A 72,089-nucleotide genomic window follows, 5' to 3' on the forward strand; every position below is an offset into this window, starting at 1 on the left:
CTTTGGAATCCATGACTTTGGAGTCAACCCAAGAGCTCTGTTTCCAAAAAGATTGCTTTTGGTGGTAAATGTGGCATTTATTTGATGGATCACATGGTCTTTCTTTGTAGAATGATGCTTGCTTGGTGAGCATAGTGATTTTCATCTTGGACAAAGGAAGATTTAAAAGCACTACTTTAGAGGACTTCAGCATCCCATAAGTCACCTGGGGGCTTAATTATGTATGAAAGGCTATGAGTCATCTACTTCCTATCTAGGTTCCCACATGCGTCCTAGAACCACCTACAGTCTGTGGGACCAACCTTTGCAGAATTTGTAACAGAGCTATGTCTACCTTCCCACCCTTTCTTTATGTCCCTTATTCGTGATAAACTGTGCTAAACACATGACATCATTTTCATTATGCCCATAGTCCTCTTCCCCTCACTCCACACTGGTGTCAGTACACAAAAAGAAAACAGAGAGATCACTCACTTTGAAGGAAATCGTAGTGGCAAAATTTACTGGAGTTCAGAAAGATACCATTCAGTGTTGACACTATAAAATGATGAGTACTAGACAGAATATGACCAGAAAGCAGATAATCATTTATATCTTTGTGGATTGTATGGCCAAGACTTGCATGTGTACTTAATATCAACTATGTGGCATGACAGCAGTGAGGCAAGTCAGCCACACGTATGACGGATGATGCAGAATAGTGGCTAATGCTGGAACCTACACCACATAAATGAGAGAGAACTTCAGAGGCAGGACAATCTATATTGTTTAAGCTGAAGGTGTCCCCAGGAGCCATAGTGTCAAAGAAAAAGTACAGCTGCTATTTTTGGTGGGAGAAATGAGATTAGTCATAAATGACAGATTAGACAATAAAAAAATAAAAAAGCTGGCTACTGCATGTGAAGAGATGAGATGGTGCCTGGACATTGAAAAGTACCTCAGCAAAGAGGCTTGATTAAATAATTCTTCTGTCCTCGTTATTTTAAATTGTTCTATCTAAATACAGGTTTTATTCATTTAAGTTGTTCATATAGGTTCATATAGACAGAAGTTTGGCAAAAGACACTTTCTCTGGGCCTTGCACACTCAAAGCTGGGTTAGATGCAGGTTTCCTCTAGTATTACCAGTGTTCCATCTGAAGGTTTGTGTAAACCACATTTAAGTTGGTTATTTTCTAAACTACAACCCTCCTTGCTTAATTATACTGATTAAATTCCATCTGAAGTTTTCTTATAGGAAAGATAAAATGTAAATACTTAAATAACTCAGAAGCTTGATGATGTTCTAATTTTCAAAATAGAAAATCACTCCAACTAAATCGCTAACATTCTGGCCTCTCATAATACTCTACAACTGTTCTTACTCATCTTTTCATGATTACAACATGCTATTTCACATAGTTATATCTTTCATGAGTGGAATGTCATCCATATATTTACCATGATAGGATAATCATCATTTATATCTGAAAAGTCACATCAGGAAATCACTACAAGTTTCACTAGAAAGTTGTTATTACAAAACTTTCCTTAAATGTACTTAAGAAAAGATAATCATTTCAATCTTTCTTATGAGTTGTTTCCTCTTGAATACAGGTGGAAATAGAAGACTAAGAACTGTGGTATAGAGAAAGAGAGACACACTTGAATATGCAACAAATTGTTTTCATTTATGCACATACCACATCTTCATATTCTGAAAAACATAACTTAAAAAAACATAAATTTTCATTAGCTTTGGATGGCACAGTAACTTGTACACACATAAATATAACAATTTTTTAAATAAGTAATCAAATATATGTCTCTGACTATCCCACATAGAACTAACATTTGTAAAATTTATCTATTATTGGTGATGCAAGATACACAAGTATTATATAAAAACTAAAATGAGCAAATTACATTGGTCAGAGTAAAATTTTAACATCCTGTTGTTAAACAGAGAAATGAATTTTTGTAGAAATTTGAGCATCATTAAGTATATAAAATGCTTCAATTTAAATTCATATATAGGTGTGCAAATAATTATATATCCATTGCTGATTTAGTAAGGGTTTAACACTGCAATAAAAGAATGAGTGACTGAATCTTCAATCATCATAGGATGCTGGTACAATAAAACTAAAAGGCACAGAACTCAGAGTGACTGTACCCATAGACGATTCTTCCAAATCTGCCCCATCCCCAACCTAAAGCACCACATGAAAGTTAATTATGACTTGTTCTTGTAGATGGAACCAACAAATATTGTGTAGCTGGAATAGTAGAAGTGCTGAGTTGTGTTTAAATCTCAAACTGAGACCATTAGGTGGAAAGTTAAGTTCTCTTAAGGTATGTCATAAGCATGTCATGACAGAAACATAGATGAACAATTTTGCATCTTTCGACAATATCAGAATTTTTAATTCACAAGGTACAGAAGTTTTAATGGCAACAATTTGCCAGATAATCCTGCTTACTGTGGTAATACAGCTGAAGCAAATGTATACTGCTTATTCAAATTTAATTACTAACTCTCATATCACATATCATATATTATATAGTAAGTCTATATAAGCATATATGCAGTTTATAAAATAAATACAAGTTGAAGAGTCTGCAGCAAAGTTCAGAAACAGGCTGGGGAAATACAAGTAGACTCTGTGTTGATAAGATAATAAACCCAGAATAAAACACAGTGAGGCTGTGAGAGAGTGAAGATATAGTTGACTGCAGAGAACATAAGACAGAACTGAGTCAGAGCTGGAAACTATAGATTCCAGTCCAGAGGGGTGAGCAGGTAGATGGGCATACAACAGCTCAGGAGTATGAGTAAACAGCCAAGGACACTACCAAGCTGATGCACAGAGGCAGTTGTGAATTCTCTACTTTTTGGACCTTTGCACACATAACAAATAATAGAGTGGACATGGGGTCATTGTCATTGCATTGTTAGTTATCCAGCACTAACAATGGGGCCCAGGTAAGGGAGTTAGTTATGCCCTCTCACGAGACTGTCATGTCTGACAATTTCTTGGGTCTAGTTTCCCAGATATGACTTGAATATGCCCATGTGACCTTTCAGTCTCAACTCATCCTGATAAGTTTATAGGGTGGAATTCTTCCTATTTTCAGAAATAAATCATTATCAGGCTGTGCTGTATGGATGGTGCCTGACAGGGGAATAGTGTGGTTCACTTGTCCATCCAGGAGCACAACTATCTTCCTCTCTCAAAAAACGATTCAAAATCTGCTTGCAAAATGGAATTTCAGAGGGTGCTGTTTTGCACACTATGGCTCAGCTTAGAGCAGGGCTCAACCTGATCTCAACATGTGTTAGCAGGGATGGACATTTTTAGAAAAAGAATCTCAATTTACAGACAGGAAGAAAAGCACTGTTATCCAGTAAGACCTGTTGCATAAAGGCCCTGGCTTTATTTTTCATCTAATATTGGAGTCCAGAAATAATAATAGCTAACATTTAGCTTCTAGTTTTTGTTTTATTTTGTTTCCCTGGGTATTAAGTTGCTGCTGTATGGCTTTTTATTCATGTATAGCATAATCCTCCCTTAGCCATTTTGGAATACAGATTACCTTGCTCTGGTTGCTATGGTAACTAATTGAACAGACCAGCAAAGTGACAGCTAGGTCTGTGGTGATGGTTGTGGAACTGTTAACACTTCCTAGGAAAAAAAAAAAGAACAAAAATGGCATGGGAAACTCATCTACGATTCCACTAGTCACTCCCTCTCCTTCCACCTCTTCAGGTGTTCTTAGAAGATGCTAAGTTTGTGGGAAGTTGAAGGCTGACTGAAAGGGAGACTTTACAACACAACTTCAAGGAGATCATTATCCATAATGGAAGGGAACTTTACGGTGATGCAGTGGTTTTGAGCCACCACACTCTTATCAATAACTCGTCACTGATAATCTTTAAGTCCACTAAACTCATGGTAAACCAAACTGGACTGGCATGGAATCATTAATTTGTTCTGTAACCTATGCCCTATATAGGGTAGATAGACATTTGTGCATGTGTCCTCAGAAACAGTTTACTCATTACAAGAATACATATGTCTTCTTCTAAAAATGTTATATAAATGCCTATTCTACGGCTAATGAAGAACTGACAGCCTCTGTTTTAAAGGGAGAGAGCACAGGTTAGTGGTGCTGGCAGGAGAATGGATGAGAAGAGTAATCCTAGAATTCCAAGCAGCAATCCCTAGACTCATTTAAAAATGTAATGCTGTGTTATATGTCCTTTATTTATGCCTTAGAGAAATAAAACATTAAAGACATTTCTAAAATTCACAGAATTTTATCCCTTTCCACTTCCCACAGGAGTAGTGCTTTTATTGAAGCTGTACAAATCATCCACATACTTGCTTTAAATTTTACTACACAATGCATTGTACAGATAACAAGATACAACATTATTTCAGTATGCATTTGGAGATTTACTAAAATTGTATGTAGTATTTTCCATGGTTGCTGTGTTCAGTGTCATTATATATTTTTAGACTTATCCTGAGATAGCTTATATAGTCTATTTCAACTACAGGGTTGTACAGCATCTTATGAGTACTATACAATTTATCTGCCCCTCAGCTGTGGACTCTATCATATTTAAATCTGTTCCTATTGCGAATCTTTGTGAAATAGAGTCTTATGTAGACTACACTGGGTACACTAATGCATTTGATACAGTGCATCCTTCAAAACAGAATTGCTGCATTTTATATTACATCCATTTTCAACTTCAACTGCTGCTTCAAAATTATTCCCCAGAGGAAAGCAACAGCTTTGACAATGAACTGAAGAGAGAGGAAGAAAGCTGAATGCTGCCTTTGCCTTTGTCCTCATACACAGAACAGAGGGTTCTCTAACCTGTCTGCACATTTAAATATTTGAAGAATACACTTTTTTAAATGTTAAGCCCCAGGCTCATGCCCTGGGATTATGACGGAAGTTGAGTATGATCTGAGATGTCAGTGTGATTTTAAAGTCCTCTTCCCTCTGCAAAAGATTTCATATATGATCAGAGAAGAAAATCTATATAGTCAACTCTCAATTTTTAGCTAACTTCAGATTCAACCAGACTAATATGAAACAGAGGAGTTTGACCCACACCCAATGCTTCTGGATGAATAAATTCAGGTGTGGCTTCAGAATTTAAATTCCCAACCAGCACCTAGTTGATGCTGATATTGCATCAATTTGCTTGTGATAGGGGCACTGAATATCATATATTATAAGAACATGTGTCTACTTCATTCTTGGGGAAGAATCTGTGTGGACACACCGATAATGGTTTATTTACTCCGAATGAACCTTCAAACTGGATAGCAAAGGACTGTCTCAAAAGAAATGCAATCCTAATTAAATTTAGTACTCATAATTCTTCCTCCTTCTACACTGAAATCACTAGAAGGCAAAAAAAAAATCCATCATTCTAATCTCAGAGACAAGAACAACCACCTGATCAAGGGAGTTATGTATATGCAAACATACACACTATATACAAATCAAAACTCTGTTTCATCATTATAATCAATGGATGTAGTCACTGTGGAAATAAAGATGAATCATTCATAAATGATAAAGAAAAAAGACAAGCTCATAGATATCCAAAGACACCAAAAATTAATTCTCATATCCCCAAACATGGTCTAACTAGCTCAGATTGTCCTCAAAACTGATGACTCCAAACATGAAGTCCTTTGCCCTCATCACCCTGAAGCCTGGTGTTAGATGCATGTGGCACTAGACCTGGGTATATAACCATCAAATTAAGAATATTATTTACCTTGGTTCATTTGCCTCTTGTGTAATTATTCACCAACCTTTATTGCTGGACTTCATATATTTAGAATACTGTAGATGTTTCAAATGTTATTCAATAGTATTCAAAAATTTATACATTTGATAATATTATCTAGTATACGCATTTATATTTCAGAACCAATTCCAAGCCTTCAGAAGAGAAATCCAACATGCATTTTCTAAAGCATATTTAATTTTAGATAATGCCTAAATCTGAATATTTTCTATTATTCTTTCCCCTTTCAAGATAATTTTCTTCCTTCGAGGATTCCAGAGATGTTTCTATAAAAGAAAAACATTGAAATAAATTGAAGATGTTCTATTTAAGCTTGCCCCTTAAGCTCAGTAAAATGCTACAATTGGTTGTAGTAATTCTGAAAGTCTATTAGTAGGAGAACACACATCTACATGGCTCTGTGCATGCAAGCACATTCACTATTGTACACACCGAAAGAAGGCTGTTGGTAATGACATGTGTTACTGCTTATGACGTTGCAATCTGAATGGGAAAATTTCAACAAGGGTTCAGCTTCATTTTAACGTGTATATGTGATAATGAGTTAAGCGCTATTTGGAACACTGTACTTGTTTCAATATACTAGTGGATTTGATTTCATTTTTTATTTTATAATTTAATTTAATTTTACATATCAGCCACGGGTTTGACTTCTATAGCAATGTTTAATATGTTCTTTTATCTTTGCTTGTTTGTTTGTTTGCAGACTGAGTCTCATGTAGTAGAGTTTATCCCCAAAGTCACTATGTGGCTGAGATAGGATTTGAAGACCGATTCTTTCCACGGGCTAGGATCACCGATGCATGTCATTACATTTTGTTTGTTTGTTTGTTTTAATTTTGAGAAGAGGCACAATATACAACACATGGTGACCTGGAACTCACTCTGTTGCCCACATTGGCCTCATACTTAGGATTCTCCTGTTTCTGCCTCTTGAGTGTAGAATTACATGAGTGTGCACCATATCTAAAGTCAAGTATTTTTACAACTACTATCCATCATTGAAACTTTTAATTTCTACTTTGAATCTTTCATCATATTTTGAGAAACATTGTTTTTTTTTAAATATAAACATTAAAAAACAACTGAGAAGATTTGAGCCTTTTCTTTAAGCAATGCAGTTGATTGCTGTTACAAAAGGATCAAAAGAAATGTCATATTTTTGAGAAACGTTTCATCTTTGAAATTGTCCTCTAATAAATATAATCCCACTGCATCCTATCACTTCTTAGGCAGTGTAAACTCTTTTCCCTGAAAACGAGTTTTTTTCTACCTTTATTTCATTACTAATAACAGGCACATAATCAACACATATATCAGCTATGCCCTGAAGCTTCAGCATATTCTTTTCCGCATAGAGTCTGAGTTTTCCCCCTCTGGTTGCCACCTGGAGAATTAAGGGCTGCATGTACATTCCTCGTGGACTGAGGCTCCTGTGCATAAAGATCCTGTGTCTGTATCAACACCATCTAGAAGTTATTAAAGGAAAGAGAAGCCTAGAGCTTCAGAGACGTTTGACACGAGGACTTTTCCCATTTTGTTTTGTTTTTAATATAATGTCACATCTCAGGAAAGACCTTGGAGTTCCATGGTAAAGTTCTCTTAACTCTCTGCTAAAACAATTACCCGGAACCAATCACTCATACACAGTGCTACTGAAAACTGCTCCCTTGTCAAGCTATCACTCACAGCTTTCCGCTATGGAATCTGGAATGCACTCTCCAGTTCCAGAGACTCCTTCTCCACAGGCCCAAGGGCAGTCACTCAAGCCTCGTTCATGGGAGGGTGTCACCCCTCCGGGAATCATTTTTTGTTTTGAAATTCCCCATGATCTCAGTCTCTTCTTTTACTGCTCATCCTGTGTCCCTTGTCAATCAATTTACCATTCTATTCTGTTTATCAAACTATCATTTCTGGATGGAGTTAGGAAGAACTTCTGACATGAAAACAGAAAAAAACAAACAAACAAATAAAAAAACCAAGTTTCTCATTCTTGTTTAATGCCTTAAGGTTGAAATTCCTGCAAGACAATTACATTGTTGATGTGAAGATGGCAAATGTTGGCAACAAGTCCCCTCCTCATGTCCTCAAGGAGAGGCTGGCTTGGGCTTACTCAGCACCCTGGGCTTTATGAAGAGTCTTGTTTTCTGTCTGCTTCCTTACCCCTCATAAAAGCCATTATCTGAAAAAAAAAATAAAATAAAACAAATAAAGAAAACTTCCTGCCCTCTCACATTTTTACCTTATTTGAAAATATTAGTGTTCATAGTTTTCAAAATTACATTTCAGTGTGGAAATGTGGCAGTTAATCAAGAACGTAAAAAAATGAAATTTAAATATACAGACAAAAAATTAACTGTGTGTTCTGCATATGTCTTTGTTCTCTAGAATATGCTGCTCTCTCCATAAACTGTTGCTTCTGTCAGGCTGTTCTCACACTCGAAGAGACCAAGACAAGCCCTGAGTGAATCTGAAGGTTCTATTGAGCTATGCAGACCCAGTCAGGGACACACACTCTTATGACTACAAGTCTAAGAGGTGCTCTGGACTAGGTAAACCAGGGGCTCTATAAATGTAAAAACCACACGTTGTACTCTTTGAGTTGATGCAGGTGTGGTGGTGGTTATAGAACAGAACAAGATATGAACGTTTTACAAAAACAGGCATAGCTGTGTTACTATGGTATCACTGATGTGAGAGCAGAAAGCCTTGCAGTAACAGACACAGAACAAAGAAAGGTGAGTTATAGTTGTAAGTACTATTGGATACCTGTCGGTCAGGTTGACCTTAATTTTAGCCTGAGGTCAGGGAAGAATTAGTAAACATGTTTTTCTCACTCCACTGTACATGAGTTCATTTCATGAAGCTATAGGCCGGCCTGTAACCTCTTCCTATTCTGGCCATAGGTCTTATTATGTGTGTGTGTTTGTGTGTGTGTTTGTGTGTGTGTGTGTGTGTGTGTGTGTGTGTGTGTGTGTGTGTAAAAGACTGTATATTCACTTGAACAGTGTATGTATTACTGGAACTTATTTTAATCTATAAACTTAAGAACTAAATGGATTCACAAATTACTAGAAATATGTGTACCAAGCTATTTTCATCTTATGTTAGTAAATGAAGGGTAAAGAGATAAGTTTTCCAAGTACTGGTCAAAATCACTCATTTCTCTCACTCAACAGGAAAATACAAGGAAGTTGTAGATCAGCCCCCTCCTTACAGTCTTATTTCCATGAAACTTTTCATTTCTGTAACGTTACACACATTGCACTAGAATCGTGGAATGTCATTTGATGTTGTGTTTCTTTGATTTTTGTGTAACAAAAGAGCTCGAAGAAGCTAGAGTGGTCCAGTGTCTCCAAACATGTAACAGTAGTTAGGATGACCTCTGAGAGAGAGAAATGAGGGATCAGAAGTAAGACAGATTATGTGATAGGCAGAAAGACAGGGGAGGGGACATGAGTAGGTAATAAAGATGGAGAATTTCCTAGACACCCAGTTTCTTTCCCACCCTAAAGACCTGGCACCTTGATGCAAAGGCCTAGCAGGCTTTTTCTCCCACTGGTAGGGCCCCTGAGGATGGACTGACTCGTCATGTCCAAAGCCAGATCAGGACATGATCACACAACAGTTGTGGGCCCATCAGCCATCCCGTCTTTGAAACTGACTAACCCTGAGGGGAGGAAAAACATTGTACATTTCTAACTTATTTTAAAATACTATTTACATTTTTCAAAGTGTTTATATGGAGAAGGTTAAAGAGGGTAAAAGCAAGTCTCTTAAATGAGCAGACAAAAAGTTAACTATTTGTTCTCTGTGTGCCTTCACTCTCTAGCATACTCCTCTCCTTAGATAAACAGTACTACTTGTGTAAATCCAAGTTTCATTTTCTGCCTCAGGGAACTTACCACTGTTGCTGATTTTTGGCTCTTTGTTTTCTGTAGCAAATACATAGTGAATTTAACTGATCTTTTTTTATTTTTATTATTAAGAAATTTTTTATTCATTTTACATACCAAGCACAGATTCCCCTCTTCCCTCCTCCCTCCTCTTCAGCCTCCTCCTCCCAAAACTCACCCCCAATTCCTTCCTACAAGAAGGTAAGGCCTCTCATGGGGAATCAGCAGAGCCTGGTACATTCAGTTGAGGCAGGAACAAGCCCCTCCCCTTGCCTCAAGTCTGTGCCAGGTGTCCCACCATAGGTAGTGGGTTCCAAAATCCCAGCTCATGCTAACTGATCATTTAGTGAGTTTATTTTTCAGAAAAAACTTTTTAATATGGTCTAACATCTGTTATTTACTTAAAAGGTTAAAAATTGTTAATTGGATACAGAAATGATTACATTTTTAGTAACACTGATGCTTTTTGAGGAATGAGCTTGCCTTCATCTTAGGCTTGAAAGCCATCTTATAGTAAAGACAAACTAGGTTCATTCCTGTTTATGATCAAACCTCTGTTTCTTAAAGGTTGGGCTGTATTCTACCTATCACCTCCACTACAAAGAGTTCTGTACTGCAGTTTCCAAGAATGGCAATCATGTTTTTGTTTAAAAAAGTTAATAACCATCTTGCAATCCTACCTTTGTTTCATAAGGGTTGTTATGGCTACCTTGTTTTGACTACTTGTTGTTGATACAACTTTGCAATCATGTCTTTGTTTTAGGAGGTTATTATGAATAACTTGTTATGCTTATGTTCTGCTCCTGTAACCCTGCCTATTTTACCTGCCAAATCCTCAATTTGGAAACCTGATACCCCTGCTCTATAGAAGCCTTGTCTTCCTCACATCCAAGGCTGACCTCTCAAATACTGCTTTACAAGGGAGGCAGACCTTATACATGAATTTTTTTTAAAGCTCACTTTAATTAATTGCTTGCTCTAATTTGGCTATCATGATTTTGGTCAGTGGTCTTTCTCCTCCCATCTTTGGGATTGATGTTTTTAATAATTCCAAATATAAGCACTGCCCCAAAATGCAATGGGTTAAAAAGCTGAGGATTAAATTGCATTTCTTATTCTAGCCATAAAGCATCCATAAACACAATTAACAGTTAAGATATCTCTAGTTTTTTTTTTTAACTGTGCTTCATGAATTTTTTCCTCTTTCCCAAGAGACATGCTTTATGAGATGAGGAAATAGGAAGAGCACATCACTGTCCTATATAATGTTTGGAGGTGTGTCCTGACATTCAATGTTCATCACTATTCTAAATACACTGTAGCTATAGTGGAAGATTTTTTAAAGACAGCGTTGGGTACGATTGAAATCTCTCTTACAGGAAGCACAGGCATTGTACATTGATCACTGCATACTTAAGAAACCTGGAGTCTCTGTGACAACCTATGCCTATGCCCAAAGAATTGAGACCTCTTCAAATTCCTGTTTAGTTCAATAAAACTTACAAACGTCTTCTGATAAATGAAAACAATAAACAAACAAACAAAACTGGCATTTTAAATTGTTAAAGTAGCTTAAAGTGAAATAGGTTGATCAAATACCTTCCCACTGGAATATTACAATGCACATGCTCAGAATTGGCTCTGATTATTGCTTTCTTCTCCTCAAAATGAGATGTTTGTAAAATATCCACTCACACTTAAAAGAAAGTTAGAGGAACAGAGGTAGACAAAGAAAGCAAAAGAGATGGCAGGCTATGAAGCTCCCAGAAGATATTGTGGGAAGAAAGGCCAGGAGGAAGCATCTCAACAGGACCAGTAGGGAAAACAGCAATATCAGGATCCCCATAAAATACCCAAGTCAGTGTCTGGTTAGTGGAATTCCAGCCTTAGGCCTCTCCCATGCCAAAGGGACAGAACTGTTCTTCTCCCTTTCTCCATGTCTCAGTCTCCTGACTCCTACACATTCAACTCTGTCTATGGGAGAGAAGAACCTAAGGACCCCCTACGTCACTGCCAACACCATTTGCAACATAGAAATTTGTATCTGATTGAAAAATAACGTCAACTTTTAAAATAATTTTTCAATTAAAAGGAAGTATAAACAGAAAAAAAAATCAGTACTCTTTTATGCGTGCCAGGTGCTATGATGAGGCATGTTGAAGCACTTCTACACGCCCATTGACAGCAGCTGAATGCAAGGTTTGATAACACAGTGTTCTTAAGCTTTGTTGTATTCAACCAATGGTACTAAGTCAGCAAAGGGCCAAAGCAAGCTAAACTGTTTCATGAAATTTTCTCTTAATACTAAGTAAGTCCATGGATTCAGTTCTTACATCTCAAGTAACCTTGCCAGACAGGTGAGCTAATGAGTAATAGCCTTCCTAGCAAGTTATTAGAAATTTTCAGAAAATACTTTGCTGTAGACATGGGATTCAGAGGCTTGTATACCAGACGGTTTTGTACACAGGGCTATAGGTTACTCCAGTTTTGACAAATAGTGTTGATACCCTCGGGATGAGTTAAGTGAGAGTTGTAGGAACCAATTCTGGGTTTCTCTGCTGATTTAAAGAATAAAAAAAAAAGTGGCAAAAGCAAGGTCCCAGAACCAAGCCAGAGTACACACACACACACACACACACACACACACACACACACACACACACACACACACAAAGTGGAGGGTGGAAAGAGAAAGATGCAGGGAGAGCAAATAGCAGATTTCCAAGCTGTAAAGGATGTAAAGGAATTGAAAGATGTGGGCAGGCTCTGCTTCCTAGAACAGGGTTATTATATGTTTGGGAATGAGCTGCCCTGGAATAGGCTGGTTTGGGATATTGCAGGGGATTGGATAATTCATTCAAAGACAGCTAAATTGATTGGTTCATGTTATAAGGAACACCTCACCTGACAACCACCTGAGACTTGAAAATAACACCAAACAGTTCTCTTTGCCAGGAAAAAGCCCACTTTTTTTTTAGAAGAATCAAGAGGTCAACCATCTTAAATGTCTAAATGAAAAGTACACTAATGTATCTAGACCCTCTGTCTGACTCCTAGTGTCCCTCAACTTTGGATGTATACATATATGTATATAACAACAATTAAAGAAAAAGTAGGCCATGAATTTGAAAGAGAGCTGGGAGGTGTATATGAGAGGAAGTAGAGGGAAGGAAAGGAAGCAGGGGAAATGGTATAATTGTATTGTAATTTCAAAAATAAAAGAAATTATCAAAAAAAGATGCTATTAAGTGGTCTAAAAGGGATCATTTTCACATACCCGATTATCTGCTTTATGTGTACAATGAAATAGGTCCAGACAATGACAACATATAATTCTGATTCTAAGGAAAGAAAATAAAGGGAAATTGGGGGTTCAATTCGTTTCTCCTTTTCTCAACCATCCTAGCAAAAGTACTTGTGTCTCTTTCATCTACCAGAAAAGCACTATTTATGAGCAGGCACTCCATCATCAATGAAAATACAGTCTTTTATGCCTCAAATAAAATGGTAGATTGTTTCAATACAAGCTTAGAGAAAGGAAGTCTATTAGAAAAAAAATATGTCCAAATTTACCTGGCTACTCCATACCAGGGAGAAACATAATCCCAGAGATGTTTGAGGACTAATAGACATTAGAAGTCCTAATAAGCTCATCTAGTTTTTTATAGTCATAATTAACTATAAATGAGGTCGAATATAACCTTAATGTGAAAATGAAGAGTCTATAATTGTGGAGGAGTATCTTAGAGAAGAACAAGGGACCTGAGGAGAAAAGGTCAGTGTATACAGAGCATCAACCCCTCTTCCATAGTGGCTGCGTTTGTCTCTCCTCCTGGGACTTCTGAGCTGTCACTCTGATTTGCACTGATTGTTTCACTTTCAGGCACTGCTTGGAAATGTGATCTATTTCCAGAAAAATAGTACAGAGAATGTTTATTAAAAAATGTCTGTGCTACTTTGTTGTCCATGATCTCATTTGATTCACATCTTGCTCCCTTTTATTGGTCAATATTGGAAAATTCTTTACATGTCTATTTCTTGAAAGAAATAGTTTTCTCCCTCCTCATTCTCTGCTCATTTCTGGCATCACTAGATTAATGGGGCCTTGGAGTTTTGCACCTTCTTTTAAATGACAGAGGATATTAGAGTATTATCCCCTAACCATTTTGTTTGTTTGTTTGTTTGAGACAGGGTTTCTCTGTGTAGCTTTGACTGTACTGGAACTCACTCTGTAGACCAGGCTGGTCTTGAACTCAGAGATCCGTCTGCCTCTGCCTTAGGAGTGCTGGAATCAAAGGCCTGTGCCACCACTGCTCAGCTGCCCCTAATCTTCTTAAGTGCTCCCTCCTTTTTATCTTCTTGAGACTATTGTGTTTGTTTACTGATGCCTTTGATATCAGATATCTTAGGTGAAAGTTAGAATTATAGTTTATTTTGAAAAGGTAAAAGAATAGTGAACAGTTCTATAGAATGAATATAAAGCTCATGCGTTTCCCAGGGGTTAAAATTTAACTGACATCCTGAGGTATTAAGAGGATGGTAACTTAATTTGACTATGGTGTTTATAATGGGGCTTTAGGAAATGATCCATGGTAAACAAGGCCATCAGGAGGAACCCCAATGACTGAATATTGGTGGCTCTGTAAGAAACAGATCTGAATACACAACACACATGCACACTCTTGTCTTTTCCCATGACTTGTCAAGATTCTTGGAGCCACAAGGCCATAACCAGATATTAACCTTTGACCTTTAGACACAATGGAGTACTACTACTCAGCAGTAAAAAACAATGACATCTTGAAATTTGCAGGCAAATAGATGAAACTAGAAAATATCATCCTGAGTGAGCTAACCCAGACTCAGAAGGACAATCATGGTATGTACTCACTCTTAAGTGAATACTAGATGTAAAGCAAAGGATAACCAGATGACAACTCACTGCTCAGAGAAGCTAGTTAACAAGAAGGACCCAAAGAGGGATGCATGGATCACCCTGGGAAGGGGAAATAGATGAGATCTCCATAAGTAAACTGGGTTGAGGGGTCAGGAATGGGGGATGAGAACATAAGAGAACAGGATCATAGAGCTGGAACAGGGATGGAGTGGGAGAACAAAGAAAGAGACACCATGACAGAGGGAGACATCATGGAGATAGGGAGAAACTGGGTGCTAGGGAAGTTCCAAGGAATCCACAAGGATGACCCCTCCTTAGTGGGAGAGAGTTCCTGAACTTGCTTATCCCATTAATCAGATGGGTGAATACCCTAACTGTTATCATAGAGCCTCTCTCCAGTAACTGATGGAAGCAGATGCAGAGATCCACAGCCAAACATCAGGCCCAGCTCCAGGAGTCTAGTCGAAGACAGAGAAGAAGGATTCTATAAACAAGGGACCTCAAGATCATAATGGGGAAACTTACAGAGACAACCAAACCAAACTAGTGGGAACTCATCAACTTTAGACCAACACCCGTGGAGCTTCCATGGGACTGGACTAGGCCCTGTGCATAAGCAAGATAGTTCTGTAGCTTGATCTGCTTAAGGGGTCCCCTGGCAGTAGGATCACAATCCATCTCTGGTTCATGAGCTAGCTTTTTGGAGCCCAGTGCCTATGGTGGGACACCTTGCACATCTTTGAGGCACGGGGAGGGGCTTGGACCTTTTTCTACTGAGTGTACCTAGCTCTTCTGACTACCCCATGGGAGGCCTTACCTTCTCATAGGAGGGAATGGGGGAGAGGATTGGAGGAGAAGGGGTAGAAGCAGGGAAGAGGAGGATAAGTGATTGGTATGTAAAATGAATTTTAAAATTCTTAATAAAAAATAACTTTGAGTCAAAACAACTCTATTTTTGTTAATATTTACTCAGATTGTGGTAGTGTCACAGCAACACAAAATGAACAGCTACAGATAATTCCCAGGACTCTCATGGAAAGCAACACATCTCTGGGAAGCCTCAGGAAACCGGAGAGGAGGTTTAGCAAGATCAGGCACTGAGCACAGCGCTGCTATCGCCACTCACCAGTGCTGCTATTACACTGAGCTGGGTCAAGTCTCTGGCAGCATTCGGGCTACACAATGGCTGTGACCATAAATCCAAAAAAGGATGCCTAAGGAAGTGTAGCTAAACTCAGACCAGTTCCTTTTCCTGTGATGGATACAATGTCTGTTGAAACCCCCAGAGAACATCATCCTGTTCACTAAACCAAGGGTCAGTCTAAGTTTAAAAAATCAGCAAGTAAGTATTTCAAGCTTTGTGGTGCTTCCAGTCTCTGTTACAATGAATCACCTCTGCCTTCCTAGTGCAGAAACCGGGGCAGGTGGTGGTACACAGAGAGGGCGGCCATGCCCAGTAACAAGAACATGGTATCTGGAACCCTGAGTTTCAGTATTGACAGAAGTTTTTTTATGACACAAAATATTCTCCTGTAATTTTTTTTTTAGCAGTACAGAGAATGTAAATCAGGATTAGCAGCAGGATGCAGTTTGTGAAGCCCTACCTTCAGTCATTAAGATCCCTAACTCTAGCAGGAAACCTGCCTTCATTTACATGGAATATAAATATCCTTTCCCTCTGGGTCTAAACATCTATGTAAAGCTTGTCCCTTACAAGACACAAACAACCATGATAAACTCATAGGAAACATTAGGTGTTGGATATTTACATCAGGTCCATTTTATTTTCAATATTCAGAAATTTACTTGTGGTTTAAGTGATTAATTCTAAATTTATCAAAGTTTAAAAAATAAAGAACATCTTGAAGCTTTTAAATTCAATAAGATTTTTTTTTCAATTCACAAGTGAAATACATCTGAAGAATCATTTTCAAGGGGGTTTGGTTCCATCTTACAACATTAAGGAAACACCTTCAAGTGTTTTCCAACACTTGCAATTTAAATGAGTTTACCCATCCAGGAAGAATATATGTCTTAACCCAATTAATTATACTTATTTACCATAAGGTTTCTGTTGGAAGTGAGACTCCCAGCTTCAGCCATGCATGCTGAGTATTCTTAAGGAACCATTAGAAAAATTATTATCCATTACCATAGTCAAAGGGTGATTATCTACTCAAGATGTGTGTAATTTCCATTTTGTTCTTAAGACTTTAACCATTTCACCTATGTATTGTTAACCCTTAAATGGTGTACTGGCTGGTTTTGTGTGTCAACCTGACACAAGTTAGAGTCATCAGAAAAAGGAGCCTCAGCTGATGAAAAGTCTTGATGAAATCCAGCTGTAAGGCATTTTTTCTCAATTAGTGATTAATGTGGGAGGGCTCAGTCCATGGTGGATGGTGACATCCCTAAGCTGCTGGCTTTGGGTTCTATAAGAAGGTGAGCTGAGCAAGCCAAGGGTTAGCAAGCCAGTAAGCAACTTCCCTCCATGGCCTCTGCATCAGTTCCTAACTCCAGGATCCTGTCCTGTTTGAGTTCCTGTGCTGGCCTGCCTCAGTGATGAACAGCAATGCTGAAGTATAAGCCAAATAAGCCCTTTAATCCTCAACTTGCTTTTCAGTCATGATGTTTTGTCATAGCAATAGAAATCCTAAGACAAATGGATAGTAGGATGCAAAGGTTTATCATTCTTTTTGCTTCTAATTATTTTCATTTTTTAAAAAATTTATGAGCTTGTGTATTTGTGTAAGTGCCAGAAAATGCCAGAAGAGATCTAATGCTAGAGTTACAGGCAGTTCTGAGCTGTCTAACATGGGTGCGAGAAAAAAAAAAAAAAAAAAAAAACTTGAGCTTATGGAAGAACAACCCATACAAAGCCTCATTTTCAACCAAATAGCAAAGACCTGTGAATGTCACGAAATGCTATATTTTATATTATTGCTATCAGTAAGAACAAGTGTCATTAAATCTTCCAATTAAAATTTGGACACCTCACACAGGTTCATACAACACAATTACAATCTAGTGAAGCTGGCTAAGATGAACAGTGAGCTAGAATCCTTGCAGGTCACTTTTCAGTAGAACTTTCAATTTTAGTGGTACCTATGGCTAATGCCAATATATGACAGAGTCAGCTGCCATCTGCAGATTGAATTTAAATAGTTTTCTCCTATCAACCAGTTATAGATAACAGCCCCTGATACTATAGCTGTATACCAATGGACAGTCAACAGGATAGATATTTTGAAGATCCTACTTATGCAAACACTACTTATGCAAAGGTGTACAGTTGGGATGCTGGCTATACTCCAGTATATGACTAAGACTATAACATGTCACAGTTATTCCTGTCCCATCATTAGTTCTTCAAATATGTAAAAGAGACAGGACAATGTTGAATATGGAAGAGCAGAATAATTATTTATCCAAGAATAATAAGCACCAATTTAAAACACCAAAGGTTTCCTTGGTTCTTTTCCTGTTCTGGTTGCCACTGACTCAATATGCTACAAAATGGGGGAGCGGGGAGCTTTCAACTACTATAAGAGTCAGTGAGTCAGAATGGGTATGCTTCATACATAACTTACACATCACTGTGGATTAGTCAAGAAGCTGACTTCTCTAATCCAAGCTAGTCAAATTTTAGGAGACAGAGTAAGAAATAAGGAATTCAAAGCCAGTATGCATTGCTCTGAAAATCTAGGACATCTACATGGTGCTCTTTCTCAAAAGCAAAACTAATACTAACTTTAGTGGTAATATCCCCCATTAATGGATTGCTCTAAAGTGAACAACAGGAACTTCACAGAAATGACTTACAAAGTCAACCTTAGTCCTGTTACTTTCTGTTCTTCAGTTTCAATGATCAATATATATATTATTAAACAGTTAGCCAACATGTGTTGACTGTGGTGTAGAGAAACATCCAATATCATTGATGACTAAATTGTGGTAAAGAAGAAGGTAGCAGTTGCCATGTTAGTCATGATGGTGAAAGTACTGCTGCCCCTTTGGTTAAAAGAAGTTACTTTCAAAGTTCAAGTCGTGTTGGAGTATATGGAGATAAAACTGCCCAAGAGTTGCATTTAAAATGTCAAAGAATACATTGATTTGTTCTATATGCATTTAAAAAAAAAACATTTAGAACAGAGTATGCAATCAAAGCTCTTCCTGATTGGACTTAAAGTAATCCATTATCATTCTCCATGTTCCATTTATCTCCTGCAATTAGCAACCTGAAGAATTAATGGCAATGGATACAAATAATCACAGCTGAATCTCTCAAGCTTTGACAGTTACACTAATCTCTGCCATTTCCCCTGAGAATGAAGAATCACCCTTTCATTCATTACTTTCATTACTTTGGGTAAGGGTAAGATGCAGGCACTTCTATAACATTCCAATTTAGCAGTCTTTATGTCATCCACCTGCACAACCAATATGATGATATTAATTGGTTTAGATAATGTAATAAGCAACTGAATAAGACCATATGATTCATCATTGAAAGAAACAAAAATGATTCACAGTATGCACTTGATATCGAATTTTGAGAATTCTCCTTAACAATGTTTGGCCATTATTTGGTTCCTATGAATCTGTAAAACAGAAAAAGAAAGGAAAGGACACTCAAGACACTTAGGTTTTACAACTGAAGACTCACAAGTCACACGTATCATAATTAAAGGCATTCTTTTTCTCAGTTGGGATTTAAATAGGACCTTTAGACACTGATCATCTGCTATAATCCTGAGGGGGGTCTCAGTTTAGTCAGGACCACTAACTTTATTGACCCTTTTATTATTACTCTGTGCCTTTGAGTATTATGCTAATTAGTGAGTGAATACAGATAAAGAAAAGGTAGAAATGTGCAGAGGTGAGCTTGTTTTTATCCAGGATGGAAAATTTGCAAGCTTTTGTAAAAAGTGGAATATATTCATATATGAAAAAAATATTAAAAATCCTAAAGAGGCTGAGATCAGGGAAAGAGAATCTTGACACAGAGAACCTTTGAAAACAAGGCTGGTAGAGTCATCAGAGCATTCCTGAGTTGGAGTGACAAAGTCCTTCTTTCTGTCCAGACCACGCAGTCTGCATAAAGTTCCCAAACTGTACCTTAAATGTGGACAGTTGCAAAATCAAATACAAAGAGTTTAAAATTTCCATTGGAAGCAGTATCTCTATTCAATGCAAGATTTATAGAAGAAAATGTGTGGGAAGATTCCATATGGCCAAACAGAAATGGCTCAGTAGCCATTTCATTCTCCCCAGAAAAGCCAGAATAGCAGTTATATATCCTGAGATGAGTTCACGGGAAAAAAGGAGAAACTGGAGTCTCAAAGGATTTAAACACTGGAAACAACAACAAAGTTAGAGAAACAAGCCACTAGTCTTTCCCACTCTGCCCCTATGGCTAGAGAAAGAGTCGCTCCCACAGAAGGGGCAAAGCACAGTTGGTGTGGATGCTGCCAATACCAGCTGCTGGAAATTTTCACGATTCTCATAGGCTTACAGCCTACCTAGATGGATCACCTGGGACCTGCTGGGTAGGCTGGCTTTGCAAAGGAAATTCATGTTGTCTCGGAGCAAATGTTAAGGCGTTATAGCAGATGCCATCATTAAAAGTTAGCTATTTTCTGATTTGGGATGTGAGAGACATCAGACCCTAATCCCACTGAATATTCCCATCTGTGGAGTATATCAGACATTTTCCACTACTGGCTGAGAGAGTAGCTTCCTCATAAACCTTAGCTTATAATGGTAACTGTAGTGTGCCTGATAGGTCCTTCATACTGTAGAAGATGATTGTGACAATGAGGATGGAGGATGTTCTTGAAAATTAGAGCAAGCAGCTTGTCCTATGATATCAAGGGTATGACCTTCTTTACATGGATATGCCAATTTCTTGAGTGAAGTTAGATGCTCATGTGTTTTCATATATTTTTCTCTTCTGCACCATGCTCAGGTGCCTACTACTAACAGATCTGTAAGGAAAAACAGTTGTTCCTCTCTGTGGCTCTGCAGAGAGGATTGGAACCTCTTCAGCTCCAGCAGCCATTCCACCATTACGCACACAGAGCTAAAGGCAGCCTTCAGATAAACTTAGCCCACCATAGCCCTAAATCTGGATGATACTATCACTCTAACATGGCAGAAAAGAGTAACACAGTCCTTAAAGCTACATCATCTATAAAGTTCCTGCCTATCACACTATCCTCCATATGGAAGCCATATAAGGAATGCATCATACTCACTACAATCTATACCACATTTTCCTGAGGCTATCACCACACTTTCTTGGCTCATAATCAGTTGGTCTCTCAAATTCTACCATGGTATGCTCTGTTCCCAAAATCAACTACATCAAAAATAAATTATAAGGATGTTATACAATTGTGCTATCTTAGTTTCTTTTGCTGTTATAAAAGATATTTGAAAAAAGTAACTTAAGGAATGAAGAGATTGTTCTCACATTTCAAGAGCACAGTTTATCATGGTGGGGAAATCAAAACATCAGGAGCTTGAAGAATCTGGTCACATCACATTCACAGTCAGAAAGCAGAGAGATAGATACTAATAAGCTGCTCATTTTCTCTATTCTGTACAATCCACAAACACTGCCCAGACAATGTTCTCACACCCAGCTAAAATGAGTGTCCACACATCAATTAACCCAAACAAATAATCCTCCACAGTTAGAGACTCTTCCATCATGTCAAGTTGGCAACACTAAATATCACATGCCTAGCAGGAAGTACACTCAATACTGAATAACAGAAACAACCCAAGACACACCGTCAAGAGAAAGTTGTTTACTATATTAGTGTCTTGGTTACTTTTCAATTTCTGTGGGAAAAAAAAAACAAAACACCATGACCAAGGCAATTTATAAAAGAAAGCATTTCATTTGGGACTTATAGCTTCAATATGTGAGTCCACAACCATCATGATGGGAACACAGGAGCAGGCAGGCAAGCATGGGCAATAACTGAGAGCTTACATTTTGATCCATAGACATGGGACAAAGATAGATCACACTGGGAACAGCATGAGCTTTTGAAAACCTCAGAGATGGCTCCCAGTGAAATACTTCTTCCAACAGGGCAACACCTCCTGATCCTTTCCAACTACTTCCACCAACTGGAGACCCACCGTTCAAATATATGAAGCTATGTGTACCATTCTTATTCAAGCTATCACAATAAACCATCCAATAAAACTGGTAGAAATGTTCATCCTCCTATATGTACGAACTTAAACATAGCAATACAAAAAGTATGAAAAATCAGGGCAAAGTGACATTTCTAATAGATCATAATTCTCTAATAATGGATTCCAAAGATGTTGAAATGGATAAAATGTCTGATAAATAATTAAAAGAATAAATTTTAGGAACTCAGTGAGAACTAAGAGAATATAAATTAAAATTTAGAAAAATGAGATCTGCAAGATAGGGATAAGAAACTCAACAGAGAAAGATTTTTTTAAGAGAAAAATTAACTGTATATTGTGGTGCATGTCTGTAATCTAAGCACTTTGGGAGGTAAAGGTATGAGGGTTAGGATTCAAGGCCAGTCTCAACTACATAGTGAGTTTGAATCCATCCTGCACTACATGAGGTTCTGTCTCAAAAATAAACAAAAATATAAAACATAGAGACAAACAGTTTTATGATATATTGACAATAAAGAAGTCATCGGGTCAAAATCCTTCAGTTGAAAGTCTTGACAATAGTCAACTAGATGATGTTTAAAAAAAACTTGAGTTTGAAATAAAGTGTTTTGAAATATCACAGACAGAAGAAAAACAGAAAGAATAAAATATATAAAAATTTGCAGGACACTATTAAACAACCAAGTATATTCCAGCATCCAAAGGAGAAGAAACTAAGGTTAAAGGCATAAAAATATCTTCAATTAAATAACAATAGAAAAAAAAATCTTATGAAAGACATGGACAACAAAGTACAAGAAGTTTATAGAACCCCAAATAGATGTGAGAATGAAAAAAAAATCTTTAAAACCACATATTGTAGACAAGTTGTCAAGTATTGATAAAAAAATTTTAAATCTTCAATAGAAAAACACAAGGTCACATTTAAATAAAATCCCATTAAGTAAACAGTGGACTTCCTAGTGGAACTCCTACAGGCAGGTAGGGAGTGGGGGCATGAGGTGACCTACTCCAAGTTCTAAAAATAAACAGCTGTCAGACAAGATTACTATACGGAGTAAGACTACCCATTGGAAATGAAAACAAAATGAAGAGCTGAAGAAACTCATTAATATCAGACCAATCTTACAAAAGATACTCAAAGGAGTCTTATATGCAGTACATGTAGTCTAAAAGAAGGAAGGAAGGAAGAGAAGGAGAGATGGAGAGATGGAGGGAGGGAGGAAAAAATAAGAAAAGGCAAAAATAAAAAAGGGGGAAAGTAGGTGAGAGAAAGGGGGAAAAGGGAAGGAAAAAGAAAGAAATTGATAATATTATGAAAATGTAAGTGCTAAAAGAGAAATGAAAAATGCAGCATCAAACCACCAAAAGATTTGAAGATTAATAAGAGAAAAAGAAAATGATGCAGAGTATTTGAAAAGATTACTGAATGCATAGGAAATTAGAGAAACACTGTGTAGCTTCTTTAGCTGTTATTAATATGTTCATAATGATATCTTATTGGAATCAGGCTGTTCCATAAGACTGGAGACATTCCCAGTTCAGGTGATGTCTTATAGATAGAAGACAGTGGAGTGTATCCTTGGTGACTACTAACACAGTGGAAGAAGCTGCCCTTATCAAATCACAGGGTGAATCCTGATACAGGTAGAAAAACTCCTTTTGATAGAGAGTGTATATGATTCTAACTGTAGAGAGACTAGATCATTTCTAAAGTTCTCCTAATCTGGAAAGGCTAAGTTGCATGAACCAAACCACAGGGAATCATGGTGATCTCAGTGTAAGATGCATGCCCAATCTCTTTTTGACCCTCACCTTAGAGACTGCAAACTAAGTATAATACGTCCTCAAACAAGAGTGATTATGATTTCAGCATGCTTTAAAACGTAATACGTTTATATATTCACATTACCGTTTCATTTTTGCCACAAAATTGTACAATAGAGAAGACATGTTTTTAAAATTTTCTTCATAATTAGTTTGAAAATTATGACCCTGAAATGAGAAAAATTATTTAGACAGATTTCAACAATTAAAAATTCATGGAATTGAAGTCAGTCTCATTCTTCTCTTTCTATTTTCTGCCTTCAAGATTTGTACTTGATAAAATTCACTTCTCCACTCTCCTCATTTTTTTCCTAGTAATGGAAATGTATTTAAAAGCTACATTTCCCTTGAAATGTCCAGAGTCTATTAAGTGTCACTTTGTTACAGGTAATTTTATGCTTGCTCAAAACTAGAAAAAAATGCAAACATTAACCAGGTAATGAACTGTTTCGTCTCTGTTGCCAAATAGTCTATCTTCTATGAGCCCCCTTTTAAATTTGCTGCTTCAATGCTTTGTTGGGAGTCCTAGCCTTAATCTATAAGAGCAGGATGCCTGCATTTAGTTGGATGGAAAACAATTTACCTTAGCCTTTGCATGGCTATTGCCTTATATTTGAAATAGTATTGACATAACACTTAGGCCATTTTGATAACTCAACTGACAAGAAAACTTAGCTGAGGAGGAAAAGGACAGCAAAGAGTATTGCAGACACTGTTTGTCTAACCAAGTGTTATGAAGGATCAAGCTGGAAGCTGCACATAATGGAAGCCATGAATGATCTACTTATGTGGGATTAGGAGGCATGTGTTTCTGTGGTGTGGCTTGTATGTTCCTTTGGGGTAAACTATCCATGCAAGGACCCTAGAAAGGACAAAGCTTATCCTCTATCACTGAAACTTCCTTGCTCTCAGTGAAAAGAACCCTTTCATTGTTCTGAGAAAGAGAAAGAAACACACATGAATATAACCTGATTCCTTACCTCCTTATGGCACACATAAGCTTCAACTTCTTGTAGCTCTACCTGAGTCTTGCAGTGTACCTGCCTGTAGCTCTGCACTGTGGTACAGTGCCATTCTAGTTTAATGAGGGTCAAAGAGTTTTCTTTTTTTTTTAACTCAAATGAAACTACTGTTGAGCATACGAGACTGTAATTGAGCAGATGCCTGCAAGCTTCAGGGTGATAATAAAGGTGAACATATGGGCAGTTGATTCCAAGGATGGAAAGCTTCAGATGCTGCAGTGATTTTTGAAAGAGAATAAACTCTGCACACCATGGATTGGCCCAGGCTTTCTCTCTGCTTCTTCAGTCATGTTTCTGAGCAGCCATTGTGTTTAGTTTAGTATTTAGCTGAGCTGACCTTAGGTGAGACTGAACAGCAGAGGCTGAGACAAGCGACAAGAACAAGCATGATTAAAGCTAAGTGGAATGCAGGCAATTTTGAATGCATTAAGCAATGGAACCCAAAAATAATCTCAAGGTTGCCTGAACAATGAGGAAATGTGTTCTCTCAGCCAACTGGAAGTTCAGAGGAGCAGCAGGCCACAGATGCACGACAGTGAGTGATCCCTGTGGGTTTGCTCTGAATGCCAAAGCAGTAGGTCAATTCCAGGATTGCAGTGCCACCTCCCCAACTCTTTGGTTATGCTATGAGCTGTGTCTCAGACAGGGAATCACCAACACTGAAAAAGAAATACTCATCTGCACTGAAGACAAACACTGATTAGCTGCAAACAAAAAATTTTATAATGTATTTCTTTCTTAAGACATAAAAACTACAACAGTGTGCCAAGCCTCCTTCAAAGATGGGAACTTTTTAAGGGTACATACTCTATGCAAGGACATTATAGATAATTTAGAGTTTAAAACATGAACTAACACAGAAAAATGAGATGAGACAATTTTCCACTGGAATTGTGCTCTGGTTTCCGCTCAGCATCCTGATCCTTGTGATCTCTATCAAAAGTCAGACAGGGCAAGGGAATAGCCATCTAGAAGACAGAAGGGCAAAGTAGAACAGTTGCAGTGAGACTGGCCAGTGGCTGAAAGGACATGGTGCTGACCAATATTTTAGGAAGGTTTACATTATTTCTAAAGTTTCTGGAAAAGATTTCCTAGAAGAGTATTTTCCTGCCCAGGTGATTGACAGACTCATTTGTACTAACTCTTTTGAGAGGAACAATAGTATGTTTTGCTTATTTACTGAATTCCTCTTGCTAGCTAGTAACCACATCACCTGCCAGTGGCTTAGAATGCCATGTCTTCATCTGACTGGCAGTTGGAGTCCTCTTGCTTACATTTCATATTTTACATCATGCTGATTAAGCCTGAAGAATCCATCCTCAAATATCTTCAACTCTCCCAATATTTAACTAGATACCTAATAAATATAGAGAAAAACAGAATTAACAGTTGGTTCCAAGTATAACACTATCATGACAAAGGTTTCAACATTCAATATCTGATATAGAATCAAACATGATAAAGAAAATAAAAACAGCCTTGTCCTCTACACAAATACTTGCCATTGTAAATGGAAGTTCCATAGGGGAAAGAGACACTTCTGTATTAATAATTACACAAAGCTGTTTATCTAATAAGAACTTTCATGTTCCTGGACAGCAGGAATATTACAAGTCTAGAGTCAAATTATCTCAGGCTATCTTTAGCTCTTTAATACCCATTTATTATCTATCTCTCTTTTTAATTTACATCCTGTTACATCCTTGTGACTATTAGGTAAATCTTCTTGAATGTACCAAAAGACCATTATCTCCCCATAACCCAAAAGTTAAAAATGTCATCAGATAGCATATACCCTCCAATTTTGATGTGACCTTCCTATATAATGTTCCCTCGACATATTTGAACAGCACCTTGATTTATGACTGTTGGAGCACAGGCTTATACATTTTGTCTAGATCCCTCAGCTTGAAAGAAATTAGGCTTTGCTTCCTTGACATTCTACCTGTGACAGAGAGTTAAAAAGCAGTTTGTGCAGTCACTTGACAGCTCTCAATTTATGATATCTGGCTCTTCCTTGCTCTTTGCAATGGCTATGCTGAATTAAATAAGGTGATGTGAAATTTCTTACCAGTCTCCCTAAACCTACAAAAGTCTGATATGTCCTTTGCTCTTAGGATTTGTCAAGGTGATTTCTCTGGAGACTCCTCTACCCTACTCTATCATTCTATCCTATTCCTCTCTCTCTCTCTCTCTCTCTCTCTCTCTCTCTCTCTCTCTCTCTCTCTCTCTCTCTCATTCTTGATGAAGCTGCTTCTCTCTCTGTTTAAAAGGAGGTTTCTGCTTGCTTTTCAGGTCATATCATGGTCATGTTTCCAATAATCATACATTTAATGATCTTCCTCCTGATTCAAGGCTCTTCTTCCCGATAAACTGCAAGTCCTGAAGAGAATTACATCTTAACCCCCTTTCCAAATAATCAGTTGCTATTTTACTTAACAATGATATTTCTTTTGGCCTGTTATAATAATTACTTTCTGTAAAAGTTACCCAGTTGGAATGTATTTGGGAGAAACTAAATCTGTGCTTCCAGGCCATCATCACTCATATTTGATTCCAAACTAAGTAATTTCTTTGTCATTGAGGTGAGAGCTATGTCTTTTCACATCAACTACATGAAGGCAATCAGAGAGCCCTGTATTTAGGGCCCTGTATAAGAGTTAAAAAGGACAATATCTTCTTATTAAAATTAAAAGAGCAACAACTTGGGATGGAAAATGGAGACTAAGTAGAGATGGTCTGAAAAAAGTTGCTTGAAAATATGGTTTGGCTTGAGCAAAATGAGTAAGATAGAGAAGATTTAACAAATTAGCAACATACTCATTAAAATATTGGACTGTTATAATGAGCCTGACATTTCTTAAGCATTGCATCACATTCTTTCCACAGATCTCTTCTTTTGGCAAACGTGAATGCAGCTAGTCCTGTATATGTTATGGCTAGTTTGATATGTTCTGGAACCTGCAGGAGGTGAGGCCCAGCTGACAAGAAATAGGTTACAAGAGTTGGCCATTAGCGGTTACACTGGTCCCTTGTTTGAGTTCCAATGCCCCAGCTCTACCACACATTCCTACTGCCTTGAACTGAGCTGTTTCACAAAACCTTCTTCACCACCATAGGAGAAAGCCCCTTGAAATCAGAAGACAATGTAAGGCAGTACTCTCCTAAGTTGTTCACCATGATGTTGATGGAGATTATTATAATGGAACAATGGAGTATCTTCAGAGGTCAGTGCAGGATTATTATAGGTCAGTTACCATTGTAACCTTACAATGCAGCTTTGTGATGGAAAATAAGCATTTAAGAGGAAGGCTTCAATTCAGCATGTTAGTGGAACAAATGAACGTTGGGATGACAAAGCTCTTTGCGATGTTATAATTTGACACTGTGGTGGGAAAATGGAACATTAGAATGAAACAGTGGAGTATCACTACAACACAATGCCATGTTTTACTGTAAAAATTGTGTCATTGTAATGTAACTATATACTATTATGTTGACAAAATTAAGAATTGTGATATAACAACACAGTATTGTGAAGACAAAATGGACAACTTTAGCAAATTCAGTATAGTAAGATCAAAAGTCACCATTGTGATGGTACAATGAAATACTGTAATGTCACAGCTCAACATTATGATGAAGCAATGAAACACGGAAATATCTCAGGTCATCATTGTAAGTGTACAATGAACTTTACAATACCACCATGAAGAAAGTATTGACAAAATTCAGCACTGTGAAGGCACTATGGGGTACTATGATGCCACAGTTCTTTAGTTTTGTGATAACACAATGCCATATTGTGTTATCACAGCTGAGCATAGTGAAGGCACCATGGAGCAATATGATGACACATTTTTCTGGTTTAATTACCCAATACAGCATCATGATATCAGTTCAGCATTGTGAAGGCAGAATGGGACATAGAGATAACATAATTATGAATTGTGATTTCAAAATGGAACACTGTAACACCATAATGCGCCATTTTGATGTCAAAATCAGCATGTTGAACACATAATGAAATATTGAGATCGCACAGTGGGGGATTGTGATGGAGCATTTTCTTGTCAGTTTCTTACCATTTTCATGTTGCAATTCAGCCTGTAGTGCGCCATTTTGCTCTAACAATTCAGTATAGTGAGTTCAAAACTCAGCATTTTTATAGCATTATAGAACACTGTGATAGAATATTGTGATATCAAAATTCAGATTTGTGTTTGCACAGTAGAATGATGTGATGTCACAATGGATAACTGATGACACAATGGACCATTGTAGTGGTCACGACCATTTACTACCATTATTGCTCAGTGGAACATTGTAACTATACCATAGACTATTATGATGGTTCAAGAAGCATTGTGATACAACAATTCAACAGTGTGACAACACAGTGGAACAGTATGATGCCACAATGATGTATGATAGCACAATCAGCACTCTGATTGCACAATACAGTACTGTGACAGCATCATATACTATTGTGATATCACAATGCAGTGTGGTGGTATTGTGTTGCCCAAAATATTGTGTAATCTAATAAATTTATCTGGGGTCAGAGAACAGACAGCCACTAAATACAAAGGCTAGAAAATGGTGTCACTCACACCTTTAATCCTAGCATTCCAGAGATAGAAATCCCTCTGGATCTCTGTGAGTTCAAGGCCACATTGGAAATAGCCAAGCATGGTGACACACGCCTTTAATCCCAGAAAGCCAGCCTTAAATCCCAGGGAGTGGTGGTAGAAAGCAGAAAGATATATAAGGTGTGAGGACCAGAAACTAGGGGCATTTTGGCTGGTTAGGCATTTGGCTGGTTAAGCATTTGGCTGGTTAAGCTTTCAGGCTTTGGAGCAACACAGTTCAGCTGAGATTCATTCTGGATGAGGACTCAGAGACTTCCAGTCTGAGGAAACAAGACCAGCTGAGAATCCGGCGAGGTGAGATAGCCGTGGCTTGTTCTGTCTCTCAGATCTACCAGCATGGACCCCAATAACTCGCCTAGGGTTTGATTTTATTAATAAGAACTTTTAAGATTCCTGCTACAATGCAGCCTTTTAATGGCAAAGTACAACATTGTAATGGGACAGGGAATGTTATGATGAAATGATCCAGCATTATGATCTCATAAACAGTATTAGAATGGCATAATTAATTACTGAGCTGTCAAAATGGAGCACTGTGATAGAAATCATGATAGCACAATTATGTGTTGTGTTACCAAAAACATCATGATGCCTCGACTCGCTCGGGATTTTGACATAAGTTGTGTGATGGTACAACAGAGCACTGAGATGTTACAGTTGACCATTTCAGTGGCACAATGGATTGTTATGATGTCATAACTCAGCATTCTGATATAATTAAGGATTTTGATAGCACAAAGCAAGATTATGATGTCGCAGTGCAGCACTATGATGAAATAACAGATCATAGTCAAAGCAAAAATGCAGCACTTTAGTATCACAATACAGCATTTTGATGTCACAATGAAACATTTTCATGTCAGAGTGAGCATAGTGATGGTACAATAGAGAGTGGTGATATCAATATTTATCATTAAGATAATGAAATGTAGTATTGATGACACAATTCAAAATTATGATGGTACAATGAAGTATTTGGATCATACAATGTTATTTTACAGTGAAACAATAGAATATGATGGTGGCACAACACAGTGTTGCATTGTCGTAATTCATCTATGTGATTGCACAGTAGATCACTTTGATGGCACAGTGGAACACTGTGATGTCGTAATTCACCATTGTGATGTCTTAGTCAGTCTTGTGATGATGCAGTATACTATTTTGATGGCACAAATTAGCATGTTAGTGGCACAGTGCAATATCATGATGTCAAGAATTGGCATTGTACTATCACACAAAGTGTTGTGACAGCACAGTTTACAATTTGGATGCCAAAATTGGGCATTATGGTGTCAAAATACAGCCATTTCTAATTTCACTAAAATCTTTCTATATTGTTTTCACATAAGTGCACTTGAAAGATCACTGGGATTTACCTAATTTTAACTGAAGGAGATTTTTCTGTCTTTTAAATATATCAAAGAAACAAACTGAAACTTTTCCATGCTCGTTTGATTACTAAAATTAAAATTGTATAGTGAAAGAAAATAGATATCTTAAATAAAGAAGAATGAGTTCATCTTAAATTTCTAATTAGCTTAATACCTAAGAGAAAAGCCAGATCCTTATCTTACTTTACATATTGCAATGTCTTTTGCAAAAAGTATTTAACAAATGCTTTGTGAACTGAAATAATTTTCATTAAAACAGATACTGTTCCTAAAAGAACATTGTGTTCTTCAGTGACAGCTTTTAAATTATATTTTTACTTTCTTCAATTAATCATTATTGGACTATACTGTACACTTGAATTTGCATTAAGTGTATATTTGGTGTTCTTGCCACTAAAAGGAAGAAAGGAATGGGAAAGAGGAAGAGCCAGTGAAGGGATGCAAAGAGAGGGAGACTAGGGGATGAGTGAAGAAAGAAAGAAGATATATGGAGAGATTAATAGCTTAACTTGATTGTGACAATAACTCCACAATACTTATGCAATGTAAAACTCACATGCAATCAATTTGATTTTTCAATTGTGTCTCAATAAAGATAAACTTTTAAAATTATAACCATCACAAAATGTTATATAAGTGAGAACAGAATATGATCTAATCAATGCTCAAGAAACAATTCTTTCATAACGTACCTTCAGTTCAAACCTTATTTGAAGTATCCCATGCTGACTACTCTTTAACAATATTTTTTTCTTCATTCAAAACTTGTAGGGCCTGTGACAGTTCAGTTTTTATAAAACCAACTTTCCTTGTGCTTTCTTGCTATGCATTTCTGCGTGAAAATTGATTCCACAGCCACATTTGTGCTGAACTCAGTTAGGTCTTCTCAAATATCAGAGAACAGACTTCACTTTATTTGAGCTTATGTAAGATTTGTGTTAATATTAAAGTTTTAGTTTTGTGACATATCATAAGTACTACAGATATTTTATTTCACTTACTTAAGACTTGAGAGCTCAGTGGTGAGTAATTGCTTCTTTTTGGCAGGATGTTACAGTAATATCTACAGTTGTTTAACTTTCATCCAACATTATCATTCAGTTTTCTAATATGAGAACTTTTACTATTATAAATGATAGATAAAAATTGTCACTGAAACAAATTCTAGCTGGTAATGACATGTCAAAACAAATTTATGATTGCTAAAATGAGCAGTAATCACACATATATAATTTATTTTGTTTTGCAAACATCTAAACAATAGTATAAATTAATAGCTAATGTCTATCACTATGACAGAACTGAAACTAATTACCTGAAAAGTAATGAAGTAAATATTAAGAATGTCAGTGGCAGACAAAATTCCCATAAACAGTGACTAAATCCAAGTGTTTTATGTGTTTATCCTGTTATCCATTTAGTATATACACTCTCAGAAATCTGAGACTATAATAAATCCTGAAAGAAACAGATTCCCAGGTCACACAAAGTGAATCTACTTCCATGTATCCAATGTCATATATAGAAACCTGGACAGTGTCTCATGTTGTGGAAGATACTGATACAGGCAAAGTACAAAATTTGCTCATGCTCCAACTTTTAAATTTTTAAGTTGTGTGTATAGATCTTTGCTAGTCAGCATTCAACTTCAAAGCATACTTCTAAGGATATCTTTTCAAATATCTTAAAATTTCACATTACTATAAGAAGCTTTGATAAAAGTGTTTCACACCAAGCTACTACAATAATATTAATGCATTTGTTGGTGCTTTAGATAATCCTGAGGCCATCTCTATTAATCAAAAGGAACTTTTAAATTTAGTAGTGTACCTCAGGCAGGCCTCTTATCAACTTGTTATAATTGTGGATAGAGAAAAAATAGTTAGTAACAATATTATTATACTTTCTTGTGTACCTGGGTGGGTTTCAGTGTATTTTGACATGTCTAGCAGCAATTCAAACTTCAGCTCTATACATTTGGGGAACTGGTTCCTTAATTGGGTACAACTGGAGATTTGTATTCCAACTGTATGTGCAGCTGACAATGACCTATAACTTCTGATTCTTCTGATTCCATCTCCAGAATGCTCAGATTCCAGGTGCGTGATACCTGTTTAATTTATACAGTGCTGTGGGTTGAACCCAGGGCTTTGTGCATGCTAAGCAATGTACCAGCTGGGCTGTATCCTCAGACCCTAATGAATAGTCTTTGATTAACAAGTGAAAATTGCATTGAAAGATGTGAGCTTGTGGGTTATATAAGAAGAGCCGAAGAAAGCAGGAACAGGTATGTCAAAGATAAGGCACAAAGAATAGAGTGTGCTCACTGTGATAGCAGACACTGAAGGCTACAAGCTAAGTTGTAAACTGCAGACCGACATTTTTACATTATCTTATTCTGTTCATGAAATCAGAAGCAAAATTAACTGCTAATTCAACAACTGTAAACCAGATAGATGATTATTAAGTCCTTGCTACAAGGCACGAAAGACTTTCCTTTAATTTCTTTTTATGTATTGTTTATTATTATTATTATTATTAAGAGATTTTCTATTCATTTTACATACCAACCACAGATTACCCTTACCTCCTTCCTCCCGCCCTCCCAAGCCTTCCCCCCAACCCCACGCATTCCCACCTCCTCCATCCAAGGCAGGGTCTCCCATGGGGAGTCAGCAGAGCCTGGCACACTCAGTTGAGTCAGGTCCAAGCTCCTCCGCCCAGCACGAAGGTTGAGCAAAGTGTCCCACCATAGGCACTAGGCTCCAAAAGTCAGCCCATGCACCAGGGACGGGTCCCGATCACACTGCCTGGGGGACCCCTAAACAGTTCAATCTAAATGACGATTGTCTCACCTATCCAGAGGGCCTAGTCCAGTACCATGGGGGCTCCTCAGCTATTGGTCTGCAGTTCATGTGTTTCCACTAGTTTGGCTGGCCGTCTCTGTACATTTTCCCATCATGATCTCTATGTTCCTTGCTCATAGAATCCCACCTCTCTCTCATCAATTGGACGCCTGGAGCTCAGCCTGGTGCCCAGCTGTACATTATTCATAATAGCCAGAACCTGGAAACAACCTAGATGCCCCTCAACTGAAGAATGGATTAAGAAAATGTGGTGCATATATACAATGGAGTACTACTCAGCAGAGAAAGAACAACGACATCATGAAATTTGCAGGCAAATGGATGGAACTAGAAAATATCATCCTGAGTAAGGTAATCCAGACTCACAAGAACAAAGATAGTATGTACTCACTCATAAGTGGATACTAGATGTAAAACAAAGGATAATCAGATTGCAACCCACAGGTCTAGGGAGACTAGCTAGCAGGGAGGTCCCTAGGAAGGATCCACATTCACATGGATTGTCAGTGAAAAAGAAATAGATGAGATCTACATGAGCAAATGGGGATGAGGGGGTTAAAATGGAGGGCAAAAGATGGGGGATGAGAACATAGGGTAATGGGAGGTTTGAGCTGAAATAGGGACAGAGTAGGAGAGCAAGGAAAGAGATACCATGATAGAGGGAGACATCATGGAAATAGGGAGAAACAGAGTGTAGGGAAATTCCCAGGAATCCACAAAGATAATCCCACCTTAGACTACTGGCAATAGTGGAGAGGGTGCCTGAACTGGCCTACCCCTGTGATCAGATGGGTGAATACCCTAACTGTCATCATAAAGCCTTCATCCAGTGACTGATGGAAGCAGATGCAGAGATCCTTTAGCTTCTTTTTCCTAATTATTTTTGTTGCCTTTATTTACCTCCTGTATATTTTTCTTTATGTATATTAGGAATACTTTTAACTGCCTGGTGATTTTAACCCATTGTTGTGAATAAATCCAGAATGATTTTGATCCTTAAGTATATTGTTGTCTATCATTGTGTTCTATGATATAAAGAATATAAGTAAAGTTGAATTGCACAAGTATTCTTTGTTGTGGGCTTTAGGGAATCACTAAAACCAAGGGGAAAGCAACAGGAGAAATGAAATTTTATGATGAATGCGTGAATAAAAGATAAAATAAAGGACCTGAAATTCAGAGATCAATAATGCTGGGTTAATTATTAAAGGTAGTTATCAAGGAAGCACAGAAAATGATGAAATGCCTGGTGTTGTTGCTCACGACTCTTATCCCCTCACTCAGAATACTGAAGCAGCAGTGTGATGATAAGTTCCAGACCAGTTTGGGTGGAGAGAGCAGTTTGGAGATGTCGCTGTACTACTCCCTCATAGTAAAGTTGTTCTATTTGTGAATATATAAGTAAGTTTTATTGTTGACTGTATTATGAGAAGTGATTAAGGATCACAGAACCTTGTCATGGAAAAAAGTGAAAAGTATAGCTAGACAGCTTCATCAGAGCTGGAATAATGGATGTCATAGCAACAGTGAGTCAATGATGGAAGGGAAATGGGATAGAGTCCCAGAAAACTCTGGAGGAAGATCCCAGACTCAAATAGTATGCAAGAACAAGGAACATGTATTAATATTCCAGCATGCAGGGGTCACACCTATACAAAATAGTGAAGACCTGAGAGGAGCGTGCAGGCTTCTTTTAAGCGCAGCTAAGGGAATCACAGGGGCAGTCAGGTCATCTCAAACATAATTGGTTAAGCAAGCAGCAGTTACATTAGTATATTTTTAATTGGCTGAGGTTTAGTCTTATCATTTTTGAACATACTTGTACAAGCTTGGGCAAGTATGTACATGACCCAGAAGGGGCTGCAGGACTTGTCCTTGAGACAGTGTGAATTAGGCCTTGTATGTATTCTCTCCCTCATCCTTGAATGCAAGGATATTGTGTATAAATGTCCCTTTGTTGGGAGAGAGACCTGTTTGAAGCTGGAGTTTTCTCCAGTCCCGCTGGGGCCTGTAATCACTCAGACCCAAATAAACACACATAGACTTATATTACTTATAAACTATGTGTCTGTGGCAGGCTTCTTGCTATCTAGTTCTTATATCTTAAATTAACCCATTTCTATTAATCTATAAGTTGCCACGTGTCTTGTGGCTTACTGGTACTTTACATCTTACTTCTCATGGTAGTGGCTGGCAGTGTCTCCTGACTCAGCCTTCCTGTTCCCAGCATTCTCTTCTCTCTTATCTCGCCTATATTATACTTCCTGCCTGGCTACTGGCCAATCAGCATTTTATTTATCAACCAAATCAGAGCGACACATTCACAGCATACAGAGCAATCAATATCCACAGCTCCTGTTTTCCTTCTTAAAGAACTAAAGCCTAAATTCAGTTGAAAAGGTGGGAAAGTTCAACCTTTTCAATGGTGATGAAGAAGCAGAATATTAACCTCCATCTTTTAAAATTTTGCTATGAGCTTTTCAAAGAGATTCACAGAGTGTTGTAGTTGTAGAATATGAAAGTTTGAATCAATAATGGAAATTAATGAAACATTTGAAAAATAGGACTAGAGGGAAAGGACCCCATCTTCTGGCTCACTTTCCTACTCCCACTGTACAGAGATGCTGGCATGTGCACCCTAAAGCCTCTGTAGTACCTGTGCTTTTGAGAGAAAATACTGAGGCTCCTGAATGAAGAGGCACTTCACATGAAGTTGCACATTCTGGGCCACTTCTACTCCCACTGGCCTTGAAAGAAAAATCCTACCATGTTGGGAAAGCAGGGAAGGAAGGAAAGGTTAGGCAACATGCTGGGAAACAGCTATAAGACATTATGTAAGGTCTATTGTGGTGATATATTGTGTACCCCAATAAAGCTTGCCTGAGGATCAGAGGACAGAGCCAGCCATTACATTAGACATAGAGGCCAAACAGTGGTGCATACACCCTTAGTCCTATCACTACTATCACTTGGGAGGCAGAGATCTGTCTGGATCTCTGTGAGTACATGGTCACACTGGAAGCAGAGCCAACCAGTGATGGCACACACCTTTAATGTCAGTACTGGGAAGCACACATGCCTTTAATCCAGAAAGTGATGGCAGGGCAGAGAAAGGTATATAAGGCATGAGGAAACAGGAACTGAAGCAGTTCAGCTGAGACCCTTTCAGGTGAGGACTCAGAAGGTTTCAGTCTGGGGATTTGTAGAATCAGGTGAGGTTGGCTATGGCTTGTTCTGCATTGTCTCTGATCTTTCAGCTTTCAGCCCAATATCTGGCTCCAGGTTTTTTACTAATAAGACCATTTAAGATTCAAACAACATCCACTGGCTAGTGCCTCCAAAAAATGAAAAAGTTGATAACATAAAAGGAATAGAGTGGGAGGAGAAAGAGAGAAAGAGAGAGGAGAATGATTGAATAATCAAATGCCACCATAATATCAAAAGTAAACATGTCTAAACTCTGACAGAATTCTCAACATAAATACACTATTAAGGAGCTATGCATAAATTACTTAAAATGTTATAATATTATGGGCTGAAGACAATGTCTATGAAACTTCATCAAACTCTTCTTTGTTTCTCTTTGATTAACAACCTTCAAAATAAAAATTCAAGCATGATATATTAGTGCATGCCTATAATCACAACACTAAGGAGGCTGAGGCATAGGGATCGTGAGTTCTAGGCCAACTGGGGCTGTATAGCCAGCCTCAAAAATTAAAGTGATAGACACACAAACATTGTAGGCTATTGCCAGGGCTCTTGCCTACCCTCTAGTACATGGCAACAAGACCCTATTGCCAGAGACACTAAACACTTGTGTCATAGAATATGGAGAAATCAAACCGATATTCACCTGGAAGCACCATCCTAACTAGCTAGCTTTTAAAATGCATGAAGGTACTTTGGAGGATGTGTTCCAGGAGAACAAAAGAAATAAATCATATCCAACTGTGAGACCTGTGATCTATAATAATGGACAGCCTGAAAAGACATGTCCATTCATGCAATACTGTCACAAATGTCATTATACTAGCCAGCCGCTTTCTACTTGGATTTATGGCTTGCTATACAGGTTGAAAGCCATACCTGGCAGTTTTATTGCTGAGGACCTGGTTGGATTTTGTTTGTTTGTTTGGTTGGTTTTTGTCAACTTTACATGAGCTAGAGTTATCTGGGAAGAATAACCACAATTGAAAAAGAATTTCCATCCAGATATCTGAAGGCAAGTCTGTCAGGCTTTTTCTTGATTAAAGATTGGACTAGGCTCACCCAATACTGGGCAGGTGCTCTTGAGTAATATAAGAAATCAGGCTAAGCAAACCATCAAGAAAAGTTCAATAAGCAACACTATTCCATAGTCTCTGCCTCCAGATTCATGCCTTGAGTTCTGATACTTACTTTTCCTCATATTGTACTGTGACTGATACATATAAGGTGAAATAGACATTTTCCTCTCCAAGTTTTGTTAATTCATGGCTTTTATCACAGTAATAGAAACATAAACTTAAGCAAGTGTGCTGGGTAATTTTATGTCAATGTGACATGGGCTAGAGTCATCTAAAAGGGGGGAACCCCAACTAGGAAATGCCTCCATAAGACTGGTCTGTAGGCAAATCTGTAGGGCATTTTATAAACTAGTGATTGATATGAGAGGGCCCAGACCATTGTGGATGGGGCCATTCTGGGGCTAGTGGTCCAGGGTTCTATAAGAAGGTGGGCCATTAAGCAGCACCCCTCCATGGCCTCTGCATCAGCTCCCGCCTCCAGGTCCCTGCCCTATTTGTGCTCCTATCCTAACTTCCTTCAGTGATGGAGTGTGGACGTAGAATCATAAGCCAAATAAACCCTTTCCTCCCCACTTGCTTTTGGTCATGGTGTCTCTTCACAACAGTAGGACAATGATTAAGACACAAAGAAAGGAGTCAAAAATGTGACTAGCAAGCTAATAGGCACTACAGGATTGACAACTACTATTACTCTGTGTGGACATAATATTAAAATGATTAATAATGAAATATAGCATTATACCCATAGATTAGTGTCAGTCAACCCTCATCAGAGAAATTTCTTTATGCAGTATATTGTGATTAACACAAAGACCACAACTGACCAAGGTGCAGAACAAATCCTTTCTCCATTAAACTGCCTTTGTAGATGACTCCCGGCATCTGTGCTGTTGACACCATGCCTTTTCACCCCCTCCCCTGAGGGAGCCATTAGAATCCAGCAACACTCCCAGATCCATCCTCTCTACATTTACCTAACACCCACAAATTTTAGTTTTCTTCATTCTCCTTCTTCTCCACCTCTTCCATCCTTCTCCTTTTAAACCCATTAAGTCCAATTTATATTGCCTAACCACTCTTGATATTGGGTTGGTTGGCCTACCATAGCTCACACAATTGAGGAAAACTGTCTCTTACTCTTAACAGTTTTCTTTTTTAAGCAGGGTGGTGGATTCGGTATAGTTCAGCCTTGCCAAGATGGACAAAACTCTGAAGGGTGAGCCTAGTCCAATCTTTAATCAAGAAAATGCCTGACAGACTTGACTTCAGGAAATCTGGATGGAAACACTTTCTCAATTGCAGTTACTCTTTCCAGATAACTTTGATACCCAGGACCACATGGACCAGGTGTGGTGGCACATGCCTGAAATATCAGAACCTCAGAAATAGAATCAGGAAAACCTCAAATTCAAGGTCATCCTAGGCTATGTAGTGAGTTTGAGACGACAACCTGAGATGTAACAGAGTGTATAAAAAGAGAAACTATACAAATCAACAGAAAAAAAACCTCTCTATTCCTTCTCTACATTTTTATTGAAATATCTGAAATATATATATGTACCTTTGTACATATATAATGAAACTAGACTATCATTTGGAGAGAGGAAAGTATGACAGCAAACTCAAACTTTAATGAATAAATGAACAAAGGAATGTCATAACAAGATAGCTGCAGTTTGTGATAGATTCTTGGCAGCAAACCTTGGATGTTTCAAGGTCAGAATTAACTTGTTTAGGGCAGGTGCACATCATCAAAAAAGAACAAATGTGAGTGAAGAAGTAAGCATAGAACTGTGGTAATTTACAACGACTGGCCTCAGGACTCAGAAAACTGTCTTCTAAAGATAAACTGAAAGGTTTTTAGAGAGAATAACATAGATCGAGTATTATTGAGGAAAAGAAGAAAGAAAGAGAGAAAGGGAGGGAGGGAGGGAGGGAGGGAGGGAGGGAGGGAGGGAGGGAGGGAGGGAGGGAGGAAAGAAAGGAAATATAATTCTATCCAGGAGCAAAACACAGAAGATGCAGTTATTGTGAAGGTCAAAGTGCAACTCTTTCAGCTTTGGTGATATTGTTGCCATGCTAATGATTTTTGTGGTCCATAGCCATCACAGCTGGGTAAGACTACTGATTATGTTCCTTCTTTAAAGGTTTGCACACTACCTTCCAGTGCTATGGAAGCTATTTCTTAGGAAGAAGGCTTTGGGGTCAGATCTAGTTGAATTCTTCCAAGTCCTGTGTCTGAACTGGATGGCAACTTCAACAATAGGGACTTATTGTTAATTTCAGGAAGAACACAAGGACAAGAGTAATAGCCTGCTATTCTCTTGACCTTCCCTGATCAAGAACTGAAATGAGGATTCTATGCTTTGTACTGTATATTATATATATTAGAACCACTTTCCTATAAGAACAATACTTTTAGCAGAGCTCAATGCTAGTTTGAGTGAAAATTATATTGAAATTATGCTTTTTGTTCTAATCATTCTATACTTGTATGTAAAAATAAAAATATTTAGATATCTATGAATTTTAAGTTGTTCAAAAGTAGAGCTGTAGGTCAGTTAGTAGCGTCCCTGTCTAACATGCACGAATCTCGGGCTTGATCCTCAGCACTGCATACACTAGCTACAGTAGTGCACACTTGTAAGGTGGGAGGCAGGAGGAACAGCAGTGTATGATCAACCTTACAAACATAGGGAGTTCAAAACCACAGGGCCTGTATGAGACTTCTCCTCAAATAAATAAATAAGCTACAATTTTGTTTCCAATTTTAAAATAAAATGCATTTATTGTAGTTAGCAAATATCAAAATGCTATTGGTATATGATTGTCATATAGTAGAAGAGGCAGGAGTGAGGAGATAAAATGAAGAGACCTTTTCAAAAGGGAGAATACAGAAATTCTTAATAATGATAGTGAAGAAATTTATAGATGACTATACTTAACATTTCAACAGTACGGAGAGCATTCAAAACACTAATCATAATTTAACAGTGAATCTGTGTCACGGGAAAACATATTTTACTTTTAAATTTGCTGCTGTCTTTGCTGTTTGGATATTTAATATGTGCATGTGTTACTTCCATAATTAAACTATTAATTATTTATTGAATTTCTAAAACATACCATGTAATTCCGATTTTAAAATGGCATTGACATCTTGTATTTTCCTGCCCATGCAACTGAGTTTTAGTAAAATTCAAAAACAAATCAGCATGTGTGTTGGGTACCTATGGTACCCTTGTCCATTGCTCAAGATGTTTTTTAATATGCAACTATTCAAATATATTGAGCAAAATTTGATTTAGGAAATTATCTGTTACTTATTTTCTTAATCTACATATATTAAAATATCCTGTGCAGCAGAAGTTGGCAAACTTTTAGCCTTCATAGGATCTAAGTAAGATATTTGTTACAAGTAATGAGCTTTGTTTCTGTGAGGTGCAAAGAGAAAGTGCCACAAGCAAGAATTGACCAGAACACCAGTCCCAGGAAAGTATTCACCAAACAAGTGGTGGGCCAGCTTAGGCACACATACCTCAGTTTGAAAACACCTCTTCATGCTTTAATTTCTATCTTGTTGTTGAGACAGGGTCTTCCTCTGTAACCCAAGCTGGCCTCCAACTTCAGCTTCCCTGTGCTGATAGCACCGGCACCACCACCGTTTCTATCTTTTCTTGGTAACTATTGACTTGATATTTTACAACTCATTCTCATGCTCTTACCCATTGGTATAATATCCCACGTTAATATTCACCGCTGGGTATACTGCAGCAAAATAGGCTGCAGATCTTACTTACTCGTTTCTGTTTCCTGCTGAGGTAGCCCTCCTCGCCCATCCCTCCCCTCCCCTCCCCTTCCCTCCCTTCCCCTCCCCTTCTCCTCCCTCCCCTCCCCTCTCCTTTACTTTTCTGCCTCCTTAATTAGTTCAATAGATTGATGGATGGTTTCATGATCTAGTTCCTTTACACCAGCAGTTCTCATCCTGTGGGTCCTAACCCCTTTGGGTTTCACGAGGATCACATAACAGATATCCTGAATATCAAATATTTACACTACAATTTATAACACTAGCAAAATTACAGTTCTGAAGTCGCTATGAAAATAATTTTATGGTTGGGGTCACCACAACATGAGGAATTGTATTAAAGGATCAGAGCATTAGGAAGTTTGAGAACCACTGCTTTACAATAAGTAGAAAGAGGAAGGTTCGCAACACTGATTCCTGGAGAATGCAACCTACACTTTGATTTTGATGGTCTAAAAATAATATACTGTGTTCAATTCTAATTTCCTGTTCTTTGTAACTGAAGTATGAAACTAAATCCATTGTGAAGTGTTTCGGGGTAAAGCTTATTGTACTAAGATAACAATGATGAACATTGCAGTCCCTTGGAGAACACTTTAACTTCTATTCTGAATGTTCTGGTTCCTTTCAGATACAGATGAGTGATAATGAACCTACCATGGATTTGGCCTGCCAATCTGATAAAAAAAATAACCTTCAAGATGAAGAGGTAAGGCAGTTTTAGAGACTCTTATTTTCATTTCCAGGGCTTGGTAGCATGCGGGAGTTGTAATAGACTTGAGCAATGCTGCTGCCTTGTCTGGGAAAGCCAGGTTAAGATATTTATGGAGAGACAATGATATACTCAGAAGATAGACAACAGAAACTGAAACAGCACCAGAGGGCTTCAGTTTATACTGATGACAAGTTTTGTTTTAAGTCAAGCTTTTGAAAACTGTTGATCACTACTAGTTTTGAAAACAACCTATTAGTTATACCACATAATAGGCTCTTTTTATATTTCTCACACTCAATAAAAATATGTACGTGAAATTTTATCCTGTGATTTTGTGATTTTCTCCTATTAGTTAGAAAAAAATTATCTGTCTTCAGGTTCCAGAACCTTCAGCATTCACAGGAAACCTATGAAGACACGGGATCCCTTATGTCTGTGTTACTTCCTTTCATGAAAAAATCTCCGGGTACACCTAGGCTACATACTGGACTGTCACTAGTTACTGACTTTGCATTTCCAATAATTTGTCTTTTCCTTCCTTAGTCATATGATCTGTTTCCAATTCTGGAAGATCCCCATCATGTTCATGTTGGCAGCTTATAGAACATACTTTGCACTCATTGCTCTTTTAAGACAACTGCCTCTCTCCACTTTTGGCTAAGCAGTAGTAAACTAATGGATTCTAAAAATATATTGGATATTTATGGGGGTACTTTGCATCAAAGTGTTTTTCCATTTCCAGTGCAAACGACTCCTATGTTTTCTCCTTTGACGACTAGCCTAGAATGATCCCCTTGGAGAGAGATTTGTATGTGCTACAACTCAGAGCTTGGTTAATGCTAACAAAATAATTTCTCTGTGTAGGCCTTTAAAGGTGGGAAATAGATGATGGATTCTCCATGTGTAACAACAGATTTTTGGGTTTATTGTCCTCAGATGCAAGGGCTTATTATATCTCAACCTGCAGGAACAGGAAGTTGCTTCTAGCGCATGGACACAGATTCTGTCCTGGCCTCCTCTGAAGGAAGCACAAAAGTGTCTCACACTCTAAATCTTCAGATTAATTTTTATATACTAGAGACATCTACTGAGTGTAGTTATGTAGCCAAATAGCCACTAAGTTCTTTTCTTTTTTGTTTGTTTGTTTTTGTTTTTATTTTTTTTTTTGAGACAAGGTTTCTTTGTGTAGTTTTGGTGCCTGTCCTGGATCTCGCTATGTAGACCAGGCTGGCCTTGAACTCACAGAGTTCTGCCTGGCTCTGCCTCCTGAGTGCTGAGGTTAAAGGCACATGCCACCACAGCCAAGCTAGCCACCAAGTCCTTAGCAACCTGAAAGAAAATCTTATATTGCCTCTTACTTTCCAAATTCTAAAATGTCATTTGGTTGGAATTTGTCATTTTGTGCTGAAGACTAACTGGGAATTTTGGGGGAAATGTAACTTAAAATTTCCAGCCACCTACCCAGAAAAAGAAAAAAAAAAGTGCAAACTTTTTAGAAGTGAAAGAAAACAGTTTTATGACTGAGAAAATATTAAACCAAAATATGACCCATGCTACAGACAAGCTAAGGCAGATTAATAGCTTATCCCTTTGACCAATTATATGCAAATCACTCGACATGTGTTCTCAAGATAAACAGCAACTAGACTTCCAGCAAGAGATCTTGGTAGCTCAGCTGGTTACACACAGGTAATCTTAAACTCATCTGGCAAATAAGGCATGTCTGTTTATTAATTGTCTTTATCCAAAGGAATAGTAAACTCAGATCTCTATGAAAATATTCAGCAATAGTCTGAAGCCAGGTGCCTAAAATTTTTAAGAAATATATTTATTTGTTTGTTTGTTTATTTATTTTTGTTATTGTTTTATTTGTGTGTGTCTGTGTGTCTGTGTGTCTGTGTGTCTGTGTGTGTGTGTGTCTGTGTGTCTGTGTGTGTGGCTGGAGTACATGTGATTGTCATGGCATGCTTTTGGAGGCTACAAGACAGCTAGTGGGAGTCAGTTCTCTCCTTCTACCATATAGGTCCTGGAAGATAAAACATAGACCACTTTGCTTGATGGCAGCTATCTTTGCCTGATAAGCCATCCCACAGTCCTCCAGGAACCTAAATTAAACTACTATAGGAATACCAGTTTCAAAGAGGGGCCTCCCTGGTCCTTGAGGAAGATTTTCCTGGTGGAAAATGCTGATTAAAAAAAAAAGCTTCTTTAGCTTTTTACTTAATTCAGACCCATCTTAAGGTGGAGAGAGAACAAATTCCCAATTAAAAATTTTCTAAAATACACTAAGAAAAAGGAATCCCCTTTCACTTCTACACCAGGGTACCCACAGGTTTGCCATTTGCCTATATTATAAATGTATTGAGTGTGCAGGGACTGAGATGGTGGTAGAAGTAACCCATACGAGTGCCCAAACTTCCGTATGACCCAGGTTATGTCACCATGACAACACTGCTGGGCTTCACTCTGTAGTCTTCAAATTCTTCAGTATGTTCTTCCATGTAGATAACTCAGGCAGCCACTCAAAACAGAAGTTGGTGCTCACAGTGTTTACACAGGAAAGCAAGGACTATCACAGCCTTCCTCTTCTTGCTTTTGATTAGGTCCATGGATGAATGATGTCCGGCTTTCACTTAAAACCTGTATATCTTCATACAGTTTCTTCTTTGTCATTTTACCGTGATGCAAGGTTCATTTTACAGGGCACTTTATAAAATTATCTCTGTCCTTCTCAAGTATCTGGTAGTAAATGACCTCTACTAATGATTTTTATAGGGATATGTCAAAATACCACTTACATAAATGGTAAAATACACATGTAGCAGGTTGACATTTGGAAACAATTCTTAGATAGCATTTCTTTAAAAGCCTCAGCATCCTGCTTCACTTTAAAGACATCCCCACATGGTACAACTTCTAAACAAGTACATATATGCATACAAATGTGTGGGGGCACATAAATTCCCACATTTCTAAACAAAGCAATTTGATTTGCAATGCTAAAGTTAGAGAACAGCTAATAAATTCCATTACACAAACAGAAAAGTAATCATTGTAATATTAATACCTATACTCTAGAGAAAAATTCATTGAAGCATTTAATCTATAATCAAGTTATAACTGGGAGTTGCCTGGAGGCTTTCAAAATAATGGAATCAGTTCATCAGTCAATTAATCAATAGTTCAGTGCACATGAACTTTCCTATCAGAACATACACAGGAAACTAACAAATACATAGAAAATTACAGCCTTGTAGAATATTGAAGGTACCAATATATATTTTAGCACTTTAAGAACCATATATTATTTTCAAATATCATGGGTGGAAAAGTATGTGTTTTAAATAAAAGTTTGTCAAATTCTATCTCTAACAAATAAAAGTAATTGTGGAGAATATTTCCATAAAATTGGCTAACTTCCTAAGCTAAAACCAATGCAGTCATGCAAATTTTAAACAAAAGAGGAAAAAAGTTTAAGTAAAAAAAGTCTAAAGTTTTTACAAACTAATAAATACAAGTCTTACAGAATATTGGAAGATAAGTAATTATGAAAAGAAAGCTTCAATTTTTACAGAAAAAACTTTAATAACATTTTAAATATGGCTTATAATACTGTAATAATAAATCCTGCCAAAGTTTACAGACATTTTTCAAGATTGTATTTACAGAAATATAGTCTTGTATATCTTTGGTCACACTTATTAAGTAAAGTCATAACAACAATAACTAAAAGAAAACTCACAAAATTTACAATTATACAAATGTAATTAAAATGGAGTAGTGCAGTGTTAAACTGTATATGTGGATACAGATATGGCATTACTTACTTTCCTTTTAAAACTATTTTGTATTTATTCTTTAACAATTTCATGCACACAAAGAATGTATGTTGACCAAACCCACTTGTAACCTTCCCCTCTTGCCCTGCCCATATATTCCCCACACACCTTGATGTTGTTTTGTTTTGATGTTTTGTACAATCCATTGAATTCAATTAGTTTAGTGCTGTATGAATGAGCATGGACAATCTACTAGAGGCCATACCTCTCAAGATAAATGAACTCCCTCTTAGCAGCCATCAGTTGCCAATAGCTTCTCAAATAGGGATAGAACATCATTAGTCCCCCACTGATCTATGATAGAATTATTGACTGAAGGGATTTTGTGCAAGTCACCACAGCTACTGTGGGTATATGAGAGCAACAGCTGTGTCATATACAGAGACAGCATTTCACACCATCCCCCACCCATACTCTTTGGCTCTTACATTCTGGCTTTGCCAATTCTGTGATGTTATCTGACCCATTAGGGAGTGATATAGATGTCTTCAGAGCTGAATATGCCATAGTTATTTATTCTCATCACTTTGACCAGTTGTCTCTGTATTGACTGTACCCCACTGTAAAGTAGAAGCTCTGCTCGCCAAAGGTGAAAGCAGCACAAATAAATGGCATAAACATAAATATTGGAAGGAAGTTTTGTAATATGTTTGTTAAGCAAAGCAACAGTACTACATTCCCTCTTCAGGATCTCAAAATTCATAGGCTTTTGACTAGATGTAGTTCACCACATATTTTCATGATTAATGACTGATTTGGGAGGGCTCAGCCTCCTGTAGGTGGTGGCATCACTGGGCAAGTGGCCCTGGGTTGTATAAGAAAGCAGACTGAGTAATCTATGAGGAGCAAACCAGTAAGCAGCATTTCTCCATGGCCTCTCATTTTGGTCATGATGTTTATTACACAAGTAGAAACCTTCACTAAGATAGTCTGACCATATAGTACAGTAGGCAATCAAGGAAAACATGTATTCCATTAAAATTCACCCATGCAGAGTATGTCCATTCAAACTTGTTGAAAAATTATGTATTTGTATGTATGTATGTATGTATATATATATATATATATACATATAGATGAGCTTGTGTGACATGTGTGTAAATATATATTTATATATTTCTTGGTATAAATATATAATCACAAATATTTTATATAAGACATATATAGTCATATATATACATATATATATATGTTGATAAAAATAGATATTGTGGGTGCGCGCACACACACATGCACATGTTTGAGGGTCTTGTGGAGCCCAAGAAGATGACATTGGATTCCCTGGAACTGGAGTTGCAGGCAGTACACAACATAGTAATGTGACCCACATTGGGCTTCTCTAAGTCTTTTTCAAACCTCCTCAGGTTTTGATGAACCTCTTCCCACCCATTCCTCTTTACATGGCTTGTTCCCATTCCTGCTTAAGCTTTTAAATACTCAGTACTTCATCCTTGTTCATCATTTCTTATTGCTGTGACAACATGCCTGACAAAAGAAACTTAAGGAGTATTTATGTAGGCTCACAGTTTAAAATTAGATTCCAAAATGGTGAGGAAATCAGGGCAGCGATGGCATGAGGCAGCTGCTTAGACTGCATTTGTTGTCAAGAAACAGAGAAAGACCAACGTCTCTGTGTACCACTCTTCATTCATTTATTCAGTCTGGGAATCCAGCCCATACGATAGTACACCCTACATTTGAGATAGCTTTCCCTCTTCAGTTAAACCTTTTGGGCAAGATTAACTCCAACAGTTTACCACATGTCAACTTGACATCCAATAACGTCTTAAGACATAAAATTCTTGAGACATAAAATAAGACCCAGACAGCCTTATTTCATGGTGGAAAATGTATTGATTTCAACCCCAAAAGTCCCCATCTTTCAGTACCATCAACATATAAATTTACAAATTAAGTTGCTCACATAAAACAATAAATATTTGAGGGACAAATAAACAGAATTGTGACACTCTAAGTGAGTGAGTGGCACCATTTGGAAGACAAAAGCTTTCCACAAGAGAGTAGGTTGTGTGTGTCCTAAAATGCAGTTTGGACTACATTTGAATGATAACAAGCTTTATTAATTAAATTTAGACAGGTGCTTAGCTAGGGTAATTAAAAAACAAACAATGATTATTTTAGATTGATGTTTAACTAATATTAATAGTATTGCAATAAACATACCACATGATTACTCAGAGAGCCACAAATGATATGTAGCAGAAATCTTAAAAGGTCTTATTAAGATAAACAAACCTGGAGTCAGGTACTGGGGTGAATGCTGGAAGATCAGAGAAGCAGAACAAGCCACAGCTACCTCACCTTGCCAATTCCTCAGCCGATCCTGTTTCCTCAGACTGGATGCCTCTCAGCTGAACTGTGCTGCTAGAAGCCTAAAAGCTTAACCAGCCAAAAGCTTAACCAGCCAAACGCTGCTATTTTCTGATCTTCATGCTTTATATATCTTTCTGCTTTCTGCCATCACTCCCTGGGATTAAAGGTGTGTGTCACCATGCCTGACTGTTTCCAATGTGGCCTTGAACTCACAGAGATCCAGAGGGATTTCTGCCTCTGGAATGCTAGGATTAAAGGCATGAGTGCCACCATTTTCTAGCCTCTGTATCTAGTGGCTTTTCTGTTCTCTGAAAAGAAGAAATAAGTTTATTAGGGTGCACAATATTTTGGGGAACATAATACCACCACGATGATAGGTACATAAATAGGTGAATATTGATCCAATTTCCATGAATTGATCCGGTCCTTTTAACTATTTCTAGCTTTGAACCCATAGGCAAGGACTCCCATGGTCACTCCATCTTGTCTCTTGATCTTGGTTGCTATTTCTGTTTTTACCTTATAACTTTTTTTATTCTCTTTGACTTCACATTTTTACTCAAAGATGTGACAACTTTTGTAAAGATCCCTAATACCACCTTTTTTTGAGGGTAATATCAATGAAACCCAGGGTCTTGACCGTATTAGGTAAGCATTCTCTCATGAGCTACAACCTCAATCCTATTTTTCATTTCTTTTTGTTTTGTGTATTTACTTATTTTTTGTTTTTATATCCCAACCAAAGTTTCTCCTCCTTCCACTCTTCCCAATTCCTCCTCCCACCTCCCCTTTACCAGTCCTCCATCCACTTCTCTATTCTTTCCCTTCAGATACAGGCAGGCTTCCCATGGATACCAGCCAGCCAAAGTATATCAAGTTTCAGTGAGACTAGGCTCCTTCTCTTCTATTGAGGCTGGATGCCATCCAGTAGGAGGAATGGGTCCCAAAAGTGGGAGGGGAGATCAGGTGGACTGAGAATGGAGAGAAAAAATACTGGGAAAGACAATTGGAATCTGGGGACATTTCTGGGAAGGCATAGAAACCTAGAGCAATAGAAATCCCCAGGAATATATGAGGTTTACCCTAGCTTGCTCAGACTCCTAGCAATGGGGGATGCAGACCCTGAACTGGCCATCTCCTGTAACCAGGTAAGACTTCCAGTGTTGTGACTGGGAAACCACTGGAGCCACAAACCCTTTTGACCTACAATTTGTCCTGCCTACAAGATGTGCTCGGGTAAAGTTGACACAGATATTATGTGAGTGACCAACTAATGATTGACCCAGCTGGAGACCCATACTTTGAGAGAGAGCTTTCATTACTGAGTGCCAAGACTCAGAGGTGGGATACACCAGAGATCTAGGATAGAACCAAACACAACTAGCAAAAAGAAAAAAGAAAGATTTTTTTTAAAAAGTCAATGAAATGATTCCTAATGATATTATGCTATATTTATAGATTGTTGCCTAGCCCAATTGTCATCAGAGAGGCTTCACCCAGAAACTGATGAGAACAGATGCAGAGAACCACAGCCAAACATTAGGCAGAACTAGGAGAATCAGTGGAAGAAGGGGGAGGAAGGACTGTAGGAGCCAGAGAGGTCAAGGACATCACACACACACACACACACACACACACACACACACACACACACACACACACACACACACAAACCAAAACCAAAAACACCCACAGAATCATCTAACCTGGGTTCATAGGAACTCACAGAGACTGAACTGTCAACCAGGAAGCCTACATGAGACTGTCCTAGGCCCACTACATATATGTTATAGTTGTGTAGCATGGTCTTCCTGTGAGATTCCTAACAATGAGATGTTCTACTTTTCTTAACTTTTTACTTTATTTTGAGAGTTTTATAAAAAAAATTTCTGTACTTATATCATTTCTATATCTTATTCTCTTCCTTCCAACACCTGCCCTGATCCCAACTAATTCTCAAATTTATGTACACTTCTTTAATTATTATAGTAACATATACATACACACACATATACACATGCACATGCAGACATGAAAACATACATAAATGCATACACACACACACACACACACACATACACGTTTTTCACTTTTTATATTCATTATGAGAACTTGAAACTTTGCATCCCAGTAATTCCTATCTATATCTTCTTCTCCCTACTTATTTTCTCACACAACAAACTCTGACACCAGGAGTCAGTTGAAGGCAAATATCAAACTCATTTATACAATAATGGGGAAAGCCTTATGTACCCTGTTCCCAACACCCGAGCTGTGTCCTAATCTGGTGGCATTGTATGATCATCCCTTATTGGCTGGGCATGATCAGGAACTCTGACAGCATCTGTTGCTAGGCCCTCAGGGAGACTCTAGGTTGGCTCATAAGGAAGTGTGTTATGTGTATGACTTGGTAACTGGTTTGGGCCAATCTCCTTGACTCTATGGGCCTGTCCTACTACATATCCACTCTTTTATTTTATTACATGGGTGCTCAGCTAGAGTTGGAGTTCTTTGCTCTAGCCTTGCTGTCCTTGCCTCAGGTGACTCAGCAACTGGACTGTGCCTGTATTAGGCTGGCTTTCCAAACTAGCTCTTTCCCATCATTGACTATTAGCCTTCAAAGGGCATCCATCCCTTGGGGGTCACCCCAGGGTGGGGAGAGTCAGGTAGTAGCCTTTTGAATTTCAGAAAGCCAGGCATGCATAACCTCCTGTGGAAGTCTGTGAGTTGGATGTCTAAGAGCCATTAACACTTGTAGAGTCACCTTAGTGGCCACCCATTGTTGCCAGACATGCTGTAGGGGACACTTAAAAAGGAGAAAAATTAAAAGCACCACCCCACCAATCAAAAATTAAGTAAGAACCCAGGAGGGATCAAACAGCCTTTTTATATCACACCAAAAATTTCAAAAAGTAGAGTCAAAGGCCATAACCTCTGCCCTCATCTGCTTTAATTGGAAAATTTCATGTGTTAGTTGTCCACGTTGACTGGGAAAGCTTCTATGGGACTGTGGATTGACAATGGCACAGGCTGTGAGGCTTGTAAGACACCTGGCACTATGGGAGAGTAACCACCTCCTGAGGCAGACAGGTACTGGGGTAGATCGCCCCAAGAATACAGAGGCAGAGGTGTAGTCACCTGCAGTGGTGATGGAATAGAGTGGGGAGCAGCACATGACTTAATAATAGGTGCCTTCTCCTTGACAGATTTTTATGGGGGCCCAAACTTACAGCTGTGTTTCCTTGACAGATTTTGCAGGTCCAAACTGACAGTTGCATTCTCCTTGGCAGATTTCATGAGGCCCAAACTGGCAGCTGTGTTCGCATCATTGGATGTCATAGAGATATCCAACATGGAAGGGGTAAGGGTGATGAAAATATTACCCATTTTTAGAGGGAAACAGCAAGCAAACAACAGTCAGAGAGAAGATGAGAGTCAACAGGGATGGAGTTTATATCGGACCCTTATGTCTTATGCTTAGTAGAGACTTCCATGGTTTTTTAGGCCATGACTGTATGCTCACATAGTGTTTCCAGATGAGGGATAGCATTCAGGAGCCAAGCCTTGGTTCCACCTCCTAGGGGCTCAATCATTATGTAGAGGTACCAGGCAAACTGAAACAGAAAAAAAAAATGTGCCTTCCTAATGGGACAGGCAGACAAACACAACAGACAACACAAAAGAAGAAAAGAAATGGGGGTCCCAATGCTTATGTGCCAAAGGGACTGAAAGAATACAACAATGAGGGCCTTTCTCACTGAGATACACTATCTTGGAGGTGCTGTAAAGCACTGTGAGTGAAGGGAGATATATGATCAGAATCTGTACCAGGAAAGAGAAAGTAACAGAAGCCCCATGTTGGGGGCCAGATGTTACTATATTCTAACAGCTCCCTTGCAGGGGGGTGCATGGCATCAATGACACAGACACCAGGAGTCAGTTGAAGACAAATAGCAAGCTCATTTATTCAATAATGGGGAAGACCTTATATACCCTCCTCCCAGTACCCAAGCTGTATCCCAATCTGGTGGCTTTGCATAGTTTTCCCTTATTAGCTGGGCATAATCAAGAACCTTGACAACAATCAGGAACTCTGACAGTGCCTGCTGCAAGGCTATCAGGCAGACTCCAGGTTGGCTGATAAGGAAGTACATTATGTTCATGTCTTGGCAACTGGTTTGAGCCAATTTTCTTGTTCCTATGGGCCTATCCTCCTACATATGGCAATTCAAATATAGTATTCAATTTTATCTTTTTTGAATATGCTTTTTTATAATATCAGTACTTAAGTAAATATTTTTTATTCAAATGCCATCACTAAACTCAGAGGAAAAAAATCACAACTTTGTTCATTAGTACTGACTGATAGATGTACTGAAATACATCTATCTATGTCTGTAATAGCTGCCCAAGAATATTATAAAACAGATGCATGTTTTGAAACTTTATTCATAAAAAAGACAGAATTATATAAAATGAATTTATTAAAGTACAAAGCTAGCTTTTCATAAATATAAGAAGAAAGTAAATGAACTAAGAAAATATTCTGAAAACAAATTTAATCTTTCCCCTATTCTTATAGTTTGCTGCTAGGCTATCATATACTAGAAACTAATCCTTCTAAAATGTTATAAGCCATTTTAGAATTATTACAGGGTTATTTGCTGCAAAATAGAGTGATATCCTCCTAAATTAGAGATGTGCTTGCTTGATGGACAAAGTAAATCAGAATTGTAAAAATCTTAAACCTAACTGCAATTTAAAATTCAATTTAAATTAAATTTGCATGCATCCAATATTGAAGCTATAAAGCTTTACCAAATTTGACATGGTAAATTCCTTCAAGCATATACTGTTTTCATCTTGGTGGGAAAGAATAAAATTAATGTATTATAATAACCCGTGAGACCACAAGTATAGTACATTTTTGGGAAAACTTTGAGCAAATTGCTTGAAATTGCTGTCAATATTAAGTTCAGGTTGATAAGAAGCTCCCCCAGATGACAGGCTCCAGGTAACTTTGAGTCACATAATGTGATCACTAGACTATGTCTAAGCTTCGTTCTGTCTACCTATCACTTTGTAAGATTTGATTTTGCTGTTTAAGTTACAAATAAATGAATAGCAGGTAAATGATTTTAAGTACTGCTTACCATGATTTTCAAAGTATGTGATATTAAAAGTGGAGTCAAATTACTCACATAATTGAAAACTACTCTAGAAAAATTGAAATACAGCATACAGTGCTGCTCCATATCAAAAAACACAATTAAATCAATTTTCAATAGTCACACATATGCATGGACCCATGACACAGTCCTCTTAGCACATGGAGTCCCCAGATGACCCTCCCATTTCCTTTTCATCATGGCTAAGCATAACATATACTAAATTCTATAAAAATTAATAAATAGTTCTAATTTTATATTTCATAGAAAATGAATCACATAATAATGCAAGTTCTAACATATTTCTTTGGTTGGTTTTATTTTCACTTTATTTTTTCAGTGCTAGGGATCAAACTCAAGGTTCTTCATGCTATCATACTTCTTCTGGGATGTGGCAATACATAAATTCTTATTGCTGCTTAGCATCCCATTGAATAATAAAAAGTTCCCTAACTTATGCTCCATTCTACTGTTGACTGATTTGGTCTCCAAAATATTTTATTTAACCCAAGGTATTAAAATCATTTCCATGTATTGTCTCCTAAAAGTTTTATGGTTTTAATTTTATAACAAGTTACCTGTCAATTGGGTACTTTTTGGATGATATAAAGTAGGGAGGACATAAAGATGTATTCTTTCCTGTTTTGCTCAAGTCAACTTCAGTTCACACAGCATTTTCATTGAAAATGGCAGCTTTTCTTAGTATTATGATGTCATCTTTAAACCAAATGTCAGTCTTATGTGTGCTCATCCATTTGTGTGCTCTCTCTCTCTCTCTCTCTCTCTCTCTCTCTCTCTCTCTCTCTCTCTCTCCTTTCTTCTATACAGTATTTTCTTATTCTTAAAGCAATAATACATTATTACTTATGGCATAGATCCTACAATTTTGTTATAATATTTAGGTAATCTTGTACAAAACAAATTCTGTTATGACATATTCCTCAAATCTACAAACTTCACAGTGCCTACTGTTGAATAAATCCATGTAGACTAATTTCTAAATGGTCTTATTAAATAAAAAAACACAGAGCCAAATATGAGGGGAAAGCCTTAGAGAGATGAGGGAACAGGGAAAGGCCCAGCCAACCTTACCTCACCAACTCTGCAGTTTCCAAATGTGACTACTTCCTGTCTTACCCATGCCTTTATTGCCTTGCTGTTCTGCCCTCTCAGTGACTATCTTAGCCCAGCTTGTCATTGTATGCCTATACAGACCTTCAGGTCTATATGGTTGGTACTGGGATTAAAGGCGTGGGTCACCATGCTTGCCTCTGTTCCCTAGTATGACCTTGAACACACACACACACACACACACACACACACACACAGAGAGAGAGAGAGAGAGAGAGAGAGAGAGAGAGAGAGAGAGAGAGAGAGAGAGAGAGAGAGAGACCCTGCCTGGTAAGTGATCAGATTAAGGGCATGTGCTGCCTGACTTTTTGTTTACTCAAAATGACTGGCCTTTCCCCCTGATCTCCAGGCAAGCTTTATTAAAGTGCAAATAAAATATCACATTTCAGCACAAATAATATATCATCACAAATCCAGGACCATAAAACTTAACATAATGAATTCTTAAATAGCTTCTGATTTGTAGATAGGGGATATTATCTTGTTTAAGCCTATCACACAACAAGGTCCAGACAGATTTTCTTGCTATTCTTGAAGAATAAAGTAGCCCTGTGGTGATATGGCTTCAAGGTTGTTGGAAGGTAGCCTCTAGGAGCTGGGAACCTCCTCATGGTTAATGGCCAGAACAAAATGATAAATAAGGACTCCTATCTTATAGGTATAGGAAATTAAATTTTTCCAAAAACTGCATAAAGTTTTGAAATGGATTTTCAGAGTTGGTCTTCTAGAATAAATTAGCTTATATTTTGTTATCAGTCCTTTGAGACCTTTTGTATGGGATCCTGATGAATTAGACTCCTGATCTACAGGAACTGTGAGATAATACATAGGTGTTAAATCAAGAAGTATATATTAACTGTTATATACCAATAGAAAATAAGTATGAGGGATAGGCACATGTTGGCCTTTTTCATTTCTAGTTATGTATAAAAATGAACTTCTCATTGCCAATTTAAAAACTTGATGAAAATGTGAATGTAAAAGAAATTTTTAACAGTTTAAAACATATTTAGCTATTTCATATGACTTTTTATTTTCAATACTTAAAACATTTTTGTAAAAAATATGTTGTTTTGACTTCAAGAGTTTAAAAAAATCTAGTGAAATCACATGAACTTTATTTGTTCTGAGAAAAATATGCTATGGAGTTCCAGTTTCTTTAAAAAACATAAATTTTTTGTTTGTCTGACCATTGTGACATATATAGCCACAGTTGAACTTTATCCACTAAAATTACATGTATCCTACATTAATAAGCACATAAAAATATTTTAATAGGATTCAAGGTTTGAATTTTTTTTTTATTGAGACGGAATTTCTCCGTGTAGTTTTGGTGCCTGCCCTGTCCTGGATCTCAATCTGTAGACCAGACTGGCCTTGAACTCACAGAAATCTACCTGGCTCTGCCTCCCGAGTGCTGGGATTAAAGGCATGCACCACAGCCACCCCAAGGTTTGAAATTTTTAAGAGATATGGCATTAGACTAACTTCTGTGTTGACTCTATCATATATTTTACTTCTACTTTGTTGATTTATGGCCTCTTTAAAATATCTTATACTTTCAGGCTTCATTCTAGAGATGTAAGGATGGTTCAACATACAAAAATCAATTGATGTAATCCACCATATAAACAAACTGAAAAAAAAAGATCATTTCATTAAATACTGGAAAATAATTTGATAAAATCCAACACACCTTAATGATAAAAATCTTGGAGAGGTCAAGGATACAAAGTGCTGGGGACCAGCCTCAGCAGTTTTGAGGGTCTTGAAGGGCAGGGATATCTGGCAGGCACAAGATAACACTCAGACACGTGAGTTTGTGCAAGCTGATGAGTCTTGTCAGATCTGGACTCATACAAGGAAATAGGGGATGAGAAAATTAAACAAATTGATTGGGTTTTTCATAATAGTTTCAAAAGTTCCTTTTGGAAATCAGCAAAGTGTACCCTGTACCACTTTATTGCACATAGAAGTTCTCAGGAAGAAAGCCAAAGCATATCAGCTTATTCTTTCACAGGTTAATAATTATCAGAATATCTGAGGTTGTTACCCAAGAGGCCAGCTACTTGCAGTTTCTCAGAAAGCATAGAAGTACAAGCAATGGTTTAAAGTACCAGACATCGAGCTTCCTCTCAGCCTAAGTGCTTCTTCATCACACTGTAATTCATCAAGTTGTCTTCTAACTAGTTCTGGACAACTCTTGTCTTTTAACATATGACACACACACACACACACACACACACACATATATATATATATATATATGTGTGTGTGTGTGTGTGTGTGTGTGTGTGTGTGTGTGTCACTCCATCTACAGTTTTCTGTCACCACCCTTCTGGGGTTTTCCCATGACCTGCATAAAAGCTTTAACTCCTGTCATTATCAAAATCTCAATATCATTTTTAATTTCATGGAAACCACTGCAGGAGAGAGAAAGAAAATCATAAAGAACAGATAGAGTAGGAAGATTACAAGAACCAGTAACAGTTGGATGGGTGAGAACATGGTGTGCATACACCATAAAGTCTGCCCTCAGGACACAAGGGTTGTTTTCTCCCTGGCCCACAGAAAGCAGGCTTAGTAGAATATCTGATTGGGCAGGCCCTGAGGGATTGATGTCCTTATTCTTGGGTACCTCCAGCACAGATTCCACTGGCAACACATCAGGCTTTTCATATGCCATCTCTGGCAACAAAGAACATACCTCAACATAAGAAAGGCAATTTACAGCAAGCCTATATCAAACATCAAATTAAATGTAGAGTACAGATGAAATTCTAAATGGTCTTATTAAATAAGAAACACAGAGCCAAATGCAGAGTTAAAAGCCCAAAAGATCAGAGCACTAGCAGAACCTTTAGCTTACCAGTCGCTGCCATCCTTCCCCTGAGAGAAAGAGAGACCTTCTCCTGTGTGACCTATCATTTTATGGCCTTTCTGTTCCACTTTCTCATTGGCTTCAAATTCAACCACATGATTTCCTCATCACTGCCTGTCTATACAGACTTCCAGGTCTCTATGGTTTGTACTGAGATTAAAGATTCAGATCACCACTTGGCTGTGTCCTTGAACACACAAAGACTCTGCCTGCCACGTGATTGAATTAACGGCATGTATCACCACTGCTGGACTTCTGCTATGTGGCTTGCTTTTAGCTCTGACACCCAGGCAACTTTATTTATTAACATACAAATAAAATCACATTTCAGAACAAATAAAATATCACCATAGGAGAGAAATTCAAAGCAATTCCACTTAAATCAGGAACAAGATGAGGTTGTCCACACTCTCCATATCTAGTCCTACAGTACTTGAAGTTCTAGCTAGAACAATAAGACAAATGAAGAAGATCAAAGGGATACAAATTGGAAGGAAAAAAATCAAAGTATTCGCAGATGATGTGAAAATGTACATAAGATACTCCAAAAATTCTACCAGGGAACTCCTACAGCTAATAACACCTTCAGCTAAGTAGCAGGATACAAGACTAACTCAAAAATATCAGTAGCCCTCATATATACAAATGACAACTGGACTGAGAAAGAAATAAGTGAAACAACAACTTTCACAATAGTCACAAATTATATAAAATATCTTCGGGGAAATTCTAACCAAGCAAGTGAAAGTCTTGTATGACAAAAATGTCAAATCTTTGAAGAAAGAAATTGAAGAAGATATCAGACGATGGAAAGATCTCCCATCCCCATGGACTACTAGTATCAACACAGTAAAAGTGGCCATCTTACCAAAGCAGTCTACAGATTCAACACAATCCCCATCAAAATTTCAACACAATCCTTTACAGACCTTAGAAGGACAGTACTCAACTTCATATGGAAAAACAGAAAACCCAGGATAACTAAACAATCCTGAACAATAAAAGTATTTCCAGGGGTATTGCCATCCCTGATTTCAATCTCTACTACAGAGCTGTAGTAATGAAAATTGCATGGTACTGGCATAAAAACAAACACATTAATCAATGGAATCAATCTGAAGTTCCAGATATAAATCCACACACCTATGAACATCTGATTTTTTATTTTAAAAGAAAAGTCAGAAATATACAACAGAAAAAACAGCATCTTGAACAAACTGTGCTGGCATGACTGGATGTCAGCGTATAGAATGCAAATAGATCTAAATCTACCATCTTGCACAAACCTCAAGTCCAAGTGAATCAAAAACTTCAACATAACACCAAATACTCTGAATGTGATAGAAGAGAATGTAGGGAATGCCCTTGAGCACATTGGCACAAGAGATGACTTCCTGAATAGGACACAGATAGCATAGGCACTAAGATCAATAATTAATAAATGGTACCTCAGGAAATTGAAAAGCTTCTGTAAGGCAAAGAGTATCATCAATTGAATAAAGCAGCAGTCTACAGAATGAAAAGGTTTCCCCCACCTCTACATCCAAGAAAAGACTAATATCTAAAGTATATATAAGAGAACTAGACATCAAAAAAATAACCCAATTAAAAATAGGGTAAAAAAATCTAAAGAGAGAATTCTCAGTGGAGGAATCACAAATCACTGAGAAATTCTTAAAGAAATGTTCAACACCTGTTTTAGTTAGGGTTTCTATTGCTATGAAGAGACACCATGACCATAGCAACTCTTTTTTGTTTGTTTGTTTGTTTGTTTGTTTGTTTGTTTGTTTGTTTTGAGACATTTCTTTATGAAGTCTTGGCTGTCCTGGTAGACCAGGCTGATTTCAAACTCACAGAGAGCCCCCTTCCTCTGCCTCCTGAGTGCTGGGATTGAACGTGTGAGCTACCACTGCCGGGCCACAGCAACTCCTATAATGGAAAACATAATCAGGCTGGCTTAAAGTTCAGAGGCTTAGTCCACTGTCATCATGGTGGGAAGCATGATGGCATGCAGACATACATAATGCTGGTAAGGAAGCTAAGAGTTTTAGATCCCAATCCAAAGGAAGCAGGAACAGACTGAGACACACTTCCTCTGACAATGCCATACTTACTCTCAGAAGATCACACCTCTTAATAATACCACTCTCTATGAGCCTTTGGGGGCCATTTTCTTTCAAACCACCACAACATCCTTAGCTATCTGGGAAATGCAAATCAAAGGAACTTTGAGATTCCATCTTACACCTGTCAGAATGGCTAAGATTAAAAACACAAGTCACAGCTCATGCTGGCAAGGATGTGGAGCAAGAACACTCCTCCATTGCTGGTGGGAGTGCATACTTGTACCATCAATAAAGTGCTTCCTTAGAAAACTGGGAGTTGATCTACCTTAAGATGCAGATGTACCATTCTTGTGCATGGACGCGAAGGATGCTCCATCCTACCACAGAGACACTTGCTCAAATATGTTCACAGTGTTTTTTTTTTTTTTCAAACAACCTAGATGTTCCTCAACTGAAGAAAGGACAAAGAAATTGTGGTACAACTGGGTTGTGGTGCACGCCTTTAATCCCAGCACTCAGGAGGCAGAGGCAGGCTGATCTCTGAGTTTGAGGCCAGCCTGGCCTATAGAGTGAGTTCCAGGAAAGGTGCAAATCTACACAGAGAAACCCTGTCTCAAAACCAAAAAAAAAAAAAAAGAAAAAGAAAAAAAGGAAATGTGGTACATTTACACAATGTACTATTACTGAGATGTTTAAAATAAACAACATCACAAGAAATTTGCAGAAAATGAATGGAACTAGAAAAAAAATCATCCCAAGTGAGATAACCCAGCAGAAAGACAAACATGGGATGTACTCACTCATGAATAGATATTAGCTGTTAAATAATGATAATGCTATAACCCACAGACCCAGAAAGGCTAAGTAACAAGGAGAGCTCTAAGGGGGATATATGGATAACCCTGGGAAGGGTAAGTAGATCATTCTTTTGGCAAGAGGGCTGGGGGAAGGTGGAAATGGGAACATGAGGGATCATGTAGGGCGAGGGATGGAGGGAGAGAGTACAGGGAGAGATGACTGGAATTGGGAGGCCCCTGGGGAGCTGTGTGAGAACCTAGTGAAGTAGAAATGCAAAGGATCCTATGAGGTGACTAGCAAGGAGTCTTAATAATGGAGGATACAATATGGAGCCTGAACTGGCCATCTTCTGCAAGCAGGCAACTTCCAGTGGTGAGACTTATACACCAACCCAGCAACAAAAATTTTGACCTACAATCTATCCTGCCTGCAAGATGTATAGGGACAAATAGAGGCACAGAATTTGAGGGAGTTGCCAGGTAATGATTAGTCTAATTTGAGGCCCACAAAAGGACACCCATGTCCAATACTGCCTGAATGACCAGAAACTGGAGAATGGATAGTCTAGAAACCTCAGGTTGCAAAAACACCAACAAAATGATTCCAAATGATATTCAGCTGTACTCATAGATCAGTGCCCAAAAGTCATCAGAGAGGCTTCCTCTGGATGCTGATGGGAGCAGCTTCATAGACCTACAGCCAAACACTAGTGGAGATAGAGCCCCTTCCCTTGTAGCTCAGGCAACCCTAGGAAAGAGGAAGAGGAAGAATTGTAAGACACGGAGGGGGCAAAGACACCAGGAAGACAAAACCCACAGAATCAGGTAAACCGGGCTCATAGGGGCTCACTACACTGAAGTGATAATCACGGAGCCTGCATCGGTCAGCAGCAGGACTCTGCAAATGTATTATGTTTGTTTACTTGGTGTTTTTGTTGGACTCCTAACAATGGGAGTAAGAGTGTCTCTGACTCTTTAGCCTGCTCTTGGGAAGTTTTCTATGGTGGTATTTTATTTGCACTGAAATGTGATTTTCATTGTATGTTAATAAAGTTGCCCAGGGGTCAGAGCTATTATAGCCATAGCAAGAGCTTGGTGGTGGCAGCAGCGGCGGCAGCGCACACTTTTAATCCCAGCACTTGGTAGAAGAGCTAGGTAGATCTCTGTGTGATCAGGGATACAGCCAGCATTGGAGACATACACCTTTAAGACCTGGAGGGCAGTACTTACAGGCAGTGACGAGGCAGTCATGTGTTTGGGTTTACAACCAATGAGAGGGCAGAACAGAAAGACTATTTAAAGATAGACACACAAGAAGTAGCTCTCTTTTGGGAAGCTAGGATCACTGCAGAAGGTAAGATTTTAGCTTTGAGCTCTGACATCTCAGCTTTCTCTTTTACATTGGTTCTGTGTTTTTTATTTTAATAAGACGGTTGGTTACATCTACAGTTTTCCTCCTGCTGGGTTGCCTCACCCAGGCCTGACATGAGGGTTTGTGCCTGGTCTTATGATAATTTGTTATGATGCGTTCAGTTGATATCTCTGGAAGGCCTGCTGTTTTCCGAAGGGAAATGGAGGATGGATCTGGGGGTGGGGGAGGTGGAAAGAAGCCAGGAGGAGTGGAGGGAGGCAAAATGTGTTCAGAATACATTGTATGAGAGAATAAAAATAATAAACTTTCTGTTTTTAAAAAACAATTCACGCTTATTTTTTTCTAGCTTCTTGGGAGAGATATCTATAACACTAAAATTGGGAGGATTTTTATTTCTAATTATGCCCCTAAAGCTACACCACCTCCTTCTGAAATACAGGGAATGATATAAGCAATTTGAACTTGAAGGGGAATTCAGGGGATGCAGTTTTCTAGTTCTACTTGAGGGCTGTGCATGTCAAGGTGAGTAGCAAGGATCACATCAGGAAATGCTGGTTGAAATCACAGTATAATAAGACTTAAATATTTGATTACAGAATTGTACTTATTTCTAATGTGAACTAGTTGGCCCTAGAAAGCATATCATCAGCTTTTTTAAATAAGGGATATTTTTAGCAATATGTAGAGTGCATTGGTGGCACAGGGGCAACTCCTTGCTCTTTCCCATGCTGGATATACTGCTGGTTTATACTAAAAACTAACAAACAAACTCTCATAGGCATAACAGCATTAAATAGCCCAAAGGTGAAAAAGAACACATAAAAATGTAAACTGTAAAGGCATTAATTGTATTTAAAAGCCAAGTAATTATATGATCAACATCTCCAAAATGCCAGCCTCAGTAATGATGGTAGGAAAAACATAGCTATGTCATGGATGGGAAAGATACTTCTGATAAAAATAAAATGAAATCTAATAGTCATTGTGTTTGTATTAAGATCAGGACTTTTAAAAAGTCGCTGAAGTCATGAATGGATCAATGTCATCATCTTGCAAATAATTTTATCAGAGTGTTTTCCTTATAAAAGTGTTGGTGAATATTATTTTAAGGTGTTAAGAAAAGCTGCCTAGCAACAAGCCAAGCCAAGGCTGGTCATTCATAATTAAAAATAAGCCTCTTTATGTGATTCATTTGGGAGCTCGTTGGTGGATCCCCAAAAGACCAAAGTGCCAGAACAACCAACATGAAATTGATAACCAATGTGGGACCCATATTTCCATGTAGGGCCTGAGAAAGCTGAAAAAAAAAGGACATGGCTCCTTTAAGAAGCACTCCAGTTCAGCTGGCAGGGCAGCGGCTAAATAAAAATCTCAAGCTAAAGTAAAAACTACAAGCTACGTAAAAGTGGCTGTGGCAGCTCAGGTACTGGCTTCCATAGCTAGGAAGGTTGAATGCAGTTCCTGGTCACCTACCTCCAACCAGGACATTGGTTTTAGGCTTGACTTTCAGATCTAAGAAGCGGGCATCTGAGAGCCATCTGAGAGCCACACGTGTAGAATCCAGGTGTAGGTTAGCAGTTTAAAGGTTTGCTCACACAGTCAGAAAAGACTAGAGATACACAGTAAAAGAGGTTCAGATGAAAAAAAAAAAAGAACAAAAACAAAAAACCTCTAAACAGGTTACAGTGTGTTTAACAAAGTGCGTACACTTAAGAAAGAAAGAAAAACGCTATAGATAGTCATAAATCAAAATAAATAGATTAAAGACAATAAAGTAAAGTCTTTAAAGAGACAGTAAAAGAAAAAAGCCATGAAGAGATGGAAGCACACATGGTCTTCTCAGGACTTGACCATCATTTCAAATTTTCTCTGGGACCTTGAAGATACTTCATCCACAGACAGAAAGAAGCAATTTGGAGAATACTATGCCCACATTCCCAAGAGATAGGGTTTTTGGTTATTTGGTGGGCTATGGATGTTTGTTATGTTTTAGGGGAATATAGGCATATAGGACAACTATTAATCTCAGATATTTTGCATTGGCATGGGATTTAGTATATTGATATAAATTTAAAGTTATTTTTCTTACATTGTATATGTATTTCTACTCTTTTTTAAAGGACTTTTGTATATTGATACAAGTTTAAGGTATTTTTGTTACAATATACTGTATATATGTTTCCATTCTTATTTAAAGGATTTTTGTATACTGTTAGATATTTAAGGTTATTTTTGTTGCAACATATTGTATATATGTTTTTACTCTTGTTTAAGATGTTGTACCTATGCAGTTTATTTAAAAATGTAAGGTAAAATTTTAGTTTTTGAAAGGTGTTATTATAAATTATATAGGATAATCAGGAAAAGAGGTAAGTGGCTAGTCGTTTATAACAATCAAATTAGTAGATATGTTAGATATGCTTTCCAGATCATATAGAGATATATTTTAGATAGACCTACAGAATATGGCACTTAAAATGTTTTGTTAACTTGAAGTTTTTCATAGCATGCTGTGTGATGTTCTGTATGCTGTGAATGTGTGTTGCTCTGATTGGTTGATAAGTAAAATGTTGATTGGCCAGTAGCCAGGCAGGAAGTATAGGTGGGGCAATCAGATGAAGAGAATTCTGGGAAGAGGGCTGAGTCAGGAGTCGCCAGCCAGACACAGAGAAGACAAGATGACAAGGCAGAACTGAGAAAAGGTACCAAGCCACATGGCTAAACATAAATAAGAATTATGGGTTAATTTAAGTGTAAGAGCTAATCAGTAATAAGCCTGAACTAATGGCTGAGCAGTTACAAATAATATTAAGCCTCTGTGTGATTGTTTTTTAAGGGCCATGGGACTGTGGGTGAGAGATTTGTCCCAACCACAGGCCAGGTGGGACACCAGGAAACTTCCAGCTACAATGACAATGAGCTATATCTGCTGCAAATTTACATCAGAGATGATGGGCATTGAAGAAACTCCTTATACAGTTTGCTTTCGTTGTGGCAAGGTTAGACACTGGGCAAAGAAACTGATCTTGCCTTTGACTTCTGGCAATGTGCTGTGCCTACTGGACATGCAGGGCATACAAGAAAAAGACTGTTGAACTTTTCCAAAACAAGGCAGAACAATTCTTTGAGATTCCTGCTTCATGGAAGGGTCTGTCAGATATTCTGAAGGACACACAGGAAAATGACAGCTGAGCTTTGCCAAAACAAGGCAGAACAGTCCTCCAAATTTCCTGCTTCACTGAAATGTTTGCCAGATATTTTGGGCCTGTAGGCTGAAGATGTATGCCCCAACATTGTAAAGGAAATTTGGGTGATAGTCCAGGCAGCCAAATGTCTCTGTTGTTAGATAATATTACATCCTTCTGGGTCTTTGATGGAGTTGAAGATGAGAGAGTTATAGTTGCAGTTTTCCTTAGTTATGATAGAAAGTAAATTGTATATAAAACTTTGGAGTCATTAAGATGGATGCACGGTAGAGTGCTTTCTCTGAATTTGCTAAATGTAAATGGATTGAATATTGTAAATTAATTCTTACTTGATAACTGTTTTTGTTGTATGTAGTTTTACTATGTTAAAGTTAAAAACCTTTATTTTTATTTAGACAAAAAGGGGGAAATGTTGAGGAATATATTTTAAGGTGTGTGACTTTTGTTTATGTTGCATTTGTTTAACTCCATGAAGCTGTGTTATTGTACCTGTCTAAAACACCTGATGGTCTAATAAAGAATTAAATGGCCAATAGCAAGGCAGGAAAAAGGGGAGGTATGTCTGGAAAGCAAAGAGAATATATAGAAGAAGAAAAGAGATGGGAGAGTGAAGAAAGAAGTAGCTGGAGAATGAGGAGGACATTAGGGGCCGCCACCCAGCTACACAGCAAGCCATGGAGTAAGAGTAAAATTTTCGGAAGCAAGAGAGGGGGAAGAGCCCAGAGGCAAAAGGTAAATGAAATAATTTAAGAAAAGCTGGGTAGCTACAAGCCAAATTAAATACACTGCTGCCTTTGTTTTACTAATCTCCTGTATTCTCCTATACTTAGTGTAATCATACTGGGAGAAAATTGGTACCAAGAAGTGAGGCTGTGTGGTAGTAAATATCTAAAATATGGAAGTTGCTTCAGAACTGGGTAAGTAGCAGCAGCCATAAGAAATATGAGGAGAAGCCCTGACTTCCATGAGTGAATGGAACATTAAGGACAATTATCCTGAAAGTTTGGAAAAAGGGAGCTGTCTGGAATGAGTGAACTTTTTTGATATTACATAAGTATTTGTGACTAGAATGTTGAAAGAAATGTGGAGAGTAAAGATCATTGTGATGAGGTACTGAAAGGAAAAGACGGTGTTCAGAACTGGAACAGAGCCATCTTTGCCTCAGAGTTGCACAGAAGCAGGCAGAATTTCATCAGCATCCTAGGACTTAATGGAATACAGAACTTAAAATCAAATTGGGAAGCTGGTGATGGAGACATACACCTTGAATCCCAGCACTCAGTTTCTGTAAGTTCAAGACCAGTATGGTCTACAACAACAAAGCAGCAAAGTGGACTGATTTAGGGAAGAAACGGCTAAGCACAGAAGCAATCCTCTCTAGTGTGAAACACGTAGCTACATACATTAAGATATGAGGGATGCAGTGATTTTAATAGGTATGGCCTGCATGGATTCATGTATTTGGATGCTTGGTCCACAGGGAGTGGCACTATTAGGAGATGTGGCCTTCTTGGAGTAGGTGAGATCTTGTTGGAGGAAGTGTATCACTGTGGAAGTGAGCTTTGAAGTCTCTTGAATGCTCAAGTTACACCTAGTGTGTACACAGTGTCCACTTCTGCTGCCTGAGAAATCAAGATAAAGAACTCTCATCTCCTTCTCTAGTACCATATCTGCCTGCATGCTGCCATGTCCCACCATGATGATAATGGACTAAACCTCTGAAATAGTAAAGTAGCCCAAATAAATGTTTTCCTTTTTAAGAGTTGTCATGGTCATGGTGTCTAAGACCCTAAGACAAGAGAGAAAAAATGGCAAGATGAATTTGTAAATAAAAGGGAAATTTCATACTATAGTCATATAAAAATGTTTGGGGGATGATAAAAGTGTATGGCCAAGTGATCCTAGATAGACAAGCAAATAGATGGAAGGGTGTTAGATGCTATTGACTTACAAAGGTCTTTCTCTATATAAGTAATATTTTGTTTAGTCTACATAATCAAATTTTACTGATCTCCTTCCTTGCTCCAAATTTGAGGTCTTTGAGACTGCACCTTCTCTCAGAGGTTTGGAGAATTAAGAGAACAGGAATATAGGAAAGACCTGGTGCTGGGACTGCCAAAGTTGTTTTCTCTTTTAACTCAATCTATGCTCCTTGGCTTAGGAGGGTTTGGGTGTGGCTTGAAGTCTTTTCAGGATTTCATGTGTTAATCCTGCAGGTTCAATGAATCCAAGAGCTGCTGAGGCATGATGCTGTCACCTTGAATTGAAAGGATATTTTGAGATACCTTTGAATCCACTCAGAGGCTTATCACAGGGGCTGAGTTAGCTCAGAGAGAGTACCTTATTAGGATAATCCTGAACAGAAATATGGCCTCAGAGGTGAAAAGGCCACAGAAGTCCCATCAGGACCATGTCTACTTTGAGAGGTCAGAACTGTAAAACTACTACCATGAGCAGTAGACTAAGTGAACTGCAAGCATGATATTCAACCCATTGAAGCAGCTAGGTGTTCCGGGCCTAATGAAGCTGTTAGAGTACCATTAATATCAAATTAAGGAAAAGGTGTTGCCTCCTAACCAAAGAATGAATCATACCTTTAAGTGGAGACAGGAAATTGTCTCTTCCTTAAGAGTTAATCTATTTGAGCAGGGTCAATATTCTAGATAAGGGATCATTCATCAGAAAGGAAGAATCACCCCTAGAAAGTGGATTTATCTTAAGCCATTCTAAAGAGATGGGCAGAATGATTATCCTTTCAATGGGATAATGTACCTTTTCTTCCCAGAATCCCTAGTCCCTAGATCATTTTCTGAGAACTGCCATGAGGAAAGGGAAAACTATTCCTTTTTCTTCCCTTTAGCCTCTCGTTTTCTAATGCTGCCTAGAGCCTACTTGTACTTGCTCAGGTACTTTGGGCTTGCTTATTGTTTCCTCTAAACCTCCCCTCTCTGTCACATGGTTGTTAGTCTGTCATGTGGCTGACTGACCTCTAAATTCTTAAATCAAATCGCACACACCCCCTTACTCCCCCACCTCTCACTCCCACCCCATCTCCTTTCCTTTTACCTCTGCTAGCTGCTGAGGATTACAGCCTGCTTGTAACATGAGTCCTAATTGGTCTTATTAATAAAATCCCAGAGACAGATGTCAGGGTGAAAGCTGAAAGATCAGAGAAGCAGAGCAGCCAGCTACTAGTTCGTACCTCCATGAAATCCTCAGGCTAAAGGGTACAAGTCTCCTTCTGTTTTATATTCTTCTCTCTGCCCAGCCATATCCATTTCTGTCTCAAGCTCCCTAGTGCTGAGATTAAAGGCATGTGTGCCTCCCAAGTACTGGGAGCAAAAGCATGAGATCCCAAGTATACGGATTAAAGGTGTGTGCCATCATAGCTTGGACTGTATGGCTAACTAGTGGCTGTCTTTGTCCTCTGATCTTCAGGCAAGCTTTATTTGTTAAAGCATACACAAAATATCACCACCCCTGCCTGTTTTGGAGTCTGTATTTTAAGCTCTAGTAAGATTAGCTTTGAGCTTCTATCAGTATTCATTCATAAACTTTTATTAATAAGACTAAGAACACCAACAGGAGACCTTTATAACCCTAGAAACAAAGCCACAGGAGTGAGTGGGGATGCTGAAGGAGAGCCCTTTCCTTTCTGGGTGTCTGAAAAGTGGAACTTGAATTCAATGTTAATTAGTTTCTCTCTTTAAGGGCTTGTGTGGTTTTCTAAGTTGGGTTGAGACTCACTTGGGGCCTGTTTCCTTGTTCTTTTCTTCTGTTGACCCATCTTGGAAGAGACATGGTTATCTACATCTGCTCACCACCACATTTTGGAATAGCCTGTTTAAATCTATAGACTCACAGCTGAAGGAAATTTGCCTCAGCGAAAACTGTTATTTGAATCACATCCATATCCAATTGAAATCTGTCTCTGAATTGGGGGCTCTACAATTCGTACAGGACTGATTTGAATCTGGAGCTACTGAAAAGGAGTGAATATATTTTGTATGCGAGGAAGAAATATGTATTGGAGGAGGGGCAGACATAGAATGCTATGCTGAAATTTAATTGCTGTTTTAATTGTATTATGAAGAAGGGTCTTTAAGAGGTGATTAAAGGCAAAATTCTCATACATGGATCAATGACATTACCATGAGGAAGGATTAGTGGTCACAGGAGTGGGTTCTCCAATCAGAAAAGGAGTCTAGCCTTAGTCCCCCTTCCTTTCTTTTCCCCTCTCCTCTCTCTTCACACCTATCTCTCCCCTTCTCTCTGCTCTTGCCTCTCTCATGCTCATGGGGAGCTCTTTTATCATCTGATAAGGCAGCATGTAGAAGCCATTATCATGTATTTTTGTCTCACCAGCTCTCACCTATGAAAAAATATATTTACTCTGTTTCCTGGCTAAGGTATTTACCCTATTACAATTGAAGAAAGGACATTAGCAGAGTAAGTGCAGAGATCAAAGCGTTAAAGCTATAAATGTTTTCTCATAAGTCTCTGTTCCTGTTGTGTTCATTCTTTAAATGTTAAGCAGGAGCAGGCATAATTCTTAGTAGTAATTGCTCTGAAATGAATTTGATGGCAAAGATAAGAAATTGAGAGCTACAGAAACATAAAAGTGAAATGTAAGTACAAAAATTGCCAATATTCTATGCAGCTCCATAGAGAAATGTAATCTAATAATCAAGAAGAATAAAGTTAGCATCAAGCAATGTTACTGTAGAACATTTATGTAAAATATTGGCTTTCCTTTCAGTCCTTTTAAAAGCTACTGTCTCAATTTGAAAGAAGACAAATCACTTCTTTCCCCTGATACAGGTTTACAGTGCAAGGGAAACATTAGCCTGACCAAGTAAGCAAATGTTCTCCAGAAAATGAAATCCAGATTCTTTCTTGTAAGAGAAAAGATAAAATTGAATAAAGATAGAAGGATAAAATAAATCAATGGAGTTACACAGAAATTAGACATATCAAAATAAATTTGTGTTTGTGTTAAATCAGACAAATAGATATGGAAGTAAATATAGATCTCTTTGTGCATGAATTAGAATATATACATGTGTTGGTTTGTGAGAGAACCTAGAAATATGACTCCCTAGTAAAGGCAAGTACACTAAATGCTTAGACCTTTGTATCTAGTCTGTGTGCATATATGCAAATATATTGCCAATATAAAGTAAACATGGAACCAATTCAGTTTCCTCCGAAGTCTTTATGATTGCCCACATAAACTTTATTAATCTGCTATCTATTTATTGATGAATTGGCCCATTTATTTGGCTGTCTCTATTCTTTCCATCCATGTTTATCTGGACCATTCCAGACTTGAATAAGATATCCATATTGTAGCTGTAAACAATACAGGAAACTTTCCTCTCCATCTGCTTCTTATGCTTATGAAGGTAAGATAAAAATTAACTGAAACAAGAAGGAAATACATGTTCATGTTGTTATAATTGCAAGAACAAAATGGACACTGCTCCATGAGCCAGTAAACAGCCTGACTGGGCAGGGAGAAAGGTATGTCATCCCCCTCCAAAAATTTTGATTAGATGCAAGCTTCTCTTAATTCATGATTAAATGGGTGAATGTGAAGTATTTTAACCCAAGGTCTAAGCCATCAAAAAGACCTTGAGGTATGACATATTGAATAAATATGGAAGAAACCACTTTACCTGGATAATAAAGAAGAGGGAATGAGAAGGTTGTTACAAAACCCAGTGGGGTGTGATGGTGCATGCATTTAGTCTCAGCACTTGAGAGATAGAGGCAAGTGGATGTCTTTGAGTTTGAGGCTAACTTGGTCTATAAAGCAAGGTCAAGGACAGCAATGGCTGTTACACAGAGAAACCCTGTCTTAAAAACAAACAAACTAACAAAAAAGAGATCTGATAGAATGCAGGTATACTTTTGTAAGACGTTCAGAATATGATGTTTATAATTATAGCAAAGACTCAAAATAAAGAAATGAATTCTGCAATTTAGTACATAAATATAGGGAAACCAATTTATTCCTATCTGCCCCAAACTAGAATAATGGTGTTTCTCTTGCAGAGATACTTTCCTTTGGGGGATTTAATTTCAAGTATCAGAGCTGAGCAGAGGTATATAAAACACTTTCCAATTTGTTTTACATAGCAATTAATCCCTTACCCTGACCGCAAACTGGGCCTAGAGCTCTTTCTTTCTCCATGGCTATTGTGAATACAAAATTAATATTTTCTGGAAAGTGGACATAGCTAAGGAATATAAATATCCCCTGGCTCCAGAAAATCGATGCTACTATCTATGATGTGATGTAATGATAATGTGTCAAACACTGATTTTACTTTAATAAAGAATAAGGATACACTGCTCTTCCCAGAAAGCCCTTGATTGTAGTTTCCTTCCCAGAGTGGTTGGGATGGTCTTTAGGCCTGTAATAGAATGTCCCTGGTCACTGCTTCTTTAACAACACCATCATCGTTTGTGGCTCTCCAAGAAGAATAGCTATTAGTTTGCAAATGGACATTTTCAGTTGGGTTTTTTGCTACTTTTGCTTTTCTTCTTGAGCTGATTTTGGCAAGGTTATGCAAAATGGTTATCTATTTCTTTTCTTTATTAGGTCATTGCTGAATGGACTGTCTCCTGGCTTCTAGAATGATTTCAGAATTATGACCATAAAACAGTGGCTTCTCATTACACCTGGAAGCTACAGGAGTACGGTATTTATAAGCTCATTATCTCAGTGGATAGTTGTAGCTGTCTGTACGCTCTCATTATCTCCACTGGGAATTGTAATGATATATATATATATATGTCTTATTTTCTGTGCTGTGGACTTGCAGAGTTACATTTAAATTGAGTGTTCTGTGCTTTAAGTAAAATAAGGTGGGTGAGTTACTGGTTGAAAGTACATCTAGAATTTTTCCTCATTAGTGTTTCCATTT

The sequence above is a fragment of the Peromyscus maniculatus genome, chromosome 14, assembly GCF_049852395.1.
Source record: "Peromyscus maniculatus bairdii isolate BWxNUB_F1_BW_parent chromosome 14, HU_Pman_BW_mat_3.1, whole genome shotgun sequence".
NCBI classification, from domain to species: Eukaryota; Metazoa; Chordata; class Mammalia; order Rodentia; family Cricetidae; genus Peromyscus; species Peromyscus maniculatus.